Raw genomic sequence first — 69,694 nt, 5'->3', positions numbered from 1 at the left:
TTCGTCATCTTGATAGATTGGAAAATTCTCAATCCAACCCAACTCAAGGTGAATTGCGGGTTAGACGAACTAACCTACGAGTTCACCAAAAATTAAAATAAAATAAAAAAATCCGTGACGGCTTGAGTTGGCTTGTAGGTTGCCCATTCGGTTAAGAGAAAATATTTTTATTAAACAAAATAAATTTAACATCTATTACTCCGGAAAATACAAATTAATAAGAAAGTTTATCATAAAGGTAATTATAAATCAATCTAGTAACCCCAATTGCATCAATGCACTGTAAAAGAGCAGCAAGTGTGCTCTTAGCTCTAATGAACACGAGAGAAGTGCTAAGGAATTTCAATGACTGTTCAAGGTGCATGAGCGATTGCTTTAGCATTTCCTCAACATAGGCTAATCCAAACCCGTTGTGGGTTGATTCGTGTGGGTCGTCGACCCAGGCACCTCAACCCACCTCAACCCACCTTTAAATGAGTTGATCAAATTTTAACTCAATCCACTTAAATTGTTTGACGGGATGAGCCAACCCGACATGTCCAATCCAAATTGATGGCTCTAATCTTGAGCTTGCATTTCCAGCAAATAGACCTTCAATCATTCTATTCATTGATCGATACTTAGAATCATAGAAAGTTAGAAAGGAGAGCCCAAGAAATCTGTGGTAATTCATTGGTCTCATACCACGTTTTAATACCTCGAGACATGATAGTGTTTATCGAGAGCGAAATTTTTCCATCTTGAATAAAATGATATAGAAACATAAGGATATTTTTAATCTATTTTATTATTTTTATTGAGTTTGATGTTTAGAATATTTTTATTAATTTCATGTCTTTTATAGTTTTTAGATTTTTAGTCGGTTTAAAATATTTTATATCTTTTAGTATATTTAGAATTTTTTATTTCTTTCTTTTAACATATTTAGGATTGAAAATCATCTTGTTATGTTAATTACAATTTCAATTAAAAAAAATCTTTTTATCAAAAGATTTTTTTTCTTTAGATAAGAATTACGTTCTAAGATTTTTTTTTTTTTTTTTTTTGAATCCTATGATTCAAGTCTATATAAATATGTTTTTGGATCATTGTAAGAAATAGTTTTTTCATCAATATTAATTCGATTTTACCATTCTTTTTTCTAAAGCTTCGAGTTATATTCATGCACATATGATTTAAAAGCGTTAACAGTTTGAATAGTCATCGGCTGGGCTCATACGATGTTCTGGCACTTTTTAATTTTTGTCCTACCCCGCACCCCGACAGTAATAACAGATCTCATCACTAGAGCAGGCGAGGGCGACGATGCCTATAGTCGCCTGTGCTAACTGCTGCCTCAGCCCTCACCGATTGATTCCATCCTTAAGGACAATGCCCTCACCCCTCACAGGGGTGGCCCCCCATCCCCCGATTGGCCCCCTCCCACCTGTGAGGGGTCGGCACTGTCCTTGAGGACGGGGTCGGCACTGTCCTTAAGGCAGGGTCGAATCAGTCCTCACCTTCGTTTTTCGTTGGCCTGCAGATTTCCAATATCAGTTGGAATCATCGCAGAGGTATCGTCACAGAGACGGAGCCACCAGGAGCTGTCATGCGCTATATAGCCCAGCCCTGCCTAAGTACAACATTAAGTGAAAGAAAAGTAATCGATTGATTCTCGCACATAAGTAAATACAATTATTTAAAAACAAAAAAAAGGAGGTTAATGTTACTTCTTTAGCTTACTATAGCAAGCAACCAACAGTGAAGAGTCTGTAGGCTTTGATAATGTTCAGCGGCGAAAAAAAGAAACTAAATGGAGAAAGAAACTAATGTCTTGCTGCTATGCTCATCCAAAAAAGAAAGGAAGAGAATTAGAGTCGGCTATTGTGGATTGGGAGAAAAAAAAGAAATTGAATGGAAGAAGAAAAGAACACTATTGTTGTTGCTCTTGTTAAACAAAATGACAAGTGGAACATGTTGCTTAAGGCTTGAAGGAAATTTGGAAGAAATTTACTGTTGAGCTGTTGGCCGCCCTGCTGGAAGATGGTTGCTGCTATGGTTGAAAGAGGGCAGCAAGTTGCTGCTTTTGTTGTTGAGAAAGGGCAACAACGACTGCTATTCGAGATGAATGATGACAGAGCAGCTAGGGTTGCTATGGTTGAGAAGAGAGTTGGAGAGGGAAAGGGTGGCTGGAAGAAGAAAAAGAAACAGCAAGATTGCTACTGTCGTCGAAGAAGAACAGAGCATAGGCTACATTTGGGTAAATCAGAGAAAAGAAAAGATAAGGAAGAAAAGAAGGGAAGAAAAAGAAGAGAAGAAGTCAACATTGTGAGGCGGTGAAGACGGTTGTGGCTGCTATGTACATGGAGAGCAAAAGGTGAAAAAAATAATAAAAAAATAACTTAAGTAATTTTTAATCAATCCATCTGATTATAATTTAACTAATTCATCTAAATTAACTCCAATTTAAATCAATATAATTTTTATTTCAATGTCTATAGATGAATTTATATTTTAAATATACCACTCTCACTTCACGATAATTCAATTTTCTTATACAATAAGTTAATAATATGCATACAATAAGTTGGTAATATGCTCACGTGAAATTAACTCAAACCTTTGTTATGATACACTTTGACGGATTCAATTAACTCATCTAGTCCATCTTGAATTTCTAGATATGTCTTTGGGTATCACCTCCTCATTTATTATACGAATCAAGATGACCAGTTTTTTCTCCGTCAGCAAGGATTTCTCACCTGCTCGTGCCTCTGTCAAGAAAGGCTATGGACGAGGCGTGGGCAGAGATCAACTGGGACGGAGCGTTGCAAGCGCAACAAGGGCGGAGTGTTCACCCGGATGATAGCGATGGGGACGTGCATCGCACCCGCTTTCGCGAATATGACTCTCGAGGTTTTCGCCGTAAAGGTCAGCATGGTACAACCCGCCAGGGAGCACCATTGTCGCACCCACAGCCTGTAGGCGGTCGTTCCTTCTGTTGCTGTGGTGTAGCAAGATGGGATGTCTAGGTTCGAGCACGCCATCGGCATAGATGATATATACATCAGGTTGGTGTGACAACGCCATCTCCGGCAGTGGTGGGTACCAGGGGCGGGTCCTACCTGTCAGAGAATGAATTCAGAGGAAGTAAGGGCAATGGAGAGGGTACGGTCGGGGCAGGAGTCACCGACGAGCCGACGGTCATCGTAGGGAATATAGTAGGTCAGGTCAGGTGTGTTGAAGAGGAGGAAGAGAAGAAGCTCTATTGTGCATGGGACTTTAGTCTCACATTGGGAGTTTCTTGGCATCTTTGTTGGTTTATATTGCATACATTGAGGATGTGAACAAATGCATGGGGAGATGCTCTCTCTCACGCGTGGGTGCGCAGGGGGGTGCAAATCCAAGGCCCGGATTGCACTGAACCAAGTTGACTCGAGCGCGACCTGCGCACACAAATGCCGGACCGGTCGGGGCAAAATTTGTCCAAGCGGAACAACCAACATTTTGCCACATATATCTTTTTGCTGCTTGTGTAACGGATGCATTAAAGAAAGATTAATGCAAAATCGAAACGGCCAAGTGAAATGCTGGCGTTGAATAATGATCATTAATTGATCATTAATGCTGTCATTTGGTCTTGAGCTCCTATATAAAGAGGCTGCGACCACAGGCAAAAGGTTACGCAGATAACACAACGAAGAACGCAGGAGCTCTCCTCCACATTCCCCTCCTCTGTCGTGCAACTCTTGCTCGGCAGAGTGCCCGTGGTAGCATTCGGGTGTCACTCAGTTCGTCGTGACCACCAGTGCTTGGTGGAGTTCACGGTCGATCGTTGTATCCTGGAAAACAAACGACCCGAGTAAATCTCGAACCATAGCGAGAGGTGGGCGAATCTGTTTCAAAGAAACTGCTACTCGCAAGCCTCGATCAGCTTGCTCGGTCGAGATTTTCGCCTGACCTTTCTGCAAACCTGGTCTTCCTTTCTACAAACCTGGTCTTCCTTTCTGCAGACCTGGTCTTCCTGCTCTGCAGACCTGGTCTTCCTTCTGCAGACCTGGTCTTCCTTTCTGCAGACCTGGTCATTCTGCTCTACAGATCTGGTCTTCCTTTCTGCAGACCTGCCGCTCTGCAGATCTGTTCTGCTGCTCTGGTCTGCCGCTCTACAGACCTGCTCTGCCACTCTGGTCTTCCACACTGCAGCGCTGGTCTGCTGCTCTGCCCTGTCGCTCTGCAGACCTGCCCTGCTGCTATGGTCTGCTACTATGCAGACCTGCCTTGGTCTTCCGCTCTAGTCTGTCGCTCTGCAGACCTGCTCTTCCGCTCAGCAGACTTAGTCTTCCGCTCTGGTCTGCCGCCTTGCAGACCTGCTCTACCCCTCTGCAGACCTGCCCTGTCGCTCAGTTCTGCTGCGTTACGAAAACCAACCCCTGCTGGCAGCATGAGATTATCTGCTTAGGTCATTTAGACTATAAGTTGAATTTAAATTCTGTGTAAATTTTAAATTCAACTAAGTACCCATAAATCTCCGGCATTAGATTGTTTGTTTCTAACAATCTTGAAACAGAGACGTTTCTGTTGAGATGGTCACGGAACAGAATGCTGAGGTGCAACAGACTCAACACGTGCAGGCCCTGTCCGCCCCGATTGGAACTGTGCCAATCAACCACAGGGAAAAGCCAGAGAAGTTCAGTGGACTGAAATTCAAGAGGTGACAGCAGAAGATGCTCTTCTACCTGACCACGCTCAACCTGGCTCGGTTCTTGACCGAAGACCCTCCCAAGTGAGCTGAGGGCGCTGATGCGCAGACCATCAATACAGTGGAGGCATGGACTCATTCTGAATTCCTCTGCTGAAACTACATTCTTAACTGCCTTGCGACTCGTTGTAGGCTGTGTATAGCATGAAGAGAACGACTAAGGAGATGTGGGAGTCCTTGGACAAGAAATACAAGACGGAGGATGCAGGGGCAAAGAAGTTCATCGTGGGCCGATTCCTAGACTACAAGATGGTTGACTCCAAGACAGTGATCAGCAAAGTCCAGGAGCTTCAGGTGATCTTGCACGAGATCCACTCAGAAGGGATGGTTCTGAGTGAAACCTTCCAGGTGGCTGCTATCATTGAGAAGCTGCCTCCCGGTTGGAAGGATTTCAAGAACTACCTGAAGCACAAGCGGAAGAAGATGAATGTGGAGGAACTCATTGTTCGACTTCGCATCGAAGAAGACAACAAGAGTTCAGAGAGGAAACTGTTCTCTCAGGCTACTGTGAAAGCCAACGTGATCGCACGGTCAAAGTTCGAAACGGAAGAACTCCAAGTCTTCCAAGATGGGATCCAAAGGAGGCATCAGCAAAAAGAAATTCTCTGGGAAGTGCTTCAACTGTGACAAAGTGGGTCACAAATCTTCGGAGTGCAGAAAGCCGAAGAAGAAGCAAGAGGCCAACCTGAACGAGGGACCAGAAATGGACGACCTTTGCACTATGGTCTTAGAACTGAATCTGGTTAGTTTAAACCCGCGGCAATGGTGGATCGATACTGGAGCCACCAGACATGTCTGCTGCAATAAGGAGCTGCTCCACAACTTTGAAGAAGTCACTGGAGACAAGCTGTTCATGGGGAACTCAGCAACCTCGAACATCATGGGCCAAGGAAACGTGGTGCTGAAGATGACCTCGGGCAAGGATCTCACTCTGAACAATATGTTGTATGTTTCGGAGACTCGAAAGAATCTAGTATCCGGATCACTATTGAGCAAGCATGGCTTTCGCATTGTCTTTGAGTCGGACAGAGTTGTATTGTCCAAGAATGGAGTGTTTGTAGAAAGGGGCTATGTATCTGATGGGTTGTTTAAGCTCAATGTAATGGCGATTAGACCTAAGATAAATAAAACTGAAAGCTCTTCCACTTATATGCTTGAATCTTCGTGTTTGTGGCATGGTAGACTAGGATGTGTTAACTACGATGTATTGCGTAAATTAATTAATATGCAAAGCATACCTACATTCCACCTTGACTCAAAACACAAGTGTAAGATTTATGTTAAAGCAAAAATGACAAGGTCATCTTTTCAACATATTGAAAGAAGTAATGAACCATTTGACCTAATCCACACTGATGTGTGCGACCTAAAAGGTATACCAACACGTGATGGTAATAAATACTTCATCACTTTTGTAGATAATAACACAAAATATTGTTATGTGTATCTTCTCAAAAGTAAGGATGAAGCTATAGAGAAATTTATTCTCTATAAAAATGAGGTTAAAAACCAACTTAATAGGAAAATTAAGGTGGTTCGAAGTGACCGAGGCGGTGAATATGTGTCACCGTTCGCTGAGTTGTGTGTTGAACATGGGATCAGACACGAAACAACAGCTCCTTATACTCCTCAGCAAAACGGAATTGTTGAGCGAAAGAATCGAACTCTAAAGGAGATGATGAATGCTCTTCTATTGAACTCTAGATTACCAGATTCCATGTGGGGGGAAGCTGTGTTAACAGCTAATTACGGCCAAAATGTTGGTGCCTGATTCGAAAAGGATTAAGATAGGACTAAAGATAGTTGATTGCATATTTATTGGATATGCACATAACAGCAGTGTCTATCGACTTTGTGTGTATGAGTCACACATACCGGAGATACACAAGAACTTGATAATTGAATCGAGAAATGCCTCGTTTTTCGAGTATGTGTTTCCGCATAAGACCCATGAGGATGCTAACTCCTCAAAACGAGCAACCGAAACACAAGGCAAAGAAGAAGATGATGACGACGAGGAACCCGTGGAGGTTGAGCCTAGACGGAGCAAAAGAGCTCGGGTAGAAAAATCCTATGGATCGGATTTTATCACTTTCATGTTGGAGAGTGAGCCCCGAAGTTACTCAGAAGTTGTAGGCTCTTCTGATGGACCTCACTGAAAAGAGGCAATTGCATCTGAGATAGAATCTATCTTGTAAAATTACACTTGGGAACTTGTGGATCTTCCTCCAGGAAGTAAATCACTAGGTTGCAAGTGAATCTTTAAGAAGAAAATGAAATCAGATGGCACAATCGATAAATACAAGGCCAGATTGGTAATCAAAGGATACCGACAATGAGAAGATCTTGATTACTTCGATACATACTCTCCGGTATCGAGAATAACTTCCATCAGAGTATTGTTGGCTATTGCCGCTCTATGGAATCTCGAAATACATCAAATGGATGTAAGGACAGCCTTTATAAACGGGGATTTAGAAGAGGAAATCTACATGGACCAACCTGAGGGATTTTCTGTGTCAGGACAGAAAAACAAGGTCTGTAGATTGGTGAAGTCATTATATGACTTGAAACAAGCACCAAAGCAGTGGCATGAGAAATTTGATAATGCCATGAAAGAATGTGGATTCAAGATAAATGAATGTGATAAATGTGTCTACATGAGAGCCACAGAGAGTGACTATGTCATCTTGTGCCTCTATGTAGATGATATACTTATCATTGGGAGCAATGATAAGATAATCAAATCCACTAAAGATATGTTGAACTCAAGATTTGACATGAAAAACATGGGCCTAGCTGATGTAATTCTAGGAATCAAAATTCTTAGAACGACAGAATGACTTGTTCTTAGTCAGTCTCATTACGTGGACAAGATTCTTGAGAAATTCACCAAGGGTGATACTGCGTTGGCACGAACGTCGATAGATATGAGTCAACATCTATCAAAAAATCGATGTGAAAGTATCTCTCAGATAGAGTACTCTCGAGTAATTAGAAGTCTGATGTACTTGATGAGTTGTACACGACCAAACTTGGCCTACGCAGTAAGCAAACTGAGTAGATACACGAGCAATCCCGGTGTTGAGCAATGGAAAGGGATAACAAGAGTACTGAGGTGCTTGAGGTATACTCGTGAATATGGATTGCACTATACAAGATATCCTGCTGTGATCGAAGGATTCAACGATGCGAGTTGGATATCTGATATAAAAGACTCTAAGTCTACGAGTGGATATATCTTCACTGTAGCAGGTGCAGCCATTTCCTGGAAATCTTCTAAGCAAACCGTAATAACCAGATCCACGATGGAATCTGAGTTTGTAGCTCTTGACAAATGTGGTGAAGAGGCTGAATGACTATGACAATTCTTAGAAGATATTCCACGGTGGTCGAAACCAGTGTCGCCGATTTGCATACATTGCGATAGTCAATCAGCAATCGGTCGGGCACAAAGTCATCTGTATAATGGTAAGTCTAAACATATACGTCGTAGACATAATATCATTAGACAACTACTCTCAACGGGAGTTATCACTGTTGACTATATGAAGTCAAAGGATAACCTAGCAGATTCGCTAACCAATGGGTTAAATCAAGAGTTAGTTGCAAGCTCATCAAGAGAAATGGGCTTGATACCGATGTCAGCGATCAGTGCAGAGGACACCCAACCTATGCTAACTAGAGATCCCAAGAACTAGGTTCAAAGGGACAACTAATCTGCACTGACTAGACACACTGTGGAGGGTAGCCCAATGAAACAGTGATTAGACGAGGGAAAGCCAATGAGTTTTTAATGATCAAAAAGAATAGATGGAACTCTTGAGGGGTCACCTATGTGAGAAAAAAGTGGGGCCGCTTCGAAGAGAATTGGAGACACAATTCTTAGAGCTTCTCACAAAACCAGGTGTGTTCATGGCCAAGAACGAACACACTCATGAGAACTGAGTTGTATCAGGGAGAGTCTTGGGTGAGATTTGTCACTGCTTACACAGACGGCAGTATAGTTCAAGGACATCATGTCTACTATCAGCCAGTAAGCCACCATATCTTCACAAGGGAAGGTTCAAAGGGTAAAACCTACCTATCCTATACTTGACTCGACTGTTGAATGCTATCACATACCCTATTTCCATTCATGTGGGGGATTGTTGAATAAGTGTGAATGGAGAAGAGGAGGAAGAGAAGAAGCTCTATTGTGCATGGGACTTTAGTCCCACATTGGAAGTTTCTTGGCATCTTTGTTGGTTTATATTAATTCACATACATTGAGGATATGAACAAATACATAGGGAGAGGCTCTCTCTCACGCGTGGGTGCGCAGGGGGGGTGCAAATCCAGGGCCCGGATTGCACTGAACCAAGTTGACTCGTGAGTTAGCGCGACCTGCGCATATGAATGCCGGACCGGTCGGGGCAAAATTTGTCCAAGCGGAACAACCAACATTTTGCCACATATATCTTTTTGCTGCTTATGTAACGGATGCATTAAAGAAAGATTAATGCAAAATCGAAACGGCCAAGTGAAATGTTGGCATTGAGTAATGATCATTAATTGATCATTAATGCTGTTATTTGGTCTTGAGCTCCTATATAAGGAGGTCGCGACCACAGGCAAAAGGTTACGCAGATAACACAGCAAAGAAGGCATGAGCTCTCCTCCACATTCCCCTCCTCTGTCGTGCAACTCTTGCTCGGCAGAGTGCCCGTGGTAGCATTCAGGTGTCACTCAGTTCGTCCTGACCACCAGTGCTTGGTGGAGTTCACGGTCGATCGTTATATCCTGGAAAACAAACAACCCGAGTAAACCTCGAAGCACAGCCGGAGGTGGGCGAATCTGTTTCAAAGAAACTGCTACTCGCAGGCCTCGATCAGCTTGCTCGGTCGGGATTTTCGCCCGACCTTTCTGTAGACCTAGTCTTCCTTTCTGCAAACCTGGTCTTCCTTTCTGCAAACCTGGTCTTCTTTTCTGCAGACCTGGTCATCCTTTCTGCAGACCTGGTCTTCCTTTCTGCAAACCTGGTCTTCTTTTCTGTAGACCTGGTCATCCTTTCTGCAGACCTGCTCAAACAAACCTGGTCTTCCTTTCTGCAGACCTGGTCATTCTGCTATGCAGACCTGATCTTCCTGCTCTGCAGACCTAGTCTTCCTTTCTGCGGACCTAGTCTTCCTTTCTACAGACCTAGTCATTCTGCTCTGCAGACTTGGTCTTCCTTTCTGCAGACCTGCCGCTCTGCAGATCTGTTCTGCTACTCTGTTCTGCCGCTCTGCAGACCTACTTTGCCACTCTGGTCTTCCACACTGCAACGCTGGTCTGCTGCTCTGCCCTACCACTCTACAGACCTACCCTGTTGCTATGGTCTGCTACTATGCAGACCTGCCTTGGTCTTTCGCTCTGGTCTGCCGCTCTGCAGATCTGCTCTTCCGCTCAGCAGACTTAGTATTTCGCTCTGGTCTGCCGCCCTGCAGACCTGCTCTACCGCTCTACAGACCTGCCCTGTCGCTCAGTTCTGCTGCGTTACGAAAACCAACCCCTGCTGGCAGTCTGAGATTATCTGCTCAAATCATTTCGACTGTAAGTTGAATTTAAATTCTGTGTAAATTTTAAATTCAGCTAAGTACCCATAAATCTCCGGCATTAGATTGTTTGTTTCTAACAAGGTGGACCATGCAGGATACATGGGAAACGAGTCTTAGAACAGAAGTCGCTGACGAACCGACGGTCATCGTAGGGAATATAGTAGGTCAGGTCAGGTGGACCATGCAGGATACATGGGAAACGAGTCTTGGAACAAGAGTCACCGACGAGCCAACGGTCATCGTAGGAAATATAATAGGTCAGGTCAGGTCAGGTGGACCATGCAGAATACATGGGAAACGAGTCTTGGAACAGGAGTCACCGACGAGCCGACGATCATCGTAGGGAATATAGTAGGTCAGGTCAGATGGACCATGCAGGATACATGGGAAACGAGTCTTGGAACGGTCTCAGAGGCGGTGGAGGGAAACAGCCTTACAATGAATTGGGCACAGACAAGGTAGTAGTGCAGCGTCAGAGAAGAAGATCAAGGATCCAGAATTTGCAGCAAGGTCTCGATCCAGAAGATTATAATCTCCAGAGCAAGCATCCGGTGAAGTCAACTAGATTATCCAGAAGATTATTAAGTCAACTTGATTATCCAGAAGATTATAATAATCTCCAGAACAAGCACCCGGTGAAGTCAAAACTATTGAACAATATAATAGAAAGCCAATATAAAATCATCCAAGCAACTAGAGATCGATTTACAAACCCTACAAGATACATACCTCAAACGACCACAATTTATCCAGCTACATCCCCCAAAAACACATATCCACACACATCCGCAAGTCATAAAGAATATAGAGACCCTACACCAAGATACATCCCCAATTACGTCTGTCGTTTGCCCCCACATGCAGACCACAAATTCAGTGTACCCTAAATATAATTTATGGGACAATAAATGGAATTACCATTGACATAAAATCTTCATAGGAAAAAGTTGCAGATCCTGTGTATCTTGGATCTTTCGACTTGAACTTTTCAGTTAATCCCTGAAATTTGTTTCGAGGAAGAAAATCTTTAGTTGGTGGAGGCTAAAATGTGTATATATGATCAAAAGCATGTCAGACAAGCGAATGCAAAGGTTAAAATACTTGTGAAGACGCTATTGACAGAGCACAGACAAACGAATGCAAAACAAATGGGCATCTTCGTTCTATTGGAGCTGAAACCTGTTCTCAGCTGATGCTCAAAATGGCAAATTAGTGATAAACAAAAAATTAGGACATGGGCACCAATTCCGATTACAGGGAGGGAACACTAGGATGGACAAGTTACTCAGGCATGGCACAGAAACTTTGAAAGTCCCATTTGGTAGTGTCATAGTATGCGTGCATCTATAACATGGACACCGGTGCTCCCTTACGTCAGAGGTTTGATCCTCACAAAGTCAGTCTATGTGTGCCTTGTGGTTCAGTAACTTAACAGCGTGGTTTCATTTAAAAAAAACAATAATATTCCAAAAATAAGGTTTGATCTCTAGCTGGTATCAAAGAACAGGAAAAAATGGCAGTTTATGAGCAAGTCTATGTGGTAAGAGATCCTAGACTACCACAAAATGCGGAAGCCAAGAGACAAAGGTTGATTATACTTTCTGACAAGTGCCCAAAGCAACAAAAATTTCCAATCAAAACTGGTTACATACCTTCACAATCATTCCACACCTGCATATGAGAAGATGATTTCCATGGATTAGATAAAAAGTCCCGGAAACTTTTGTGGAAACATTACAAAGGAACCTGAAATACTCACTCTACAAAGTTGTCGTAGTTTAGCTCACCCCTGGCACTTGCTTCTGCGTAATTGGACACCAGAAGCTGAATGACAGAAGGTGGAACAGCATATCCAAGGCTAATTAGAGCATCCCTTAATTCAACGGAATTTATTTTGCCGCTACGATCTCTATCAAACATGTAGAAGATAGCCTAAAAGACAATTACATATTATTAGTATATTCTTTTTGGATTCTAGTGTGTTCAATAATTTAATCTAGGTGTTTGTAGAAATGTGCAAAAACATGTCATAGCACCACCTTACATAATAGTCAAATCGTCTACTTGATCACTTGCAGAGAAAAAATATTACTCTTATTTTGCATCTTATTGTAGAAGGCACAGCTTAAGTTTAATCAAGAACTACTCGAGAACAGCATTTTTTGTGATAAAATCTTCATATAAATAACTAAAGGAGATTTCTGTATCAAGAAATCTAGATCTGCACCTAAAAGCAACCCATCCATGAGTTAAAAACCCACGTAAGCAACCTTCGACTTAGCAGTTAATGGAAGCACGCTATAACTTGCTATCGACCAGACTCATTTTCACCCATTTTCATTCTAATCACTCCTAATGTCATATATTCAACCTGATGAATCATTATAGAAACTAAATCAACGAAATCTGTTTCCTCTTGTTCATCTTTAACAGAAACCAGAGTCTATATGCCCAGTAGAAAAACAAAGAATATGTTTCTTAAGAAGCATTGCAATGCATTCAAAATGTTTTTATAATATTTCCTAGCTAGTACAACTGTCAACATTTAAGCGCAAAAACAAAGCAGCAAGTGATCATAAGCTTCTCATTTCTGCAACTGCAAAGTTTATCGATTGTTTAATTACATCTAAATTAAAAATGAAATCTAAATTATCATGAGAAAGGAGCCCAATCTAAACAACAAAAACCCACTCTCAAATTTCCTTTGCTGTGTGACTATTGCAAGGTGACGGGGGCAAAAAAAAAAAAAAATTCAAAAGACGTACCTGCCATTGCCCGAGACAAGCCCAAAGAGAAGCAAATTCAATAGGCCCTGCACGGAAACAATGGAGGTTTGTGAATTGAATATTAGAAAGCAAAATAAAAATAAAAATCTCAATCTAGATCTGTAAATACTCGAAAACCTCGGGGAAAACCATGCACAAAATCTCAAGTCAAATAAAACAAACGAATATAGCCAGAATGTTTCCGCTCTCATAAGATGATTTGTAAGAAAAGCGAAGAGGATCTAACCCATCTTGGTAGTGTTGCTGGGATTCTTGAAGAGAAACATAAGCCACCGGACCGTTCGTATGCTAAATCTATGGTACGAACTTGAGAGCGCCGCCTGGAGTTCCGATTCGTCAATGAAGCCACTCCTATCGCGATCGACGGCCTGGAAGCTCCGTACGACCTCGGGAGGAGTGCCTGGTGGGAAGTAACCACCGCCAGCGCCGCTGTCCCAGGGAGAAGCGGAGGGGGAAGGGTAGGGGTAGCTGTAGGATGGCGGTAGTGGAGGGTGGCCGCGTTCCCCCGATGAAGGGAGGGTGGCGGAAAACGAGTCCGGCATCGGAGGCGCCGAGGGCGCGTAGCTGTCCGGCTTCTGTCCCCCGTATTCCGCCATGGATTTTGGCTGAGCAATGAAGCAGCTGGAAGCGAGAGGCGCAGATAAGATTGATGGAAGGTTGGAGAAAGCAGGTGAAGGCCGGGAACGCCGATTAGGGATCGTCGTCGACTTGGCTCGAATCAGAAAGACAGCCGGATCTTTTACAACTCAAATTGGAAACGGAAACCGTCCAATTCGACGATGAATCATCTTGCCGTGGCGTGGAATTCATCTAAACTTTTGGGACGTGGATACTGAGTAAAATAATTGAAGGGGACCAGTTGAATACAACGCGTGTTGGAGGCGTGACGTGATGGGCTCGAGTTTGGCAGTGAAGCGGTTCAGCTTGCAGCCTGAGATGATGTCACGTGTCAAGTAATTTGAACTTATTCGGAGCGTTTGATTAATTAGCCCCGTTTTTGTTAGTTTTTCATTCCAGTTCTCTTAATTTGAGAATTTGTATTTTCTCTCCAACTTAAGGAGATTTATTATCCTAAATAAATTGACATTGTCCTCGCCAATCAGTCAGAATCAACATAGAGGAGATAAATCATTGACGATTACTAGTCTTTAAAATAATGACTAGCGTATAAAGAAGATATTTATCTCATTTTATCAAGATTTGAACCCCAGACTGTATGATGATAAAATCTCATGTGCTGACCACTAGATCATCTCGAAGAGACATAATGAAAGGTACATATGAAGATTGTTTTGATGGTTTTTTGGTTGTGAATGCTCATTCGAAACTCTCTCACCTAACATACCTATTCATTTAAGATTATATCTTTTTCTATAGTAGAGCGCCCCTTATACTTGGTGTGATAAAATATTTAAATCATAATATATTACATAATAAAATATTTTACAAGAATTATCTACAAGTACACATATTTTAAAAATAACGTAATATTAATTCATTGTCAATTGTATCAAAAATTTTATTTTCAATAAAAGTAACCAAATAATCATTCAACCACTGAAATTCATTGTCAATTGTATCAAAAATTTTATTTTCAATAAAAGTAACCAAATAATCATTCAACCACTGATCTCCAATTTGATTTCGAAGTCAATTCTTTACAATCTTCATAGCAGAAAATGTCCTTTTCATAGTTGTTGTAGCCACTGATAATACAAATACAAGTTTAATAAGCTTATATACTTACAATATCTTTTCTTGTTTCAACTAATTCTCTCGCAAGACTTCTTATTCCTTTCAAATTTGTAAACTTTTTACTGGAGTGTATATCCATGAAATAATTATCAAGCTGATTACCTAATATCATAATCTCAATTGATGAAAAATCTACTAGATAAAACTTAGCAAATTGAAATAAATTTTCCTTGTCAAAAGCATAAAAAAGATTTTCTGGATTAAGACATTCCATACAAAGAAATAATTCAATATTTACTTCTATAAATCAATCATTAAGCTCTTGAAGTTGCATATCCAAGATTTCATAAAATAAACTAACATTGTAGTAGTGTAAATTGGTAACAACTGGAGCTTTACGTCTTGATCTTCCCTTGAGAACACAAACTTCATTCATGTCTGGAATTACAATATCATGACAATTACAAAACATTATTATTTTCATTCAATAAATCATCCAAACTATTATCTCTCATCAATTGCAACATCGTTTTTGAGATTTTAACTTGTACCATGGCATTGACAATATCTTGATTCTTTCTCTGCAAAATTCGGGAAAGCTCATTTGTAATACCCAAAATGTTCTTCAGTAAATGCAAATTGAAAGCTAAATCAAATGTTTCTAAAGAATAAAAAAAAACTAGTAGCTTCAGTCTTTTGTGTTGGAGCAATCCCAATGATTCGTGTGACCATGTGTTTTGGTATTTGGACAAAGGGTTTAAGTTATGTTTACCCTTGTATTTGATATATGTATTTGAGTTATGCAGGTTTGCAGGATACACATATGACTCAGGTTGATGACTTCGGGTTCGGTGAAAGATCGAGCATCCGAGGGACCGTGGACAAAGCAGCAAAGACAAGGGCCGAGGAAAGCGACTTCAAGGCATACGCGAAGAATGACATTGGGGAGAGCCGCGAGCTTGGTGCATATGAGGGACGAGAGCCAAAGGAAGTATGCTTGAAGGCTAAAGGTCAAGGCTGCAATGAAGGGTCAAATGAGTCATGAGGGTACGAGTGCATGAGAGATTGTACTCAGGGTAAAATTCTAAGTTCAAAATTTTACTATAGCAGTTACTTTAACAATAATGTAGCAATTACTGTAGCAGTACTGTAGCAGTCGGCTGGTGAAAATAGCAATCGATTGATGTAGTCTACTAGATAGTCGACTGAGAGCGAACAAAATGTTTCTGTTCGATCAACCAGTATGGAGCAGTTGACTAATACTTTTAGCAGTCGACTGGTATCGAGCCGTTAGGATATAACAGTCGAATTTTCATAGAGGGCAGTCGACTGATGGTTTTAATAGTCGATTGGTAGGCGGAGTTTCCAGCCCGTGGCGTATATAACCAAGCCTTGGGAGCTTGGTTAAGGTTGACAAAATTAGTGGTGGTAAACCTTAATTAGTAGTCTACTAGTTTTCAAGTGCTTGTGAGTTTTGTGGTGAGGTGTTTCCACCCATAAGGAGTGACTTGAGATAGTCGGAGTTTGTCGGGGGTTAATCCACCGACGGATAGAGATCGTTCACCTTACGGACAGCCGTGGAGTAGGAGCAAGATATCTCCAAACCACGTTACATCGACGTGTTAATTGGTTTGCTTGTCTTTCTTAGTCTTTGCATTCCTTTTAGTATTTAGCTTATTTGTTTTATTTGTATTTCGCTGCGCAAGCTAACATCATAGGAAGAGCGATAGATTTGGGGGCACATTTATCCAACCCCCTTCTAGCCGGCCACCAATCCCCCTACAAGTGATATCAAAGTGAAGGTCGCACTTTATCGGACAAACCCCTGAGAAGAGCAACTACAAGAAGATGACCGACTTGATTGAACCGCTGAAGTTTAAAGGCGGAGGCTTATGGGACATCAACTATTGGATGATGAAGATGGAGGTCTTTTTCGACACGGATTGGGATACCATGATGGTGATCAAGGAACCGTTCGAAGTCCTGAAAGATAAGAAAGGGAAGAAGCTCCGACCATGATATTGGACGGAGGAGCAAACCTCAAGATCGGAGGCAAACAATAAGGTAATATCAATTTTAATTGATATGTTGCCTTCTAATGTGATGAGGTGTGTAGGTGAGTACGAGAATACTCATGATTTATGGAGCAAGATAAAGAAGGTTTAATGGGAAGAACTCATCCCTACACAAGAAGAAAGAAAATCCAAAGAAATGGATGAAAAAGCTCAAGTAGAGGAGGAACAACCGGAAGGTGACGAGTGCTCAACTTCCGAGGAGGAAAAGGATGAAGAAAGGTCATCCACAAGTGTGGATGAGGAAGATGAGGCATCATCCACATCCTCAAGGGTTGAAGAAGAATCCAAGACAAGCGAATAAGAGGTCTTGGAGGTCAACCTAGTGAGCACCTCCACCGAAGCAAAGTCAAAAGATAACATCATTTGCTTCGGGTGCAATGAGAAGGGGCACTATAAGAGTAGGTGTCCATTGGGTAAGAAGAAGGTAAATCCTAAATCCAATCAAGTTATTTTAAATGCTAATGTGAGTTGTAGGAAGAAGAAGAAGAAGAAACATTAGGTGCTTCACGTGTGGAGAAATGAGACACTACCACACAAAATGCCCAAGGAAAGAAGAGCTCAAGAAGTTGGCACAATTAAAGAAATGAGAGAAAGAGAAGAAAAGGAGTTCAAATCAAGGGGGAGCTTCAAGGGTAAGGAAGGTATACCCTAATTTGAAGTGTAATTCAAATTTAAATCCTTATACTCCTATGCATGCTAGAAATAATTGCTATTATTTACCCATGCATAATTTCGGATTTAGATATCATGATAGGAATAGGGTCAATGTAAATCAAAATCCTAGAAAATTTATGCATGATAAATCTAAAAATGGTAGACCTAATGAGAACCAAGGCATTAATCCCAAGAAGGGGAGACATATGCCTATAAAGGGTAGGTCTAGGAATGTCCATGGTGGACATGTTGACTCAGGGTTAACGACCTAGAAAGGAAAAATCAAGCTTTGAAGGCAAAACTTGATACTTTGGAGAAAACCTTAGAAAGATTCAATGTTGGATCTAAGGGTTTAGGTATGGTGTTGGGTAGTCAAAAACCCAATAATGATATATCAGGTTTGGGATATTGATCAAGTGTCTCCAATGCTAAGGGAAAGTCTTATGCTGGGGTTGCATATGACTATAGCAAGGAGAAGCCAATAAATGGCAAGAGAAAGTCATTTAAAGGTAAGGAGAAATTAACTAAGGATAAGATGTCCAAGGTTAATAAGGTTAGGTTTGTAGGTCAGGTGCCATCGAGGTGCACCGATGTAGCCTAGCGATTGTGGATGAGTCATCTAGAGAGGTGACTAAGGTTAAGAGTTTAGGGGGAGCTCAAAGAGTCAATTTGGGACCCATGACCAATGAATCTCAAGTGGGTATTACTTGGGAGTCTAGAGGAGCCATGGAGTATGTCAAATGGTTTGGAGACGGACTTGAGTCTCAAACATAGGGAATTGACACATATAAGTTGTGTTTCATGCTTAGAAATATGACATTGGGGTCATATTACATGATAATTGATTTTAGATGTATAGATGTCATATAAACCAATGCTAGGGATGCATTGTGGGTTAGTATGAGTAACTACATTAAGAGAAAACCAAAACTAGAACTTTAGGTCAAGGTTCAATTGAACTTTTTAGCTAGTTTTATGTTTTGTGTCAATCATGGGATTTGTGATAAATATATTTTTATATATATTTTTTCCAAGTAGACATTGATAAAATAGACCTCTCCATAAAATTTGAGAATTTTTGGAGGCCTGTGGAATTTCTGGTGCATTTCTGAAGTTGGTTAGAAAAAGTTAATTTTTACATAAATAAGGTACCAGTCGACTGGTGCAGTTACCAGTCGACTGATAACAGTATTTTTGAGCACAGAATGTCTCTGTAAGTTCATTTCGATAAGGGCAGTCGACTGGAACTTCTTGCAGTTGACTAATACCATCCTGAAACTATTTTTCAGCGTTGTTCTTGACCGTGTCAACTCGTTTAGATGTATGGAATCCATGGAGGATAAATACACGAGTTTAGGGTCAGTTGGATGATAAGTTTTCAACAATTGGGATATTTTTCGAAAGATTTTTGGATGTTAGGCAAAGGGGGAGAAATAAGGTTTAGTTGGGAAAACTTCAGTGCCTTTACATAGAGGGAGCCTTGTAATAGATTCTTAAATATCCCTGTTGGAAATTCCTAGCTCAATGGGGAGCTTAGGTGTAGGGGGAGCCTTGTGATAGGTTCTTAAATATCCTTGTTGAAAATTCAGAGCTCAATGGGGAGCTAAGGTGTAGGAGGAGCCTTGTGATAAGTTCCAATGCATATTGCATTGTTTTTTATTCGGTGGTGTAAGTCCAAGTGTGTAGCTTTGGCAACGTAAGTCCATTATTATTAGCATTGTTATTTGCTATTTATTTTTCTTAACTTAAACGTATTGCCAAACATAAAAAAGGGGGAGATTGTTGGAGCAATCCCAATGGTCCGTGTGACCATGTGTTTTGGTGTTTGGACAAAGGGTTTAACTTAGGTTCATCCTTGTATTTGCTATATGTATTTGAGTTGTGCAGTTTTGTAGGATACATATATGACTCAGGTTGATGGCTTCGGTTCTGGTGAAGAATAGAACATCTGAGGGACCGTGGACAAAGCAGCAAGCACAAGGGCCGAGGGAAGCGACTTCGAGGCATACGAGAAGGATGACATTGGGGACGAGCCACGGGCTTGGATGCATCCAAGGGACGAGAGTCAAAGGAAGTAGGCTTGAAGGCTGGTCAGGTCTACAATGAAGGGTCAAGTGAGTCATGAGGGTACGAGTGCATGAGAGATTGTACTCAGGGTAAAATCCTAGGTTCAGGGTTTTACTGTAGCAGTTGACTGGTGAAAATAGCAGTCGACTGATGTAGTCGAATGGGCAGTCGATTAGGAGTGAACAAAATACTTCTATTCGCTCGACTAGTATGGAGCAGTCGACTGATACTTTTAGTAGCCGACTGGTATCGAGTCGTTGGGATGTAACGGTCGAATTTCCATAGAGGGTAGTCGACTGATGGTTTTAGCAGTCGACTGGTAGGCGGGATTTCCAGCCCGTGGCGTATATAACCAAGCCTTGGGAGCTTAGTTAAGGTTGACGAAATTAGTGGTGGTAAATCCTAATTGGTAGTCTACTAGTTCTCAAGTGCTTGTGAGTTTTGTGATGAGGTTTCTCCACCCATAAGGAGAAACTTGAGATAGCCGAAGTTTGTCAGGGGCTAATCCACCGACGGATAGGGATCGTCCACCTTACGGACAGCCGTGGAGTAAGAACAAGATATCTCCGAACCACGTTACATCGACGTGTTAATTGGTTTGCTTGTCTTTCTTAGTCTTTGCATTTTTTTTAGTGTTTAGCTTGTTTGTTTTGTTTATATTCCGTTGCGCAAGCTAACATCGTAGGAAGAGCAATCGATTTAGGGGCACGTCTATCCAACCCCCTTCTAGCCGACCACCGATCCCCCTACATTTTGTTCTGAATAAGAACCATCTTCCACTACATATTCTAAAACATTATGAATAGTGGAAAAATGCACAATTAAACTCATCAATGTACCATAATGTGAACCTCAATTAGTATCACCATCTTTTTTTTGAACCTATATTTTTTATTTAAGTCATGATCATCAAAAATTTCTTTATTTCCAAGTACTTTTTTAACTTCAGCTATTTGTTTCTCTTGAAACATATCTTATCTTTTACATGAACCTCCAACTACTTTAACTACAATAGCAACCAAATTAAAGAGAAAAGCAATTTGGACATGTTTTTTTTTGCTATTGAAACAATAGTAAACTGGAGTTGATGTACAAAACAATAAACATAATATGTAAAAGGATTATTTTTCAAAATCAAACTTTTGAGCCCGTTAAACTCTCCTCACATATTATTTACACATCATATCCTTGTCCTTTAATTCTAACTATACTCAATCCATAATATGAGAGTAGTGATTCTATAGCTTTTTTCAATGACAAGGAAGAAGTATCACCAACATGAACAATCCCAAGAAAGCGTTCAACAATGCTTCTCAAATTTACATAACGTAAAGCAATAGTTATTTGTTCTTTATCTGATATATTGCGTGATTCATCAACTAATATGGCAAATACTTTATCTTTAAGTTTATTCAATATGACATATGTCGTCTAAAGACCAATAACATTTACAATATCTTTTTAGATTTCCGGAGAAGTTAATTGATTATTTTCTAGAGTATTTTGTAAAACTACATTCTGTATCTCTTCGTTATGATCTGCAATGAATTTCAAAGTTCAAAAAAATTACCTTGATTAAATGAACTTTCAAATTCATTATGCCCCTAAAAAGCTAACCCCTGACATAACAAAAATCATATGGAATCAACTGAAATAGATAACCTTACTCTATAAAGATTGTGAACTTCAATGTTGACTTTCTTTCATCAAATTTATACATTTTCTACCAAACTTGATTATGTGCGCTATTTGAACTTCCAACATATTTAACAAAAATCTTCTTTTTTTTTCCAATTAGTAAACACAATTGAAGTAAATGAATCTCCACTGATATGGAGGTCACTTAGGGACCCGAGAGGAATTAGGAAGGGAGAGGGGTATTTTCATCATTTGACTCCTTAGGGCTTTAAGAGAACAACGTTCACCGAAAGCAAGGAAGAGGGGGTTTTGGGCTAGGTTTTTCCGCTGTTGCTTGAGAAGCACGCCCGATCCACTCGTGCCACCTCCCTCTGACGCCACCCCACCATCCATCGCTGCCTCGCAGGGAGCCTCGTCGCCGACTCCCCTCACATGAGTAGCCGCCCTCACCAGATGCTCCTTTTCTTCCTAGCACAAACGACGTTGTTGCCTTCTCTAGCCAGACCTCCTTCACGTGAGCAGCACCTTTGCAAGCCGCTGCCACCAGTGACCATCACCTCCGCATCGCCACCAGTAGCCACCGCCTCGAGTGTCGTCTCCAGCAGCATCTCCCTCTCCCTCTCCATGCTGACGCCAACATAGATACTCCCTCTTCTTCTCTCGATCACGCTGCGCCACCCCCTCCGGTGCCGCCTTGTCGATGGTCTCGTCACAGCCTCCGTGTGGCCCCAGCACAGTAGCCAGGTTCTCACAGGGACTTCGACAACTTCTCGCTGCTGCCACACCTGTTGCCTCACCATAGGCCGTCCCCGACGTAGATTCGACCATCGTCGGCGTATTCGCCATTGTTGTATGCCTCTGATGTTGTTCAGGCCTCCGGGCCCCTGCTGCCATTATGCGTTGATCTGTCCTATCTTTGGCCTTCGAGCCGAGGCTATGTTTCAATTTTCGTGTCGTCCAACCTAGGAGTAGCTGTTGTATTCCGATCTATGAGCCGCTGCTGTATTTTGACTGCATGCTACCCTTCGGATCCTTGCTGCGTCTGTCTCTAGGCCGTTTGATCCAGCTCCTCATCCGACTCACATTCATCTACTCTTCTGAGTCACGATAATTCGATTAACGTCATGACTGACTCATCGATCTACCAGAGAGCGCCCCCGGGCTAGGGTACGTCGCCATGCTCATTCTTTATTCATTTCATTATTCTACCATTATCGTATTTCTTATATATTCGTGGGATCTGCCTTAAGTATCGGGGTGTCATGGATTGGGACAACCCGGTCGCTGTCTGTAGATAGCGTTAACCAAAGATCTTCTGATGACTTGATCAACATAGAAAATAGCTCATCATACCCTCTCCTCCAGGACAAGAAGCTAAGGCATCCTTCAGTTCCCTTCAACTGTTCAACAAGTCTGTATGGTTCAAAAATTTCATATACCCATACAAAAGATGAAAAGAAACAGAAAAAGGGGGGGGGGTTTCAAAATCTAAGATTAGAGCAAAAATGCAAGAATAATCAAATTCGTCACACAAAAGTCAGAAATTAGACTTCAAATATCATATTAGAAAAAAAACAATGTCATGCCTAGTAAACTAGTAAAGAGAATAATACATTCTTGAAGAATATAAACCCGACGACCCAAAATTTAAACAAAGGAGCACCAACAACCCATAAAAGCTTTCAATTTTCATTTATTCTCATAGAAATCTTCAACTTCTTCTTTTCCCAATTTGCAAGCAGTACAGCAAATTAAATTGAAAAGGAAATAAAGGGTGAAAAAAGTTATCAAAATTAATGAAGCTCTTTTACATAACCGTTGGTCCACTGGGAGAGGAAAGAATAGATTATTTCCTCTTGATCTAGTAATTTGCAGGGAGAGGGAAGAATTAAGAAGGATTGATTTTGGAAGAGATGAGAAAAAAAAATTAAAATTGGGAAGATGGGCAGCGACAACATAAAGCGGTGGAGGGATATAACTTAAAAGTGAAATTGGCCAATTGGGGAAGATGGGGAGTGAGGATGAGGGTTGCAAGGAGGGATATGAGGAAAGAATAATTGATTTATAGAAAATAGTTTTAATTTTTAAGTATTATTTTTATTTTTTTAATGGGATAAAATTCTAATATTTTTATAATTTTATATACTTCTAGAGGTACTTACAAAAAATTGAGGTAGAATAATTGCTCTACTAAAATTATATGTGGCTCGACCCTTGATCTATAAGGTGAATTAGAGGTTGTTTATTTCTTATGTTTTATGTATATTGATACGGTGCATAAAGGTGGAGTTCGGTAGGGCCAGACAGTCAGGAGTCAAGAAAACATGGTAGTTAGAAGTCAAGGGGACGTGGTAGTCAGAAGTCAAGGGGACTGGTAGTTAGAAGTCAAGGGGGCATGACAGTCAACAGTTAGGGAAAGAAGAAGTTGAGCCGCTTGATGTCATCTGCTGCATAATCCCCAGGTGGGTTCTTACAGATCGGAATTTCAGATTAGAGACATAAGGCATAGCTTGGAGTAAGGCCTGACCTTCCTCGACTGGTCTGGTTCCCTCAACCCGATTTGCATATACAGACCTAGTACTTTTAGTAAGGTAGGCCCCGACCGACCTTCCAGTACTCCAAGCGTGGAGGAGGAGACCCTAGTCACAACTTGTCTCCCTCATTAAGATTTGAACTAACAGCCATCCCGAGCTGCTCGTAGATAAACTCAGGCGGGACAGAAGGCATTATGCAACAATAATATCAAGGAATCGTAACCGCCTGTCAGAGAATATCTACCATATGTCAAGGAATATTCTAATGATTTGCTGTCATTTGCGAATGGAATCTTCTTTTAGTCCATAAGAGGGTGCCACGTGTCCTCCATCACCCGACAAGCCTTGACATCCGACATTCTCTGATATCGATCAATCTCCATAGGTATGCACGGTTATATAAAAAGGGAGGTCCTCTCCCTTGAGTAAATACGCTCTCGCTCTCTCGCACATTCATACTTGTCTACTACATTTCTTTTTCCTTTGTACATTGTTCTTATGGGGAAAAAATACCTGACTTGAGCGTCGGAGGACTTGCGCCGGATACTGATTTCGGGTCTCTAACATTTCGTGCACCTGTCTGAGTGTGTGCAGAGCCTAAGTACCATCGAATAGGTCACCGCCATCCTTTAGTTTCATGTGGGGGTTTGTTTCCTAGTGCACATACGCTAGGTGTATCCGAGTTGTCTCTCTATCAACACCGACAACACCTCAACCGGTCTTCGTCTGACTTAGATTCCGGACAGGATCATATATCATTTTAGAAAGTGATTATTTTCAAAAGATCTAGGAAAAATTTTAGTAATGTCAACATCTGTAACTAGGGTTTATAATATAAACTCCACCCCTACTATAAAGGTGGAGTTTATAATTTTTTTTTTTATAAATTGATCCCAAAATTTTGGGATCCGATATATATATATATATATATATACACGATTCTGATATCCTGCATGCCCGCACAGTGCGTGACTGTGTGCACGCGCAGGATATCAGGTTTTAGTTTTTATTTTATAAAATTTTGAATTAAAACAAATAATTAAATGATTTTTTTAAAATTTTATTTTTAGGGTTAAGGTTTTGGGTTATAGTATCAAAACTATTTTTTTTTAGATTTTACCTCTAAGGTTTAGACTTTGGGTTATAATATCAAAGCTATTTAGGGTTCAGACTTTGAGTTATAGTATCAAAATTATTTTTTTTAGATTTACCTCTAGGGTTCTGGCTTTGGGTTATAGTGTCAAAGTTATTTTTTTTTAGATTTTACCTCTAGGGTTCAGACTTTGAGTTATAGTATCAAAGTTATTTTTTTTTTAGATTTTACCTCTGGGGTTCAGGCTTCCCAATTAGGTTATAGTGTTTGGTTTTAAAAAAAACTTAAAATAAAATTAATTTAAGTATTTATTGAGTATTGTAATATGTTGAGGGGATATATTAATGTATTAGAAATTTATATAAAAAAATGTTAATTTTTTTAATTGATTTTTTTAATTTAAAAATATTAAAAAAATCAAAAAATGAAAAAAAATAAAGCTGTTGATATCCTGTGCGACATGCACAGTTGTACACTGTGTGCGTCGCGCAGGATATCACTGTTTTATATATATATATATATATATATATATAATTTAAAATACTAATATAATTATAAATATTAAATTGAAATATTAATTAATAATATATATAGAGTAAATAAAATTATAAATAAAGATAAGTAAAAAATATAAATAAAAATAAGTAAATAGATAATGGTGTTAATAAAAAAAGTTATTGAAAAATTTTATGATAATAGAAAAAGATTTTTAAAAACCGAGAAATTTTTAACTGATGTGACAGTGGTACAACAGAACGTAAACATATGTAAGAGGTTTAAAATATATGGATGCCCTAAGGCCTTTAGTAGCAAAGGTTTGCTTATGTTGATAAGCCGTAGCTTTAAACCATGCGATAACACACTCTGGTTAGTGTGTAGTGTGTGGGGTTTATTTATTCCCTTTCATCGTGTGTGACCGTGATGCTTAAATATTCCCGCATAGACACGGGAAAAAAAAATAGTTCAGTCAAATTCCATCGAATCGGCGGCGATAATGGCGGTGCGGGCGACCGTATCTCGCTTCCCGTTGGATGCCAACACCCTCGAGGCCTCCGGGCTACCCTGGGGCGTCACTGTCACGCCCTTCGCCCCCTTCGACGAGCGCGGCGCCACTCCTCTATACGGATCCGGCGGCCACCTGCTCCCCCGCTGCGACAACTGCTGGGGCTACCTCAGCACCCTCTGCGAGATCGAGCGATGGGGCTGGACCTGCGCCCTCTGCGGATCTTTCGTCGGCCTCGACTCTGCCACCCTCGATCGTTACGCCCGACCCCAGGACTGCCCCGAGCTGTCGTCTTCCTTCATCGACCTCGACCTCCCAGGTGATCTCTTCGTTGACATCGTGATGCTGTTGAGGTTTATCGGACCGATCTGATCGAGTAAAGGGTTTTACTTGCAGCGGAGGGATCCGGTGACGGGGAGATGCAGGCTCGACCTGTCTATGTCGCAGCGGTGGACTTATCTTGTAAGATCTAGAATTTGCACCTTCTGTTTCTGTATTATTTCTTGTTCTTTTCACTTCTTCTAGGTTTCTTATATTGTCAATTCACTAGTCCACTTATTTTGATGTTGCGTATGCGCTCTCTAATGCAATTTAGGTGTTCTTTGGCTAGATGAGACTAGTGATCAATCGTGCGTTAGTGTTGGATAAGCGAAGGGTAAAATATATTAATATAACACAGATGAGAAATCATTGATATGGATGCTCTCTGCCCGTTTATGTATTGGTGCCAGTCATTCTAGAATGAAATATGCTTCGCACTTGCTACAACATGGAATTAGAGTCTCAACTTGCACCTTAGTCGAATGTTCAAGTGTGAGCACCCAAAGTTTTCTTTTGCCTCAGCAGCAGGTCGTCTATGCAGTCTCTCAAACACCCACGGTTCGATTCCCAGCTACGGCGCATTGCAGGACATTTTTCTCCTATGGGATGAAAAACTTGGGATGTTGGGCTACCGAGCCACTCACCACTTGCACTTTCGGATTTACCTTGATAGTCGGTGGAAAACTTTCATGGGCCAGTCTGATCATCTTTAGGATTAGTCGGTTTGAAGAGTTGGATACTTGAATTATCAAGAAAAAAGTGTGAGCATCCAAGGTATGGTTGAAGCCCTGGACTATACCTCTGAGCTTGATTGCCAAGGGTGAGCATCCTGAGTTTGCTAAGACAATCAACCCAGTGACTACTAGTGTCGGGACAGAATGCATTCTATCTTGCTCAACAATTTAATGGATGCATAAAGATTCCTAGTAAGATGATGTGAAACTGGTTACTATTATGTGAAAATTGTTATTTGACTTATTTCAAAATAAAACGAAAATATTTAAAGATGACCAACGTTTATTTTTTTCGTAAAATATAAGTAATTTGTTTCAAGGTGAGTGTGGGTGTTTACGTATTTGTATTTACTAGGATAGTAGAAGGTGGATAGATGGAGAAACTTAGGCCATTACTTGTTGTCCAACGATTAGGGAAAATGCACGATGAATGGGCTTGCACACCAGTTAGGATCTTGACCATGATCCACCAAATCAGAGTGCGAAGAATCATAATAAAAAGGTAAAAAGGCTAGGGCATGATTAAAAGGGAAGTATCAATTGTAATTTGAAATAGTAATGGGTTGACGGATCTAGCATGATGCAGCCCTTAAAATGCACAGTGAATGATTATTGTGCAACTTATCCAAGCTGCCACCTTGTCAGGTAGACACCACACCATCCCTTTAATGGCAATGAGATAGACTCTGGATGGATGCTATTTTTTAATACGAAACACTAACACTGTGCTAGATTTGATAATTTTTAAAGACTGCTAAATTTGAGAAACTCTAAACGTTGTGTATTATTTATGTATCAACACTAAAGAGAAATGTCTAACATTTCTAATGTCATTCTGAATTTTACATATCACTCTTCATCTATGTTACTTGGACTTGAGTATAATAAGTATCCGGCACGAGTGTGGATCCAAATGTCTGACATGATTAATCCTAAGTCTTTTTACACATGATCAATAAAAATATTAAATGTCAACTTGGAGTGTGTGCCCGAGTGTCAATATCTGACACAGATATGGAGAATGTAGATGAAGAATCCAAACATCAAATTTCTTCATAGTTGTTGCCTTTCTGTGAACTCTACAGATTCCCATATCAGGCTTGACACTTTGTTGATCATAATTAAATTTCCATCTCGCAGATGGCTTATTGGTTGCTTCCTGCAACTGTTTCATCTTTTTTTCTGAGGTATTTTTGCTCTCATAGGACTTTTCTCTGTATGCATCTGTCCTGGGCTTCTAAGATTGGAACAATGATTAGTGATTTACTGATTCCATTCATTTGTTCGTCCAATTATTTTCCTTTTGTTAAGATTTTATTGGTATTTCTTGGGTACTCTTGAGACCATGCTCTAAGAATGTTTATCCTTTGATACTCCTGAACTTCATTGAAGCTTCTGAAGAGTTCCTAGAACTTGTCAAAAGTGCTCTCCTAGCAGCTCTTGAAGGTAATGGTTCTTTGGAAATAAAGAAGCTTCCTGGTACTTTGCTGCATCTTGTCTGTTCTGACATGGTCTCCTTTTTCTTTTACTCCTTGTTTTTACAGCTTTGGTACCAGGATCATTATTTGGTCTGGTTACTTTCAGCCACAAGATTGGTCTATATGATGTACAGGGTCCAATAGCAGTCGTTAAAAACATTTTTATTCCTGATTCAGAGGATAGACTGCCTGTTGATCTCAAAGATGTCATGCCACTGCTTTCATTTCTAGCTCCTGTATGGTGACCTTTTGACAATAACTCATTTGTTGGCTTGGTTTATACATCCCATAATCCGATGGTTCTTTTTTATGTAAGTAGGTAGAAATGTACAAAGATCAAATTGCTGCAGCTCTCGAGACACTAAACCCTACAACTTCTTGGGAGAGAACAACTGCTGCAGGGCAAGGGAATGACGGTGTGTTGCTAGGTGGCCGTGGGTTTGGGGTAGCCATGGCAGCTCTCATTGATTACCTGAGTTCAGAATATGGTAGTACATTTGCCCTAGGTATGTATAACTGTAGAAGAATTTTGAGTTCTATTAGTTTTTCCTATTTCTTGCTAAATTAATTTCTTTCTATGGAAAACATTTTTTCTTGTTATCAGCTGTATATTATCTGTTATGTTTTACTATGTTTATCTTTCTAATAGCTAGGGTATTTGCATTCATGTCTGGTCCTCCTGACTATGGAGCCGGACAGTTAGATACAAGACGTTATGGGGAACAGTACGCTAGCAAGAGGGAAGATGCTGACCTTGCTTTGCTTCCTGAGCAGACATCATTCTACAAAGATCTGGTAATGTAATCTAGCTGAACAACTTCTTCATAATGAATTTTTGAAAAGTAAATGCTGACCCTTTTCACAGGCTGCTGTTGCTGTTCAAGCAGGTGTTTGTGTGGACATTTTTGCTATCACTGATGAATACACAGATTTGGCTTCTCTCAAGTATCTTAGTATTGAAAGTGGTGGCTCATTATTTCTTTATTCTAACATGGATGATTCCACTCTTCCACAAGACATGTGAGTTTTGAGATAAATATCAAAATATCCATCTGAGTATATGGATCATTATTAGTTTTAAAAATAAAATCTCTGACAAATTTGTGTCTCTCCTTGGCCAAGATTCGTTGACTCTTAAAGTTAATACTTCAACAGGTATCGGATGTTGAGTCGCCCTTATGCATTTGGTTGTATATTAAGATTGCGGACATCGTCTGACTTCAAACTCGGATACTCTGTATGTAACTTAATTTTTACATGTGCTTCTTGTTGATGTTTCATTATTGAGTCTTTTCAGCTCGTCCTTATTTTTTAAATTTCTTGCAGTATGGACATTTTTTTCCAGATCCACAATATGAAAATGTTCAACATATCATCTGCTGTGATTCTTTTGCCACATATGCATATGACTTTGAGTTTGAAAATTCCAGTGGTTTCTTCAGGTAAAGTATTCTTTGTAGAAGGCATGTTTTCATTGACTCAATTATCCTATCTAGATATTTTGTAATTATGCTGTAAAATTAAATGTTGCATAACAGAGTTGAGTTAATATGGATATGGAGAGTTCCTAGTTGAGAAAAAATAAGTTAACTAGTTCGTAGTTGAGAAAAAATAAGTTAACTATATAGGCCATAGAAGATAAAATTGCGATAAATTGTTTAGCTGATGTGGATATATTGAAAGATACCATAGATCCAAGTTAGAGAAGTTGAAGAAACTAGAAGAAAAGGGAGACAAGAAATCTCACTAAATATAGTTCAATGAATATAAATAATTTAGGCATTTACCAACTTCATATGGCCTTATATCTTCTCCTATGGAAATAATCTTCCTTCCAGTTCTACAGACCTTGGTTCTTTAAATTTTACAGAGCTTAATAGAGAAATGCATTTGGTGAAACAGTGTTTATCTGACAACTTGGTGATTTAGGTTGAAATGGGAAAAAGGGAACAGAAGAATTAGGATAAGTTGGATGTGTTTTTGAATAACCATAACATGAAATTGGGGTCATAGATTCTAGTGCTGCTATTGAGAAAATTACAATGAAAATCTTCACAAAATTATGTTGTAAAAAAGTTCTACATCTGTGATTGTGTCAGTTGTCTACTACGAATTGAGTATTTTGAGTGGTTACTATAAAGTAATACTAAGAGTGCTGCTTTGCAGGAATACAGAACCTCCAGTTCTCCAACTTGCATTTCAATATAGTATCATTGTCCCTTCGGAGGATACTGGAACGTCCGAGTTGAATTCTATTAGCAGGTATGTATGTGTGTATGCATCTTTTATTATATTGAATCTAGATTCTTGAGATGTACACAATTCAGGAGTTGGGCATCCATTTAATTGCTTAAAGTATGATGAATAAGTCATTTTCCATAAGCAGTGTCCCTAATTTCTCTATGTAATACATGATACTAAATTTTCAGAGACTTGGAATACATATGTCCTTTACGACAATGACAACATCAATAACAACCAAATCTTATCCCACTAGGTGGGGTCAGCTATATGGATTCTTCAATGCCATAAGACTCTATCCTCTACTAAATCATCATTTATATTTAAATAAATTATATTTTATTTTATCGTTACTAATCAAGTCTTTTTTGGTATATTTCTTCCTCGTTTAATGTGCGTATTTGTTATAGTTTTACGTCGTTCGACTGGAGCATTTATTGGTCGCCTAAGTATATATCCGTACTATCTTAAACGCATCTCCCGGAATTTTATCTCAGTAGGTGCAACTTCGACTTTCTATTTAATGTTCTCATTTGTCATTCTATTCTTCCTCATATACATCCCAATATTTAGCTCCATATATAGAAGGTCTAACTTTTATTTTGTAAAACTTTCTTTTAAATTTTATAGGTACTTTACAATCACAAAGAATATCCGGCGTTCTCTTTCATTACAACTATCCTGCTTGTCTTTTAATCCCTCCGTTATTTGTTCAACAATTTTGATGTTCAATATGATCCGGTATATATTTTTTTTGTCTATTAAGTACAATGGATAATTTGGAGGACCATAATTTTCTTGGAGTATTTTAGTTATTGGCATAGTCGAGCATGTTCTATGTTCTCTATTCTAATATTGTGTTATCATAGTCTATTGTTTCTTACTTATCTCCATCGCTATACTTGAGCAATTTAATCATTTGTGTTTATATGTAGCTCAAAATTTTGTGTCAAGAGACGACTACGGATAAGGACGTTGCAATATAGTTTTGCTTCCAACATAAATGAACTATATGACTCTGTTGATCCAGAAGCTACACTGTCCATCCTTGTTCACAAGGTAATATTTGTGACAAGTACATTTGCTTATGAAACTTCTTGTCAAAGCATTTAGTTCTACATGTCAATTTTGATTTTCCCAGTCTCTTTGCATTGTTGGAGGAGAATAATGATGACAAATTTTCTCACTAGTTTGATTTCACCACTTAGTTCTGCACTTTCATGCAAGATCGTGTGATTGCTATTTGGCATCACTGTTTAAATTTGTCCAACATTCAGTTCTTGGTGTAACAAGTCTGAGTTAAACTTTGCAAATATTTATTATAAAAATAAATCAGCTCAAACTGCTTTTAAGGATTGGATTGAATTTGTTGGTGGTTCCTTATCAGGCCAGTTCAGCTTAGTCCTATTTGCTGTCAATTATTTTCCTTAAAATATGATATATAGCTTCATCGTTTACCTGTAATTGATATCTATTTCTGTATATATATTTGAAAAAAAACATGCTTCATAGTTCTTCCACATTCACTGACTTTCAGGTAATTTTAGCTTCCTTAAAAGAAGGGGTCAGAGAAGGCAGGTTGTTGCTCCATGATTGGCTGGTCATTCTTACTGCTCAATACAATGATGCACATGGACTTGTACAAAGTGGCACTGTTAATGCAACATCACGCGTTGATGTTGCTTTCTCACAATGCCCACAGTTGCAGTCCATGCCTCGGCTAATCTTTGCCTTGTTAAGGAACCCTCTTCTAGGCTTACATGAGGAAGGCATTCACCCAGATTATCGGATATACTTGCAATGCCTTTTTAGGTAAGTTTTTTAATTGGCCCAAAATGACATTTTTGCACATACAGTGGTTAAATTTCACATTCAAACACCTGACAAATGCTGAACTTCTCAATGCCCGTGGTATGCTTTTCTTGGTAAATCTCTTGAAGTTGCAGTTTAAAACTAACCATAAAGAACCTAAGACATTATTGAGTAGCTTTCTAAATGGCAATCATTTGATGTTTAATATTTTAAGATATGATGCATTGTGACATTTTCACCCCACAGGCTGGCGCAGGTAGTTCATGGAGTGGTGTCGCCACATATTGTGACATTGTCACCCATAAAAGCTCCAAATATTCTTATTTTGATTTTTTCTATTTTTTATCTGGTCTTATTGAGTGCTATCTATCTTTGTCTACTGCACTCTGCTATGTAGGTAAAATACCATTGAAATCCTAAAACATGCTTATTCGAAGGTCTAAAAATCAAGCCACGTAATTTTTTTTTGAAAAAAAATCCCGAGATAAATGCTAGGATGTTTAAAAATATAGTTTGGTGTATCTTGCCCACTTGCCTGTCATTAGTTCACTCATGTTTCTTACAAAAGATTCTGTGTAATTCAATGGTTTGCTGCAGTGCACTGGAGCCAGCTTCCCTTCAGCTTGCTGTATATCCACTGCTTGCTTCCTACACTACACCAGACAAACAAGCATATCCTCGCCATTCGTTAAGCCGTGCCGCTCTCCTCACAAGTGGAAGTCCGATCTTTCTCTTGGACGCCTTCACTAATTTAATTGTGTACTACACACCCTCAGCTGATCTTTCAATTCCATTTCCTCCTCCACATGATTGTAAGTTATCTGCTGCCCCTTTGCACTTGTTGCATGATACTGGAAGCTCAGTTTCTGTCATTTGGCGGAGTTAGTGGCCACAAAAAGTGCCTGAAATGTTTCTTGTTCTAGGTCTTCTGAGAACAACCATCAACAAATTGAAGCAGGAAAGGTGCATCACACCAAAACTTACATTTGTACGTGGGGGGCAGGATGATGCCTCAGCATTTGAGAGGTATCTCATCGAAGAGCAAGATATCAACGGAAGTGGTTTCTCCAGCCTCATGGGGTTTGTGTCATTTCTGGAAGACATCTCTCAGGGAGTGGTAGAATACCTAAAGTAGAGAAAAGATTTAATTACTCAGCAGTACCCTTGAAGAGTAATTATCTGACATTTGTATCGGCCAAGGTTATTAAACTAGAATGTTAAGAGAATGACCTTGTTTTCTTTAGTTGCGCGTTGTAATTGCTTTCGATGAGTTTTAGATCAGAGCAGCACAGCATATCAATTGCTAGCCAGAGCTTCTGACTTATACGCATAGATTTGCCAACTGATTTTGTATTCTTATCATTTTTTTTAATAATTCAGGTATCTAGACCTTTATAGATTTAATTAATTCCGGAGATGAACAACCATTCTTTTCTTGTTCGCCCATCGAGTAAATCCAACCTTCTTTTCTTGTTCATCCATCGAGTAAATATGAAAATGCAAATGGCTCCTCATCCAACAATCCAACCTTTGCTAATTCCTCATCAAGGAATTAGCAAAGGTTGCTTCTGTTTTTCAAAGTGATTATATTCAAGTAATAACACAACCAAAGCTATTATAAACTACTAATACTATTAAGAACACATAATAAAGTTATTAAATAATACAAATATCATTACAAAACAACAATTTAAACATGTACCTAACTTACCGAACTTAAATTGACGTTGAAAGAGCACCCTAAATTGAGTTTTGGTGTTCTTTGAGCTAAATGTTTGGTGCTCTAAAAGTTTAACAGCTTTTGTACGTTGTTTTTGCATCCGCTTCGATTCATCTATCTTGTTCAACAGCTCTTTGGCCGGAACGCAAAAAAACAAAAGTCAGTATAATTATTTGTTATACTTTATATTCATCAGCCCTCTGGCAAAGATCGACTTAAAGTTTTGACCCAGCCCAAGCAGTTTATCAAATTAATTGTTGATAAGAAATAGCATAAATAGTAGGGAGTTAAATAAGAATATTTTTTTTTTTAGTTTTTTATAAACAGGGTAGATTTTTAACATTTATGACGTAGCAGCCGACCCATCGGTACCGAATGCCGGAAAAGGCAAAAGGCCCGTGAACCTGCCATCGTGTACCGCATAAACATTAACCCTCCCGCTTAAAATGCCAACGGCTTCAGGCTCCATCTCCTGCGTCTTCCCCGCCCTCCTCAAATCCCTCCCTCAACAGCTAACCCTACTAATTTGAACTAAAAGCCTCACGCTCATAACCTCCTCCTCCTTTTCGGTCTCTCTGTGTACTCTATTTTTTTTCCTCTTCTCGATCCGATCGCAAATGGGCAACTGCGCTCCCAAGCCAAAGTCCCAATCCGGCCCTCGGCCGCCCAACCCCTCCGCCTCACCCACCATCCGCCTCTATGGATCTGAGTCCTGTCTCACCTCCTCACGCCTCCGCCTCGCCCTCCTCTACAAGTCTGTCCCCTACCAGTTCATCCCCCGCGACAGCCCCCTCCTCGGCCGCCCCTTCCTCCAGTGCGGCCCCGACACTCTCGTCGGCGGGGACTACACGCTGCTCCGCGAGCTCGACTCCAGATTCCCCTGCCCGCGGGTGGCCGCGGACGCTCTGGCGAAGATCGGGAAAAGTCGGTGGCCGGCCCCGGCGGGGACGGAGGCCGATGAGGTGGCGCTCGTCGCCGCGCTGCAGCATCGCAGCCTGGAGCGACACGTGGAGGATCTGGGCAGATGGGCAGAGGAGATGGCCGCCGGCGGGCGTGGGCGCGGCGATTCGGCGCGGATGGGGCGGAGCTACGGGCTGCTGGTGGAGCTGGTGATGGAGCACGCGCAGATGGAGGAGCGCCTCCTCTTCCCGGCCCTCGAGGTCGCGGCCGATCAAGGTACGAGTTGATAGATCAGGAAGCGTCTATTCCGATCTCGATGGCGATTAAACGCGCGATCATCGTCAATGGCAGCGGTGTGCAAGGTGGCGAACGAGGAGCACGCGAGGGATCTGCCCCTGATTAACGGGATCAAGGAGGACATCAAATCGACGGTGGTGATGGAGGCCGGTACCCCATTCCATCAGGAGGCGTTGCTCAACTTGTCTTCGCGATTCAAGACCTTGGAGGTAGGTCTACACTTTCCAATTAAATTGCTTCCTCTCATCCAAATGCCGCATGATCATTGCCTTCTTGCCAGTCGAGAGTTTGATTCAATCGATCGAATTGGCTGGTCCAATTCCGATTTAGTCTCTTGAACCTCTTATCGTTCGAATTTTGCTAGGAACATTTCAAGGAACACTTTCAGGAGGAAGAGAAGAAGCTGTTCCCATTGTTGGAGATGACGATAAAGAGCCAAATGTCGTTAAGAGCCCAAGTGGAACAGGAAGAGAATGACCCATTGTCCTCCCTCTCCTGGACGGAGCAACTGATGTCAATAATGGAAGCCACCCACTCTCCTCGCCTCTTCCCATTTCTGGTGGCGGGGCTTCGCCCTGAAGAGGCCATGCAGTACCTGGCTCTTGTGTGCAGGCACATGCAGGACCAGCGCCAGCTGCTCTCCATGCTCCGATCTCTAATTGCTTACCTTGAAACCAAAGACATGTCCCCACTCGAATGCCTGTAACCATTGTCAATACAGACCGCTCACCCGCAGTTCGCTTTCCTCTGATCAATGAGTACACAGATATTAAGTCTCTCGGTAAAGCTAAGAAATTCCATGTAAGCAATTAGCTACACTTTCTTCGAAACTTTCTTGATCTCCAATCTGATACGAAATCACAATAAATGGGTTTACATTCTCCTTATTGCCAGAGGTAATACTGCAGTAGAGAAATTTTAGGATCTCATTACAACAAATAAAATAGAAAACAACACAAGTTTTCTCCTACTCTTCATCGGTTCCTAAAAGAATCCCCTTTATGTGATCGATGAGTTCTCCCATCTGCTTCCTCGAGTGCAGAGGAGCAGGGTACACGATGGCACAGTCCAGCTTGCCATCTCTAATAGTATCAAAAACGGCGAGTGAAGGCCCTATCCCGTGGACCGAAGAACAGCTAATGTAGTCTTCCACACCGAGCTCCTGCGGCAGCTCCGACGACTCGTGTATTGCCGACTCCTCGAACACGGTGACGAGGGCAGTCCTCTGGGACGCCGAAGGTGTCAGTTGGGGGTTGTCGATGGCTCTCAAGAACAGGAAGTTGAGATCGTTGATGTCCTTCAGCTGCTTCTTGTTGGTCACCGCCGTGTGGTAGGCCTCATGGCACCTCTTGACGAGCTCCCAGAAGTTCTCTGCCCCCTGAATGTTGTGCGTGTTAATGACCGCGGACTGGAAGTTGCCTGCAAGATTCCATGGCATTTCAGTTCAGTTTCAGTTCAGTTCGATTCGCTCGGCGACAATACTTAGATTTCTCGCGGGCTATGAAATGCTCACCCAGGTTCTGTCCGTTTAGAGGAGGATCGAGATTCTTGCGGCAATCAATGAGAGTGACGAGCGAGTAAGTCTCGTACTGCTGGTTCTCGAGTTGCTTTAATGAACGCGCAGCGATCATTGCCGCAGCTCCAATTGCTCCGCAGAGTTTCACACCTCTTTCTTCGCATTCCTGACATCCAAAAGCACTACAACATTTATCCAAACTGTGGGTTCTGTAAGAACATTCATTCAGTGCCTTAATATATATTTGAATATTAAGATTCCTGGTCAACTACGCTGTTGTGTTTTAGGAGCAGATAATATTATTGTATTGTTGACTGAGAAGAAAAATAGTTTTTTTTTTAAACTATATTCATAGTCTATTTTTGAGGGTATATGAAAAAAATTAAAGAGGAAAGAAAAAAACAAGAAAAAACACTAACCGAGAGAAGCTGCTGAGTTTCGTCGCGGCTCAGTACCAACCTCGCCACCTCCGACTGGCGTCTCGTCACCGTGTCCTCGAACGGTAGGGTCGACGTCCTAAGGCCGTTGATGCCGTAGCCGATCATGTCCTTCCCCCGCGCCCAGAACGGCTTGTATGTGTCCGCCTTCGGGATCAAGTCCTCCAACGCCGCGTGAAACGGCTCCTCCTTCTTTCCCTTCTCGCCGCCGGCCAGGAGCTGGACCAGCTCCTTCAGCACGGCTCCCACCGATGCCCGATCGCAGGCCGAAGAGTGCATCCTCAGCGCCACCGCGGTACGCCCCTCCTCCGGCACGCCCTCGTAGATGGTCGCGTACAGGATGGGGTCGGCCGGGCCCTGCTCGGCCCAGGCGTTCTGGTTGAGCTCGCGCTCCAGGAGGGCGTGGAAGGAGGATACCGGCCCCGGCTCCGCGGGGAGGACGTCAGAGGCGGCGAGGACGCGGACGGTGGCGGAGGGGGCGGAGGCCACGGTTAAGGTGGGTTGGCCGGGGGTCGGGGCGGAGAGAAAGGCGCGGAGGATGGGGTGGGTGGACTGGAGGCTGCGGACGGCGGACTCGAGGAGGGGGCGGGAGATGGGGCGGGTGGGGAGGAAGATGAGGACGCTGACGCCAGTGCCGCCCGGCAACGCGCGCCACCACCCGTTCTCGGTGCCGCCGAGGGTGCGGCTGGGGGCTTCGTCGGAGGCCATCGACGGGAAAGGTTTGATCTTCGAAGGGAAAGGGAAAAGGCGCTAGGTGGAAGGTGGTCGATTTCGATCCTTCTCTGCAAGAGTTCCAATGATCTCTCTTTTTATAGAAATCGGCTTGGACGAAGATTGGAGATGGAAGTGAACGAAAGGAGTTGACTATTGACCATTATTTTATTTTGTTTTAATTTCAAGCTGTATCACATTGACTAAAAAATCATAACTCCTTTAACGTGTGGAATCTGGTTGGCGTTCGAAGAGGTACCGGGCCTTGATGGGAGTTGAATTTTGAATTGTATTTTCAGCTTTCTTTATTTGCTATATTTCAGGCGATTAATGCAAGTCTAAAGGAAGAATTTATGGATAATATTTCCAGTTTCTAGGAAGCTGGGGGATGCAAATGCCCTGGTTGATTTATTTAACCCTTTGTGTAGGCCACAAATGAGTTTATCCCGATGATGACGAGAAACTTATCTGGGGTTGAATTCATCATCTTTCAAATTAATTGGATCATAATATAAAATATCTGAATTAAAAAAAAATTATAGTTGCCCTAGGCACCATTTGGCCGGCAGCTAACGAAAATCCACTAACCCAGCTGGTTTCGAACCGTTCGGATAGATGAGATTGCGCAAGGCTAAGTTAATTGGTCTGTCCATGAGAATCAATGGGCCGGGCTAGTCCACAAAATTAGGCATGGGTAGCTAGTTCGTATAGTCCAGTTGAACATGTCGATTAAGTCGGTCGACCAATTGAGTGGGTTTGGTTGGGGGTTTCTTTGGTTGTGCCTGCTAGTGGGTTCCAGTAAGGCCAAGCCATTTGATTAAGCTTGTCAGGCCTTCTGGCGGCTAGAATTAATCATTTGTCTGGTCCAATACTTATTCTCCTCTTTTCAATCTTCTCTGAAATTTTCATTATCTTGTACTCCAATGTTGTTACTCAAGGTTCACTTCTTTTAACTTCTTCACCACTGCTGATTCATGCGCTTGTAACGAATCCACAAGTTCTTCAACACTCATCTAAGAGAATATATATGTTAAGAATTAAACACCAGTGCTACTGCATTATTGTACCAAATACAACATGAGACAGAGAGCAGTTGACAGCACCTGCCCAATTCCTGCTCCATGGGCCGAGCTTCTCCACTGGCACCGTGCATGGCAGTTGCCCCAACTTTTCTATATATTTTGCTCATCTTAATTTGGGTTCTCAAGAAGCAACTAATTCATCAAACCACAGAGACCAATCCAGTTCCCAACGTCGAGTACAAGATGAGCACCAACGGTGAAGCAGCCCCCGCCGTCGTCATCCCCGTCGAGGATCGAGCCACCGACACCAGGGCCAAAGCTCCCGTGGCCGCTGCTCCGCCGCCGGCCCCAGCGCCGCGCAGCTTCCCCTTCCTTATGAGGAAGACCGCCAAGGGCGTCGGCGGGTGCAAGCGCGTCTTGGCGTTCCTCGACTTCGTGCTGCGGCTCTGCGGCATCGCAGCCACCCTCGTGGCCGCCGTCACCATGGGCACCACCAACGAGACGCTGCCTTTCTTCACCCAGTTGTTCCAGTTCCGCGCCAACTTTACCGACCTTCCCGCGCTATTGTCAGTCATGAATCGATCTTAATTATAACAATTAAGAAGGAAGATTATCTAGTTAATTAATTGTGATCTGGTTGCAGGTTCTTTGTGATAGCGAATGGAATCGCCGCAGGCTACCTCGTGCTCTCCATTCCCTTCTCGATCGCCGGCATCGTTCGCCCACAGGCCACTTGCCCAAGGCTTCTTCTCTTTATCTTCGATTTAGTAGGCCTCGAACAATCCTTTTTCATCTTTAAAAGAAATATATAATTAATTAATCGTAAATGGCGGACGCAGGTAATGGTCGCTTTCACTTCGGCGGCGGCGTCCTCGGCGGCGGCGATCGTTTACCTAGCACACAACGGAAGCTCGGAGGCCAACTGGGTGGCCATCTGCCTTCAGTTCGACGGCTTCTGCCAGCGCATCAGCGGGGCTGTCGTCGCCGCCTTCATCGCCGTCGTCTTCTTCATGGCGCTGCTCCTCATCTCCGGTCTCCTTCTGCGAAAGCGCTAATCGATTGCCTTCTATGGCCTTCCTGCTTGTCAATTACTTCGATCGCATCAGTGTGTGCAGCTCTGCTTGTCAATTACTTCACCTAATATTGTTGCTCTGTTTTATTTTTAGAATTGCGTGTGCGGATGGAAAGGGTCAATCAAGTGAAAGAAAATATTTTCCATGTGTCGTTTGCATAATTAATTATTTTATTGATGGTAATTTAAGTTGATTATTGTGACGATTATATTATTCAAAGCGGGCTAGCTAGTGCAGTCGGATTGCGATGGACGTGAAGTCCGTCCAGCCCAGCCAATATTCATATAATAATTATTTCTGACAGTATTATTTTATGGCTGCACTAGTATTTTAGATAATATTATTTTAGATAATATCGGAATAGGTACTGCACGAGCATCAAGTGAATGGAGAAATTCATTCTCGGTAGCTTCGGTTCCATCTACGCCAATCCCTTGGCGATGGTGAAGCCTCCGTCCAACAGCAGATTGACGCCGCTCACGTACCTGGACTCGTCGCCGGCGAGGTACGCCACCGCCTCCGCCACGTCCTCCGCTCCCAGCCTCACCCCTTTCAGGTTGGCCGACCTCTCAATCGTGGCCTCAAAGGCCTCCTTGTCTAAGTCAAACGATGCCATCGCCAGCGGCGTCGCCACCCCGTGCGGCGACACGCAGTTGACCCGAATCCCGTGTTTGCCCAGCTCGGCGGCCGCGCTCCTCATTAGCCCCACCACCGCGTGCTTCGAGCACGTGTATGCGTGCGGCACCAATCCCGCAGTAGTCGACGCGGCGCTCCCTGTGATTACGATGCTCCCCCGCCCCGCCGGCGACATCACCCGCGCCGCGTGCTTGGTGGTCAGGAACACCCCCGTCACGTTCACCGACATCAACCGCTGGAAGTCATCCACCTCGCAGTCGGGGAACGACTTCTGCCACGGTTCCGCGACGCCGGCGTTGCTGAACATGACGTCGAGCTTCCCGTGCCGGGCGACGGCGGCGTCGACGGCGCTTGCCACGTCGGACTCCTTGGTGACGTCGCAGTGGACGTAGGAGGCAGTGTCCGGGCCGAGTGAGTCGCACAAGACGCGGCCTTTGTGGTCTTGGATGTCCGCCACGACTACTCGAGCGCCGAGGCGGGCGAACAGCTTGGCGGTGCACTCGCCGAGGCCGCTCGCCCCGCCGGTGATCAAGGCCACCTTCCCTTCGAGCCTATTTATGCAACAAAAGCAAGATTGAAGCATGAATCTGAAGTCATGAACATGAAAATTGAAGAAAAATGAGGAATTAATCAAATGGTTTGACAAATAACCTTTTTGCTACAGAGGAGAGAAGGAAGGAGCTTGCCATAGTGTGTTCAACAGATGTTAATGTCCCAACGATCGGTGCATCTTGCTACTGCCATCGTGCCTTTTTATACAAACTCATGCTTGATAATTAACCTAATTAACTCGTGTTTCTCACTTCAAAATATCACGAAGAACAAATGACCGTGCTTCTCATTAATGCTTGGAGCACTAATCCAAATTAAAAGGAACACTACTGTAGTTCAATAATTCAATTTGTTAGACAGGTTAGTGAAAAAGATTGAAAAAGGGCCCCCAGGCTGCTGTACAGCGGCAACAATGTTCAGTGCATCTTTGTGAAAGTCTGGACAGCTATTTGTTGGGGATGATAAACCTGGGCCATTAACTCCTAGGATGAGATACTTGCACTTTTGAATTCATTTTAGAAATTTTTATGGGCCGAGAACCGATCACATCTTGAAGAGTTGACCATTTAGTTTATCAACAAAAAAAGAAGGATAAAAAGATTGAACAAAAAAAGTAAAGAGGTTAGAGGAGTAGTAAAATCAGCTAAACACTAGCAATTTAATCGCTAGAAAATTTAACTACTGGACTATATATATTTCCATTTCACAAGAAGCCAACTTGTTATCGAATTTTATATCAGACTGGACTTACTCAGCGTCCATTTCTTCGTTTAATTCATGCCAACCACATTTTTGATAAATAAAACATGCATGACCCACCCTCAATGGCCGGCCCGTCCTTAACCCTCAATGGTCCCATCCTTATAAGATAAGCTCGTTTGTACATGACTATAAAGTGCACAGTGTAGTAAGTTTAGTCGCGGTGTCGAGAGTTTAGTCGCTTATCCTCCTTTCTAATATTACCTTCGTTCCAAATATCTTTAACAATCCGTTTTAAAATTATACGAAGAGAAAAAAATTTATTTGATGAATTTATAATCGACCATTAAATAACTTAAGGATGAGGTGAGTTTTTTCTTGAGAAAATATTGTCTGCTCCGATTGTCTTTAACGATGAACAGTTGGTTTCGATGTGGTCGTAGTCGCTTTACGATTGTTGGAGCTATCGAGGATTGCTGTTGAAAAGGATGCAAACTGAAATCGTCAAGGCTAGTGTTTAACATTATCTCCGTAAAACGATATTACTCCGCTACAGGTGCTAACGGATAGCAGTAATTCGTTTCCAAGATACAACGACGTTGTCTTGGAGTAGCAGCACTACAAACTTTGAGACCGGCAAACCTTCTCATAGGTTGTCTTGGAGTAGCAGCACTACAAACTTTGAGACCGGCGAACCTTCTCATAGGCTTTTTGGACTCTGAATGCAGTCACCATCTTCGATCCAATGGTTATCACTCGTTTGCCCAATCAACAGTCTGGTCATCTCTCCCTGCACGTACCCGTGCCACGTCATGCCTGAGTAGTCAAGTGATATGTCACCACCGCCTGGAGCATAAATTTAAGCTCCTCGTGATGATGCGAAGTACAAAGTGCGCCAACAAACCCATTGTGTCCATGGCTACGTGCACGCGTGGCGGGCTCGCAGGTGCGAGCACCTGCTCACCCATGGGAAGAGAGCACCTTGTGTTTTTTGTGTTAACTCCAATAACACATAACATATATAAGGAGACAATCTCTCCTTGTTCTTTTAGACGTGGGACTATTCTCCATCTACTAATTTAGGCTTCACTTTAAATAATTAATTTCTTATTCATCCATAATCGGTTTTGAGCAAATCAATAGTCTAGATTTATCTACACGAAACATAGATTTCGAATTAATTGAAGTCAATTCTGACTTTCATTGACTGATGGCACCTCGTTTTTCCATTCGAAAAATCGTATTCCAACAATCCCCCACATGAATGGAAATTTATGTATATATGCATGCTGACACCTTTTCAAGAGTTCAATCGATAAGTCAATGCAACGGGAGAGGTAGCTTGTGGCTTTGAACCTTCCGTAGTGGAATGTTTTTGAGTATACTAGGCTGCGCAGTGAACGTGATGTCTTGAACTGCTCAGCTGTTTGTGTATACTAAGATAATAACACCCACACAGAGACTTGTCTCACCTACTTTTTGGTTCTCATGGTTGATTCCATTTTTGGTCATGGACACCATCTTGGATTCATAAGTGTTTCATTGAAGCGACCTGTCTTCACACTCACATAGGTGACACTTTTACCAAGAGTATCCTACCATACTCTACCTTATAAAGGTCTAGAAGTCATTAAAAGCATAAGCTTAACCTCACTACATGTGGTAGGAGAGCACAAGTTCATCCTAGGATTGTGATAGAGAAATATATCTCGTGTGCTGTAACACAACTTCTGTAACTTTGTTGTCCCATTAAACCAAGATCTTGGGATCTTCAGTCAACAAGGTTGGGTTACCGTTACAATCGTTTTAGTTGTAGATTTTTAATCTCATTCCTCTCGATGAGCAGTATACTTGATCTCGACTTAGCCCCTTCGTAAGAGGGTCTGCCAAATTATCTTGGGACTTGACATAGTTGATTGCAATCACTCCGTTCGAGATCAACTGCCTAATGATATTATGTCTATGACGTATATGTTGTGATTTACCATTATACATACTACTTTGTGCTCTTCTAATTACTGTTTAACTATCACAGTGTATAAAATGCACAGTGTATACATACTACACTGTGCACTTTATAGTTATGTACAAACGAGCTTATCTTATAAGCTTGTTCGTACATTACTATCAATTGCACGGTGTCGAAAGTTTAGTCACTTATCCTCCTTTCTAATAGTATGTTCGTTCCAAAGTGATTTATAATCCATACTGTGAAAAGAAATAAATTATTAGATTTATAAGAGCATCCATCCATATTATCATTTTGGATGTTCACACTTTGGAAGGAGCCCATAATGTAATTTGAGATTGGTGCAGTAGTGCGATAATAACTCTCTAGTGGAATGAGTTATTATCGATGAACTTGAGTTGTGTGTTCGGGGCGAGCACGGGATGCTCAAGCTCATCGGAAGGTCAAAACCAATTTCTCCTCTAGGTTCCTGTCGTAGCCTCATTATAGCCTCAAGTCCATCCAAATGTAAGGCTCTTCGTGGTGTCCAAGAAGGGGGCCGGACCATTGCTTGGTGGCCAAGCAATGGTCGGCCACATCCTCTTATAGGGGCCGACCTTATTGCTTGGTGACCAAGCTTGTAGGGGCCGGCCAAGATTAATTCAAATAGGAGGGTTGTTTTGAATTTTTAAAATCTTCTCTTTGTAGAAAACTATAAGTTTTAAAAGAGAGATTTTAATTTTTTAAAAACTTTCCTTATTTGAATTAGGCCACATGTTTTAATAGAGAGTTTTAAAAATTTTAAAACATTCCTTTTTTAACCATCCTCATGGTTTAAGAAAAAAAGGAAGATAAGTTTTAAAATTAAAATTTTCTATCATTATGTTAAAAAAGAAAATTTTGTAAGAGAAGTTTTAAATTTTAAAACATGGTTTTAATTTTTAAAACTTTCCTTTTTTAACTCCTACTTTAGGAAAGAGAGCTTGTAAAATTTTATAAGAATTTTTCTTATAAAATTTTATTAAAAATAAAAATTATTTTCCTCTTATGGGGGCCGGCCGCCCTTGCTTGGTGCCCAAGCAAGGTGGCCGACCATGTTTAAAAAAAAAAAAAATTATCATCAATTAATTTTGGTGATTGATTCAATCAAGAGGATAGAAAAGGAAAATTAAAAGGGAAAAGGAAAAGCTAGAGGAAGATTTTAATTTTTGTAAAAATTCTTCCCTTATTTGCCTTGGGTAAGTAATATAAAAGAAGGGGTGAGGGGGCTTCATGAGACACAACTCTTATTCTCTTGCTTGGAGATCTTGGTGTGACCGACCCCTTCTCCTTCTCCTTTCCCTTTGCTCTCTTCTCCTTGGTGGTGGTGGTGGCTGGATTTTAGAAGAAGAGGAAGAAGCTTTTGGGTGGAGTTGATCTTGGAGGATCGTCGCCCACACGACGTCCAAGGCGAGGCGAGGAATACGGTAGAAGATCTCGAGGTCATTAGCTTACAAAGAGAAGGTATAACTAGTAATTTTCTTCCGCGTCATACTAGTTATTTTCTTTGTAAGAATTCTAAATACAAGAGGCAATTAGATCTAGTTTTTCGAATTTATTTTTCGAGTTTGTGTTTTCTTCTTTTTCGAATTTGTGATTCGATTGTTTTTTTTTGTTAACCTAGAGTTATTTAAGGAAATTAAATATTAACTTTCCTTAAAAGGCTTTGACTAGGCGGTGGTGTTTGCTCCCATATCCAAGAAGGCCATGTACCTCGCCATGCAGTCCTGGAAGCCAATTTTGGAAATTAATATTTAATGGAATTAATAACATAGGTGGATTTGAATCAATAGTGTTAAGTTCCACTTGCGATTCAAATCTAAACTATTAAGAACAGGTAAGTTAAATTTGGAATCAATGATGTTAAGTTCCGTCTGCGATTCCTAATTTAACTTCTAAAGAATACAATAGGTTATTTAAGGAAAGGTTCGACATTTGTACAGTGGAACCGGTACGTTTTCCTAGGATTAACCAACACATCAATCCTCGATTAATTTGTAGCGCCCGCCCTTCCAAGGACACTCTGACTGCCCTTAGAGGGACGGGGTTACTTACATTCACCTAACATACTAATGCATATGAACTCATGGCAGCGGAAGACATACTTAAAAATTTATCATATGCATTTGATTGTCTTAAACATGGCATGTGAATCATAACTTATTAGCATTTTACCATATCATAATTATTCTAACTTGAGCAAAATATCATAAGAGCGTCACATACTAGCTCAAACTATCATCATAAGCATATGGTCCAAACTTAGTTCACATGCACAAATTTAACCAAATATAGATTTAAACTTAATTTGATCTATCCACCATGCCACTTCCACACACATCATCATTGCCCTTCCTGCTGCTCCCCTTAATTCATCCATTCCTTGCCTTTATCTGCAGTACAAGGAACATAAAACTATAAGCCCAAAGGCTTAATGAGCTCCTTTCCTACTCATAAAACATAAGGCACATAACACAACATAGCATGTGAAACATAGCATAGCATAACATAGCATGGGGAATCATAACATAGAACATATCTTATCATATAAGAAACATAACATATCATAACATAGCATGAGGGAACATAACGTAAACATATCATCTCATATAAGAAGTATAACATAGCATAGCATAGCATGTGTGCGCATATCATGAAACATATCATATCATGTAAGCACATATCATGAGACATATCATATCCTGTAAGCATGTATCATAACTCATACCTGTTCATAATAGTGCATAAACAATATTCATAAAATATGTGCATGTAGATGCAAGATGTATATTTTTTTTTAAAACATGTATCATGGAATGCACATATGCATCATGTCTTTTTTTTTTTTTAAAACATATCATATACATACTTGAACATAATATCATCATGAGGGTCCGGCTTGTACCACATACATACATAAATGCGCGCAATCCCTAGGACAGGGTAGCTAGCCCCGAACCTACTAGGGATCTAGGTCCGTTCATAGTCTGTCGACCTAGGGGTGTACTAAGGAGCCCATCCCTTTTTACGAGGCCCGTTTCATAGACCATCGACCTCGGGGCGCTTATGGAGCCCACCCTTGGTACAAGCCATATAAAATAAAATATCATGTCATACATATCATGTCATCATGCATATCATAGCTTATCATACAAGTCATAATTTCTTGTCATATCATGAAGAGAGCTCTTGATCGCATCTTAAGGGAAGCATCTCTTTGCCATACCATGAAGAGTGCTCTTGATCCCAACTTAAGGGAAGCAACTCTTAGGCTTTTCTTCTTACATAAGCCTTTCATACATATATCATGAAACATAACATGTTCATATCATAGCATAAAACATAACATGTGATCTTCATAACATTGAGCATGGCATATCATATCATGAAACATAGCATATCATATCATGAGCATAGCATAACATATCATGGAACATAGCTTATCTCATAACATAAGACATAACATATCATATCATGAGCATAACATATCATATCATGAGCATAACATATCATATCATGGAGCATAGCTTGTCTCATAACCTAAGACATAACATATCATATCATGAAGCATGGAACTTAAACTAATCACATATCAAAGACCATACATCATGAGAAAACATAAGTGTAACGCCCGAAAATTCTCAAACTTGCATTATAAATATTCTATGATTTTTCTGGAATTTTTAGATATTTTTCCGGAATTTTCCGAGTAACGAAAATAACAAAAATAATTATAAGAATAAAAATGCTTCAGCGGGAATCGAACCCGGGACCTCTCGGGTCCGCTAAACCTTTAGTTAGCCTTAGTAACCGGTGAACCCAACAGGGTCGTGCTGAGAGAAAGGAGAACCAAAGATAATTATAATTGAGTTGGGCCAAAATACCCACTTAATATAAATAGGAAACTTAAAGAGGGTTTGGTTCATTTTATTTTGGTTCGGCACATCCTTCTCCACCGAAACCCTCTCACGCCACCTCTCCCTTTTCTTCCTCCTTCTTTCGGCGCCACACCAAGGAAGACCTAGGGTTCTTTCTCTAGGGCCCCAAGGACACTTTCCGGCGACGATTTCGACACGAGGGCGCACTCCTTCGCGAGAGGAACGCATAGACGCGAGAAGTCTCTCGAAAGGGGCACCTCCACCGGAATTTCTAGCGATTAGATTTGTAAGAAATCTAGCACACAAGTAAGAAACCCCTCACCTGCAGTATAATAGCTTTCGTTTGATTGCATACTTTTAGTTTTAGCTATATGCAGGTTTTTCGGCACATAGGGTGTGTTTTAGCCCTCCTCGAGGATTGGATCTAGTTGAGCGCCTCTAGATGGGCCGGACACGTTGTTCTCCTTGAGTTGGAGATTCTAGACGTTGTCGGGTGCCTAGAGGTGATCTCCCTATTAGAGGAGAGAGTTTGAGCACACTAAGTGTTCGGTAAAACGTTAGCGTAGCTAAATGCCACCTCAGTTATGTTTAATAGCTCCGTTAAATGCATTAGGAGCATTTAAAATAGCACATTATTTTAGTTCAGTTTTATGGGACTACGGTCCAATGGGTGGGCTCCCACAGTCGCCTCTAGGTTCAGATAACCTAGCTCTAGGTTCAGATAACCTAGAAACAGCAAGTTAAAACAGTTAACTATATTCAGTATTTTATTTTCAGTGGCACTGTACTGGATCAGATATCCATGGGTTGGACTCCCACAGTCGTCCCTAGGTTTAGATAACCTAGTTAACCCTACTAAATTCGGGACTTGCAAACCCGGGTCTAGTTAGGGATGCGCGCACAGCAAGTACAGTTGCCGGGCCCAAACAACATGATTATGTATTTTCACTTATTATGAATTAGTTTTCAAAACTCAGAATTAGTTATGTTAGATGAGTTTGAATTCAGTATCAGTTTAGCTTATTATATGTTCGGTCAGTTTATCTTTATTGATTCATATGATTAGTTGCTATGCCATGCTTCACTTTACATGTTCAGTTATTTCAGTTATGCTTGCAACCATAGTATGCCATGCCAGTACATGTTTTCAAATAACATTTTTTAAAAGCATGTTGGTATCGTTGCATGTTTTAGTGAGGTAGATGGTTTCTTACTAAGCTTTTTAGCTTACAGATACTATTTTCCTTATACTGCAGATACAGGAAAAAGGAAAGTGGACTAGCAGTGGAGGCTGGAGGTCAATGCGGATCAAGATGTGGGTGGAAGGAACTGGAATAAAAGACCCTCTGGGGATTTAGCATTTACTTTAGCACTTTACAGTTATTAGTTTCAGTTTTCATGTCTTATGCACTTTTGAACATTAGCAAATTTAAACAATTAGAACTTTTAGAATTTATACCTTCATGCACTTTAAGTTGTTAAAATGCCATGAACCAGTAAACCTTGCTTAAGCTTAGGTTTAGAATTGTTACTACATGTTATTAGAATAGTTATTATGCATTAGATAGTTGTGTGTGAGGTTTTGGCACGAAGCAGTGCTGATATCAGAGTTTCGGATATTTTCCTTCATTTTCTCCTTTTATTCCAAATGAGAAGAGGAAGGAAAAATGGGTTTTTCCTTCTCTTTTCCTTTACTTCTCCCTTAATGAAAAGAGGAAGCAAGAGTCCTCTTTTCTTTTGAGAGAAAGAAGGCAACTTTAACTTCTCCTTCTAAATGAAAGAAGCTCTTTTCTTACTTTTAACTATATTGTCACTTCTCTCTCTAACAATATCTTCTCTTGGTCTATTGGTTAACATATACATGTATCTAGTAAGAGATCCAAGGTTCAAACCTTGGTTATCTCTTTTTGGTTCAATTTTTATTTTATTTTTATTTCTTTTGCAAATTTACACATACGGCCTAATTTAAACCATGGTAAAAATAAATAATCTTGCTAGATATCCTAAGGGTGTTACATAATTAGGCCAGTATCGGTATATGTGTCTTATCCAATACCTAATTGGTAATGGCATAGATAGTATTATTGTTGGCATTTCCTGAGATTGTACTCCTTGATCTCCAGTAGGATTTGATGGACTTGACCTCTGATATCCATCTCAGCATCAGTCAAATCTAGAGAAAAATCACTTCTCTGGCAACATGTTACGGTCCCATTGACTCAACATGTCATTTATGTGATCAACTCGGACCACGACTATGAACAGTAGCTGACCTACCATGTGTCATGCCTATTACATACAACTAAATAAGTACTAACAGAAGTAAACGATAACAGTTATACAACTTACTTCCTATAGCTCAGAGATGTCCTATCGGTGTCTGTCTCAAAACTCAAAAGTCACATCAAGAAAACAAAGCATGAAATTTGAAATATGAAAATAGGTCTCGAACTTGGCTTGATACCAAAAAATTATCATGCCCCAAGGGTAAGGTTGTCTGACGAAAATTGGACAACACCTCCCCTATAACAATGACAATCAAAACCTGAATACATGTCCCCAAGGCAATACAAGATAATATCTACCCACACGGCTAAAAACAAACACAACCACCCAAAATTAGAAACTAGACTACGTACCGGTATGACTTACCTCAACAAATACATAACAGATAAAAGGATACCACAAGACCAGAAATCCACATACAAGTTATACAATAGATGAATTAGTTTGGAAAGCCAAAATACAAGTAAGAGTAATAGCAGCAACAAAACTCTCGATGCGACATGAGATATTGCTGACAGAACTTCAAGCAGCAGAAGGATTATTTCGTCACAATGCTCAAATTCACTATGCTGAAAATGGTTCTACTTCTAAACCGAAAGGAAAGAAGAAGAAGAAACAAGCTGGTTCAGCAAAGAAAGTGAATAAATCTCAGAGTACGGGATTTAAAGCTGGAGTGAAGAAGCCGAAGGGCAAATGCTTCATCTGCAAGCAGGCAGGACATTGGAAGGCGGACTGTCCTCGTAGGAACCAAAACAAAGGTATATCTCATGCTCTAGTTGTTGAAACATGTTTAGCGGTGTTATCTACCAGCACCTGGTGTGTAGATACGGGAGCCACTGATCATGTCTGCAATTCCTTGCAGGGGTTCCAGGAAACCCGACGACTATCTGAAGGGGAGATTACTGTCTACATGGGCAATGCTACTAAGGTGGCAGCTGTTGCAGTGGGAGACGTCTACTTGTCTTTTAGTAGAAATAGAAATTTGGTTTTAAGAAATTGTCTTTATGTACCCAGTTTTAGAAAGAATTTAATTTCAGTTTCTAAACTGTTTTTAGATGGATATTCGGTTTCTTTAAGTAACGATGTAGTTATTAAAAGAAATAAAGTGATTATCTGTTATGGTGCATTAGTTGGCAATTTGTATACTTTAAATCCAATTTCTTCCACAAAGCAAAACATGGAAATTTATAACTCATCTTCTAATTCTAATAAGAGAAAAGAACCTTCAGAAATGAACCAAGCATATCTTTGGCATCTAAGACTTGGTCATATTAATTTAAGTAGGATTCAGAGGCTTATAGCCGATGGACTTTTGAGTTCATTAGAGTTGGAAAATTTTCCAACTTGTGAATCTTGCTTAGAAGGTAAAATGACCAAGAGGCCGTTCAAGGCCAAGGGTATAGAGCCAAAGAAGTGTTAGAGTTGGTTCACTCTGATTTGTGTGGTCCTATGTCTGTCCAGGCAAGAGGAGGTTTTGAATATTTTGTCTCTTTCATAGACGATTATTCAAGATACGGATATATTTACCTAATGCGCCGCAAGTCCGAGTGCTTTGATAAGTTCAAAGAATACAAGGCTGATGTGGAGAAACGATTAGGTAAAAGTATCAAGACACTACGATCTGATCGTGGTGGCGAATACCTCTTAGGAGAGTTTAGGAATTACTTATCAGAGGCTGGGATTCAATCCCAATTGTCTGCACCTGGAACACCCCAACAGAATGGTGTAGCAACGAAGGAATAGGACTCTTATGGAGATGGTTAGATCAATGATGAGTTATTCAGAATTACCAAATTCGTTTTGGGGATATGCTCTGGAAACAGCAGTATACGTTCTGAACTTAGTACCTTCTAAATCAGTTTCTTCTACTCCCATAGAATTATGGAATGGGCGAAAACCCAGTCTAAGACATATTCGGATATGGGGTAGTCCAGCACATGTGCTGAAACCAGATGCTGATAAGTTAGAATCTCGTACAGAAGTTCGCGTGTTTGTAGGATATCCCAAAGGAACGAAAGGTGGTTTATTTTATAGTCCTAAAGACCAGAAGGTCATTGTTAGCACCAATGCCCAGTTTTTAGAAGAAGACTATATAATGGATCACAAGCCCAGTAGTAAAATTGTTTTAGAAGAACTTAGAGAGGACACGTCTACTTCAGTACCAACAGTACAAGATGAAGTACCACAAGAGACTGCAACACGTGTCACACATGATACACAACCACAGACAGTGCCTCGTCGTAGTGGGAGGGTTGTAAGGCAGCCTGAAAGATTCATGTTTTTGGGAGAGTCTTCAGACTTGGTCCCGGGTAAACATGAACCTGATCCACGAACATACGACGAAGCACTCCAAGATATAGATGCAGCATCTTGGCAAAAGGCAATGAATTCTGAAATAGAGTCTATGTACTCTAATAAGGTCTGGGAGCTTGTAGAACCACCTGATGGTGTAAAAGCCGTTGGATGCAAGTGGATCTACAAAAGGAAAAGAGGAACAGACGGGAAGGTAGAAACCTTCAAAGCTAGGCTTGTTGCGAAAGGGTACACTCAGAAAGAGGGAATCGATTATGAGGAGACCTTTTCACCGGTAGCCATGCTTAAGTCTATCCGGATACTCTTATCTATTGCTGCTCATATGGATTATGAGATTTGGCAAATGGATGTCAAGACAGCTTTCCTTAATGGAAGTCTTGAAGAGAACATCCATATGAAGCAACCAGAAGGGTTCATTGAAAAAGGCAAAGAGCATCTAGTGTGCAAGCTCAATCGGTCCATTTATGGACTGAAGCAAGCTTCAAGGTCTTGGAACATCCGGTTTAATGAAGTAATCCAGTCATATGGATTTATTCAAAGTCCGGATGAGTCTTGTGTATATAAGAAGTGTAACGGAAACGTGGTGGTATTTCTTGTACTATACGTAGATGATATTTTGTTAATTGGCAACAATGTCAAAGTATTATCGGGCGTAAGGGTATGGTTGTCCAAACAATTTGATATGAAGGACTTAGGAGAATGTGCACATTCTTGGGATCAAAGTTATAAGGGATCGTAAGAAAAGAATGTTGTGTCTATCCCAAGCTTCATATATAGATACAATCCTTGCTCGTTTTAGCATGCGATTCCAAGAAAGGTTTCTTACCTTTTAGACATGGAGTAGCTTTATCTAAAGAGATGTCTCCAAAGACATCAAAGAGATAGAGGACATGAAAGCAGTTCCTTATGCTTCGGTGTAGGAAGCCTAATGTATGCAATGCTATGTACGAAACCTGATATTTGTTGGCATAGTTGGCAGATATCGAAGTAACCTGGACAAGGACATTGGATTGCGGTAAAGCATATATTAAAGTACCGAGAAGGACTAGGATTATATGCTAGTATACCAAGCGGATGATTTGCTCCCTGTGGGTTACACGGATTTCCTTTCGCAGATAGGGATAACGATGAAGTCTACATCGCTATGTGTTTACTTTAGGAGGTGGAGCCATTTCATGGAGGAGTGTTAAGCAGAAATGCGTATCAGACTCAACCATGGAAGCTGAGTATGTAGCAGCCTCTGAGGCAGCTAAAGAAGCAGTATGGCTCAGGAACTTTCTAATGGACTTAGATGTGATTCCTAGTTTGCCCAAGATCATCACAATTTATTGTGATAATAGCGGTGCAGTTGCAAACTCGAAGGAACCACGAGCTCATAAGGCGAGTAAACATATAGAGCGCAAGTATCACCTGATACGAGATATTGTGAAGCGAGGAGAAGTTGTCATCGCCAAGATTGCATCAGCGGATAACCTGGCAGATCCTTTCACTAAGGCCCTTCCGGCGAAAGCTTTCGATCGGCATGTGGAGGGAATGTGAATCAGATGTATGGTAGAAGATATGGCAGCTTAGTCATTAGTATAAGTGGGAGATTGTTGGAGTGTATACTGAAAGCCTAAGCTTTGTAAACATTCATTATGAATAAAGAATCACATTTGGTCTAATTATCTACATTTGTTTGTAGTTGTTCATTTAATTTATATTGTAGATAACATAGTATGTGGTGTCACATACAGAAGATGATGTTATCAGTACCTTATAAATTATAAACAGTAGCTCACGACCAGAATGGAAAGGAACAAACCATTAGAAGGTCGTAGTGTAATTAGGTATTAGTTTATCTTGACTATATAATTACACTAGTACACTCAGAGTGTATTGAGTAGGACCATTTGAGGTCGTTCCTTTTATACTGACTTTATAAAGGAACAAAGACCTCGATTATTATGGAAGTGTGTGCTCTTAATCCTAATATAATAACAAGCACATATATTTGATATTTATTTCTTTAATTTATCAATGGGTGAGATTTAGTTCGATGAATCAATAAACCCGATAAGTTGGGAAATGCTATCACTTATAGTGTGTGTTGTTGATTATAGAAGGAAACTGTGTCCTAGAGATACTAGGTTGATAATGTCCCCAAGAGGAGCTCATAAGGATTGTCATGTTAAACCCTGCAGGTGGACTTAGTCCGACATGACGATAAAGTTGAGTGGTACTACTCTTGGACTTAGACATTAATTAAATGAGTTGTCAGTAACTCACTTAATTAGTGGACATTCGATATCTTAAACACAGGGAGACTAACACACTCATAATAAGAAGGAGTCCAAAAATTTGGGATTGGTGCGGTAGTTCAATGATAGTTCTCTAGTGGAATGAATTATCGTTGATAAAATTAAGTTGTGTGTTCGGGGCGAACACGGGATGCTTAATTTTATCGGGAGACCAAAACTAATTCCTCCTCTCGGTTCCTATCGTAGTCTCTTATTTATAGAGTACTATACCCACCTATACCCACCTTCTATACCCACCCAAAGGGGGCCGGCCAAGCTAGCTTGGGAATCAAGCTAGGGCCGGCATTGGGTGGCCGGCCCTAGCTTGAACCCAAGCTAGTAGGGCCGGCCAAATAAAATTAAAAAAGAAATTTAATTTTAATTTTTATTATTATGTGGAAGATATATTTTAAAGAGAATTAAAATTAAAATATCTCTCTTGTAAAAGATCTACAAAAGATTAAAGAAAGAGATTAGATCTCTTTCCTTATTTGTAGATTTGAAGAGATGTTTTATTTTCTCTTTAAAATTATTCACATGTTAATAAAATTAAAATTATAGATATTTCCTTTTATTAACCATGAAGAGATTTTAAAGAGAAATTTTATTTTTTAAAATTTCCGGAAACAAATTAGGAAGTTTTAATTGTTGATTAAAACTTGTCCTCTTTTGTATTCCAATGATGTGGCCGGCCATCACAAATTAATTGGGGAAATTTTATTTTATTTCTCTCAATTAAATCATGTCAAGGAAATTAAGGAAAATTTATTGTAATTAAATTTCCTAATTTACCTAGGCCAAGGAATATAAAAGAAGGGGTGAGGGTGCCTTCACAAGATACAACATCTATTATTCCTCTCCCTCTTTTGTTCCTTGGTGTGGCCGGCCAACCTCTCCATCTCTTCCTCTTGTGGTGGCCGAACCCTACCCTTCTATTGGAGCTCTTGTGGTGGCCGGATACTACTCGGAGAAGAAGAAGAAGAAGGAGAGAAAGCTAGCATCTCTTGGAGCTTGGTTAGTATTTTGGTTTTTCTCCTTGGTGAAGCTTTTCTTTTGTGGCCGAACCTTGCTTGGAGGAGAAGAAGGTGGTTGGTGGTTTCTCATCTTGGAAGATCGTTGCCCACACAACGTCCGAGGTTAGAAGAGGAATACGGTAGAAGATCAAGAGGTTTTTTCTACAAGGTATAACTAGTAATTTCTATTTCCGCATCATGCTAGTTATTTATGGAAATAATACCAAATACAAGAGGCTTACGTTCTAGTATTTCGAATATGTTTTTTCGAAGTTGTGTTCTTTTGTTTCTTTCTTTTCCTTGTGATTTGATTGTTCTCTTTGGTTAACCTAAAGTTATTTTAGGAAATTAAATATTAGCTTTCTATTAAAGGTTTTGTCTAGTCGGTGGTGGTTGCTCCCATATCCAAGAAGGCCATGTGCCTCGCCACGTCAGTACTGGGAACCTTTTATGAAAATTAATATTTAATGGAATTAATAACTTAAGGAGACTTGGGTCGAACGTGTTAAGTTCCGCAGGAGATCCAAGTCAAAACCTAAAAGAACAAATAGATTAAGTTTTGGATCAAACGTGTTAAGTTCCGCAGGAGATCCAAAATTTAATTTAAAAGAACACATGGTAGCTAGGAAAAGGTTCAGACCTTTGTACAAAATTTTTGTACAGTGGAACCTATAGGCTTTCCGAGTAGCAACCATCAACTAGCAGCCAGGACCTCTGAGCAATACGACATGTAATCTACCTGCTAACCTGGAAACAAAGGGAAAGCAAGGGATAGTGAGAATAACATACTCCACAGGTACAAGAAGATAGTGCATGATAATAACATAAAGAGACAAAGGTATACAGTCTCAGGAAAATACTTACTACAAAAGTAAGTGTGCCATTATAATCGTCTGCTAACTAAAGCATAACCAAAAATAATAATCTTCCACTAACCTGCTCAACCAGGTGTGACCAATAAATCAGGAGTACATATAGTACATCTCAAGCTTCACGAACAGATACATGACTGACATATAGCAAGTATATAACAAACACTGACTACAGGAGAACGCTTTACCACAAATGGTCCCGTGGGCAGTAAGGATAAACAAATAGTCTCTGTCTGCATGCGAACTCGCTATCACGAATGGTCTCGTGGGCAGACAAGGTAAGTAAACAGTCACTATCTACGGGCGAACTCGCTACCACGAATGGTCTCGTGGGTAGACAGGGTATATACGTAGCTATCTAGCTACAGATCACACACAAACTCGCCACCACAGATGGTCTCATGGGCAGTCGTATACATCATGATCGCTGACGACTCTCTCAACCATGAGTAGGAAACAATGGTCGACAGTATATACCAATGGTCACTAACGACTCTCTCAACCAAGAGTGGGAGACAATAGTCGATAGGATATAACAATGATTGCTGATGACTCTCTCAACCACGAGTGGGAGATAATGGTCGACAGGATATACCAAGGGTTACTAACGACTCTATCAACCAAGAGTGGGGGACAATAGTCGATAAAATATAACAACGATTGCTGACGACTCTCTTAAGCCCGAATGAGGGACAAAGGTCGTCAGGGTATAACAATGTAATAATAGGTAGAAGGGTCTAACCTCACTCGTGTTTAGGCATGAGCCTAAATAATAGACATGTCAAGTAGGATACTCGATATCCTATACTATGGTATAATCTTACAAATACACAGGCATGATTAAATATCAAGCCGGTGACTTAATTCAATATTCTACAGCTATGCTATGGTATAGTATCGCTAGTATAATAGTATGAGCATAAATGGTCATAGATAACATGGATAACAATGAGACAACATGGATATCAAAATGGATAAGCACACAAGATCAAGAAATAAAAGATCAAGTTCAAGAAGTAAGAACGAATAGAGTCAAGGTAAATATAATAACTATCTAAACATAGATCAGGCACTAAATTCAAAGTACTAAATGAACAAAGCAAGAAGTATCCGTTTTTATCTGTGCCACGTGATGAATGTCCTTCAATCTGAGCTTCTATCTCGAATTAGAAACCCATAATGAATAATCACAAATAAAAAAACTAGATATACCATAGATCGGATAACGCAAATCAAACCCTAATTAATCCAATCTAATTATCTCTCAATTATCTTCACAACTAATCCCTATATAAATTAGTCCAACTCAATCAGTAATGGGTTCAATTAGACCTTGCAGTGAGCATACCTTAATCAACCCAGATTCCAATAATTTATTAACCTAACAACCAATACTTGATAGTTAAACCTAATTAACCATCTGATTCCTATTAATCCCTCCTCGATCTTCTCTGTTACCTGAAACTATCACAATTTAATCAACCTTCTTTTTCATTCAAACTCGTCAACCTATTAATCGATGAATTAAGGATGCTATAAAACAATGATATCTTAATCTACTATTGGCGTAACCTTCTTTTTCTTCTCCGGCAGTAGTGACGCCTTTTGGTTGTAGCCAACTATTGGCGTTCCTCGATTTTGTGCTGTGGCTCTGCGGCATCGCAGCCACCCTCATGGCCGCTGTCACCATGGGCACCACCAACGAGACGTTGCCTTTCTTCACCCAGTTGTTCCAGTTCCGCGCCAACTTTACCGACCTTCCCGCTCTATTGTCAATCATGAATCGATCTTAATTATAACAATCAAGAAGGAAGATTATCTAGTTAATTAATTGTGATCTGGTTGCAGGTTCTTTGTGATAGCGAATGGAATCGCCGCAGGCTACCTCGTGCTCTCCATTCCCTTCTCGATCGTCGGCATCGTTCGCCCACAGGCCACTTGCCCAAGGCTTCTCCTCTTTATCTTCGATTTAGTAGGCCTCGAACACTCATTTTTCATCTTTAAAAGAAATATATAATTAATTAATCGTAAATGGCGGACGCAGGTAATTAATTAATCTTTAAGTTTTAATTATGTTTAAAACTTTCCTTTTTTACCATGATCAAGGATTATAAAAGAGAAGGAGAGGGTGCCTCATGAGACACACAACCCTATACTCTCCTCTCTTTTCTTTGGTGTGGCTGGCCCTTCCTCCCTCTCTCTTCTCTCTTCTTTAGGCCGGCGGCACACCATCCTTTCTTCTCTTTCTTTCTTCTTTCTAAGGTCAGCACTCATCTCTTCTTGGTGGCCGAAACTTGAAAGAATTGAAGAAGACTCTATCTTGGTAGTCGGTTACTTGGAGAGGAAAAAGAAGAGAGAAAATTTCCTATTTTGACATTCCTTGGTGGCTCAAGAGTCTTGGAGGAAAAGAAGGAGTTTGGGTGGATTTCATCTTGGTAGATCATCGCCCACACGACGTCCAAGAGGAGGAGAGGAATACAACAGAAGATCAAGAGGCTATAAGCTACAAAGAAAGGTATAACTAGTTATTTGTTTCCGCATCATAACTAGTTCATGTTCTTTGTATAGATTTTGAAAAACTAAATACAAGAGACTATCGATTTTAAGTTATCGTTTTTGTTATCAATTTTATTTTTCGATTTTATTTTTCGATTTCATGTTTCGATAATGTGCTTCTATTGAGGTCTCTATAGTTAAACCCAGTTTACTGTACGAAGTTAAATATCTGATTTCTTTGTGAGGCTTTGTCTAGGAAGTGGTGGATGATCCCATACCCAAGAAGGCCTAGTACTTTGCCATGTTTAACCTGGAAGCCGATCTTTGAAATAGATATTTGATTAACTTCTGTAATATGATTTTGACTTAGGAAGATCACATCGGTTAAACTTGGAGTAAAAATGTTAAATATCGTTTCCAATCCAAATTTAACTTCTGAAAGACAATTTGGATTAATAATGTTAAGCATCATTTGTAATCCAAATTTAACTTCAGTAGAGCACATGGGTAGCTAGGATAGTTCTATGCTTGTACAAATTTTTGTACAGGGGAACTAGGACGGTATTCCGAGTAGCAACCAACAACGATATCATTGCCGCTCGGGCTCATGCTTCCTCCCAAATGCCGACAAGTTGCCCGCGAATTATAATCTTGTGTTCGGGGATGGTCGGACAGGCGCACTACTCAAGATAGTCCTCCGTCGGAAGGTTGATAGTCGCCATCACCGATCGTCGGTCGCTCGGGTTTGATGAGGAGGAGACCACCGGACCCGAGGGAGTGGCGGTTGACGCCGGATCGATCCTGGACACCCGCAGTCTTTGTAGGGTTCAGGGCGGCTGCAAAAATGGGAGCAACGATGGCCTTTGACGGTGGAGCAGTTAGGGATGGTGTCCGATTGGATGAGGTAGCTTCCACTGTTGGGACATCCACAGGAGAAGAAGTGCCCTCGGCGGCGCCTACGGTCGAGGTGGCGGATCGGGAGGTGTTTTCCGTACGGCGCCTCTTGCGCCTGATGAGTGGCAACCCCTCATCAGAAGACTCGATACCCTCGGTCTGAGCGGTGAGTTGTGCTCCGAGAGATGGGAGCGGCTCAGTAACTTCTTCGATGCTGGCTGTCTGAACGGTGGTGGGGGTCTCCCCGCTCTCGGCTTGCGTGCCTTCATGGGAGCCGATCGGTGTCAAGCTAAGGCTCGCCATTTCTTTGGCAGCAGTCGCTTCGATCTTAGCATCCTTCAGCTTCGTCAGGCCGGTCGCACGTGCTCGCATCATGGATTTGGCTACCAAAGGAAAAAAGCAAATCAGTTAGAATTAAAAGAAAGGAGCCGAGAAATTTCATATCTAAGCCGCTCAGGAGCCTCGTGCGGATCGGACTCAACCAAAAGATGTACAAAACACCCTCCAACAATAGCTTATAGATGTCGTACTTCTGACCGGTCAGCATATTCACTACATGAAGATAATCCGGTCGGCTCTTGTACTTCTTCAGGTCCGATTGAGGTGGTAGTTCGACTTGCCATTGGGTCCGGAAACTTATCCATTCGGGAAGCCGCATGAAGAAGAAATACTCCTTCCAGTGTTTATTCGAAGTTGGCATCTTATCAAAAAATACTAGACCGATCCGAGACTGAAAGAGATAGGTCCCCATCTCGGACTGCTTGGGGTAATAGAAATAATGAAAAACTTAAGGGGTTAAAGGGATGCCGTGCAGCCGGAACAGGACGACAACGCCGCACAATAGATGAAAGGAATTGGGTACTAGTTGGGGGAGAGGAACATTGAAGTAATTACGAACTTCAAGGATGAAAGGATGGATTGGGAAGCGAAGATCGACCACAAACTGGTTTCTGAACAAACATATTGTGTCGATTGGTGGATCATTAGGCCGATCGGGCGAAGAGGGCAAAATGATTTCATGGTCAGGGGGGTTTCGAAAGTGTTTCGGAGGTTCTCAACATCACCCTCGTCAAACCTAGTCTCCGTGGTGGTGTACCAGAGGCCAGGAGCGGGGTTAGACGATCGGGAAGAGCTCGCCATCGTCGGAAAATGAAAAATAGGAGGTTCGACAGAAGTTTAACGGAACAATAAGCAGGAAACATAAAACGAACACTAGGAAAACCGTAAGGAACGAAGAGGGATGCGAGCAATTGGAGAGAGGTAGGAACGAGAGAGCTTACAGGAGACGAAAAGATCGTCGGAAATAGGAGCGGAGTGTCGCCGGGGCACCAACTGCGCAAGAACTCGCCGACAGCCTTCGCAGAAAACACGAGAGGAAGAAGCCGACACCACGGCTTTATAAAGCTTGAGCTCGGCCGGTCAAGCAGAAGATCGTACGATGGAAGCTTCCGCTGTCTTGTTAGAGATATGCTCAAGTCGTTAAGGTATGGTGTCAGGGACACTTTTCTGACACGTCTCTTCAGGGTATGCTTTGAGGAGTGTGCACACATCAGGGAGCGTGCACGCACTCCCAGGGAGTCCTATATAAAGATCCCCAAGCTTCCACGGAGGTATGCATAATCTCTACTATGGTTACAGTTATTCTGCCATTTTGCTTCCTCGTTTCTTCTACATCATCGGTGTTTGACTTGAGCATCGGAGGGCCATCACCGGGGAACCCGTCTCGGCTCGGCACTAACGTTGCTGTGGTTGTAGGCTTCATCAACGAGGAGTCCATCAGCTGTTAACGGGAGCGCCACTTCCCCAGCATCCATTGCCTCGACTCTCAGATAGGATCAACCACCTTCAATGATTTCGAAAAAATATTTCCATGTTTTCAAAGAGTAGCTCCCCCTAAAAATATGCTTCAAACTTCTGTCATTGCACCAACAATGATTTGGAATCCATAAACCTTTAAGAAATCCAAAATTAGAAGTTTTGAGGTTCAAAAATCCAATATTGAAACTAAACCTCAACCTAAACTTCAACTTAGTCTTTCTTAATCAATCCATCCTTGTTTTCATCATGAAAACTCCTCCTAAATGTATACAAATGTGTGTCAAGGGGTTAGGAATGATTACCTAGACTAAAAATGATTTAGAGTGCTTAAATCGGACATTTATAGTCAAAAACAATCTTCTCAATCGATTGAAGTTGGGACTTAATCGATTGAAACCATTCAATCGATCCACTGATCGATTCCGCGAGCTTCTGTTCATGGAAAAATTACTTGAATCGATCAACTGATCGATCCAACACAGTTGAATCGATTGGCTGATTGATTCCGGGATGCTCTGTTCGCGAGAAAGTCCCTTTTCAATTGATCGACTAATCGATTGCGACCTCCCAATCGATTAGCCGATCGATTGGGTTTCTGATTTCCTAAAATTCAATTTTAGCAAAATTTAGAAATGAATAAATAGTTCTACAAAACTCTAAAAATCATGAAAGTTCATGTAGACATTATTTATGTCATATACTATCATGGAAAAATAATTTTCTAAGAAAATAATTCCAATTTTCAAAGATTGACACAAAGTTGAAAACTTTAATGTTTTCTTCTAGTTTGTGTCCAATTTTGCAATGGTGATTACTATCAAAAGATAGCCTTCACTAATGTTTTCCAAAATGTATTTAAAACTTTTTTCAAACCAATTTCCAACTATGTTCTTTGGGCTCAATGCACATGACTTGTACATTAGTTTTTCCAATGATTAGAAAACACATAATTATGTGTTTTGATGAACTTAAAACTCAAAAAGATGTACTAAATCAACATCTTGAGTTTTGTTCATCATCCTAACATCTCACTTGTATCTAATGTGTACTAAAACACATACAAGTCACCTTATGGTTCTTTGTGAGATGTAGAGTTTGGTTTTTACCCTAACTAAGGGTTCATGCATATCTATCTAGATATTTTTGTAAATTGTGAACATCCACCTAAGATGTCACTTGTTAGTAAATGTCATTATCCTTAATTGTAAAGAATTTAAAATAATGCATGATTTTGTATGACATACAAATGAGTTATTTTCAAAAGAAAATATCCTATAATTACATGATATATGTATGACATGACATGATATATTTTTATATTTTTCATAATAAAATGAATGTAAATTATGATGTCATGACATATGATGAACAATCAATCATATCAAGTTTTAACATAAATGATATACCTATATTTCTATCTAAGTTTCCTTAAATAAATGCTAAACCTAAAATTGATCCTAGATTGCCCAATTTTCTTCAAGAAAATGTCAAAACCCAACTTGACATTTTTGGATATACGCCTCAAACATAGTATCAATAGAAAGAAAATATATACAATTTCTAGAATAAAGTAGTGGAAGTTAAAGGATGAGAAACAAAATATATTTAAGGAGAAGATAGAAGTACAAGCATTAGGTGAAATATATGATGACTCTAATACAACATGGGATAAGATGGTATCAAAGTTGAAAATAGTAGCTAAGAGTGTACTCGGTGAGTCAAAGGGCCATGCACCACTAAGTAAAGAATCTTAGTGGTGGAATGAGAAAGTACAAGAGAATGTGAAGGAAAAATGAATAGCTTATAAGGAATTATATATTTGTAAGAACGAGGAAAACTTAAAAAAATATACAATAGCCAAGAAAGAAGATAAGAAAGTAGTGAGTGAAGCAAAAAATGAAACTTTTGAACGGTTATATAAAAAATTAGATACAAAAGAAGGGGAAGGAGACATTTATAGAATAGCTAAAGTGAGAGAAAGGAAAACAAGAGATCTTAGCCAAATAAAATATATTAAAGATGAATGTAATAGGGTATTAGTAAATGATGGAGAAATAAAAGAGCGGTGAAAGAGGTATTTTCATCAACTTTTTAATGAAGGTTTAGGTGACCAACTTAACTTAGGTAATTTAATTAGGTCAAATGAGCATAGAAATTTTAATTTTTATCTTAGAATTCAAACTTTAGAAGAAAAACAAACTTTAAATGAGATGCACAATGAAAAAGCCGTTGGACCAGATGATATTCCGATAGAGGTATGGAAGTACTTAGGGAAACAAGGTATTGAATGACTTACAAAATTATTTAACATGATATTGAAAATGAAAAGAATGTCTGATCAATAGAGTATAGGTACTCTAGTTCCCTTATATAAGAACAAGGGAGACATACAAAATTGTACAAACTATAGGGGTATTAAACTAATGAGTCATACTATGAAACTTTGGGAAAAAGTAATAGAAAAAAGATTAAGGAAGGAGACCACAGTGACAGAAAATCAATTTAGGTTAATGCTTGGAAGGTCGACAATAGAAGCTATACATCTCCTTAGATAATTAATTGAAAAATATCGGGAGCAAAAACAAGATCTACACATGGTATTCATTGACTTAGAAAAAGCTTATGATAGAGTCCTAAGAGAAATTATATGGAGAATTTTAGAAAAGAGAGGTGTTAGCGTAACATATATTGAACTAATTAAGAATATGTATAAGGATGTAACGACCATAGTAAAGACTTCAAGGGGAGTAACTGAAGCATTTCCAATAAAGATAGGGTTACATCAAGGATCAACCCTAAGTCCCTATTTTTTTACACTAATTATGGACGAATTCACTGCGCACATTCAAGACACAGTACCGTGGTGCAAGTTGTTTGCAGATGATATTATTTTGGTAGATGAGACACGTGAAGGAGTAAATGCTAAGCTAGAATCTTAGAGGGAAACACTAGAAAGGAAAGCTTTTAAGCTTAGTAGATTAAAGACAAAATATATGGAATTTAAGTTTAGTAATATTAGAAGTAATGAAACAATTGTTAAGATAGGAGAGGACGAGTTGCTCGGAACTGAGAGATTTAAATATTTAGGATCATTTTTATAAAATGATGGAGGGATTGAGAGAGACGTCTTACATAGAATACAAGCAGGATGGGTGAAATAGAGGGGAGTATTGGGTGTTTTATGTGACCGTAAAGTACCTCTTAAACTTAAAAGTAAGTTCTATAAAACTGCTGTTAGACTTGCTATGTTATATGGATCTGAATGTTGGGCTATGACTCGAGCACATGAGCATAAGATGAGAGTTGCAGAGATGATGATGTTAAGGTGGATGTGTGGACATACGAAGATGGACAAAATAAGGAATGAGAGCATTAGAGAGAAAGTCGGAGTTGCATCTATTGAGGACAAACTCCGAGAGACACGTTTAAGATGGTACGGACATGTACTTAGATGACCAATAAATGCTCCAGTTAGGCGATGTGAAACTATGATAAACATGCATATCAAATGAGGAAGAGGAAGACCAAAAAAGACTTAGTTAGCAACAATAAAACAAGATAAAATTTATTTAAATATAGATGATGATATAATAGGAGATAGAGCTCAATGGCGTAAAAGTATTCATACAGCCGACCCCACCTAGTGGGAAAAGGCTTGGTTGTTGTTGTATGACACATTTTACTCTTTCAAAGAGTAAACATATGATTCATTTCATTTTCAAAGGTTTACAAAAACCTTGAAAATGCTCTCCAAGTGCCAACTACATTAAGGTTGGGTTAACCACCCTTCCAATTTGAGCTGACACTCTCTAACCCTCTAGGGTGTAGAGAATATACTCCTAGGAATTCAACACCTATTGGTGCTCCTTGGATGTTTAAGGTATTTACTAGGGATAACTTTCCTAGATACCTTCCTAATGAACTTTCTAGGCTTCTTAGAAGCCTTAGCTTGGTCACTTCCTCTAGGTCAACTCTAGGGATAGCTTTCCTTGTGACATTCTTAGTAACCTTGTTAGACTTCTTAGAAGTCTTAGTCACTGTATTCTTTGCAAAAACACTTTTAGGGATAATTTCTCTTGTGTTTTTGACTTGACCATTCGACCTAGGATTTGTTCCATAACTGTGTGGTACTCTATGATAAGAAGGAACATCCTTCTTAGCTTGAGGTTTGTATCCCAAACCCCTATGATCATTGGATAACCTTTGTGTTCCTAGCCCTAGGTTGTTCTCATTTTGTCCCTTAAGGATATTTTTCATTATGTTTAGGGTCTTTTCTATTTTATCAAGTCTTAACCTCAAGACTTGATTTTCCATCATTAAATACATAGTTTTGGATTTTTCTTTAAATCCTTGAGTATTTCTATTTTTGGGCTTATACCTAAGGTCCTTAGAGTTATTTCCTAGATTGTTATTTACCTTCCTAACCTTAGGTGAGGTAGTCTTGGCATGAAGAGCTACATGTTTTCCTTTAACAGTATCATGCCTCCTATTTTTATGGTAAATAACATTAAAATGATATAAGCTAAAACTAGCATGCTTGTTACCATTACTTAAAGGAATTGGTTCAATGAATAATACCTTGGGTTTGCTCTTATTAGCTCCCCCTTGAGTTGAGATCCCTCCTTTAGGCTTGACTGATTTCTTTTCCATTGGGCATTGGCTCCATTAATGTCCTTTTTGGTTATAAGAAAAGCACATAATATGCTCCTTGCTTTTTTTTATTGCGGGGCAGTCTCCTTGGGCTTCTCCTTGCCCTTTGGTGCCACTTGACCCTTCTTCTTGGCCAATTTAGGACACTTACTCTTGTAGTGCCCATATTCCCTACACTCAAAATATATAATATGATTTTTATTTTTAATTGAACTAATTATATCTTCACGTGTAGGAATGACACTTGATCCTCCAATTAATTTCGCTTAACTTGTGGAGGTTGCCCCATCCTCTTCTTCTTCACTTGACCCGAAAGTAGAAGTTTCTCCTTCTTCTTGGCCCGATGTCAATGAATGTTGCTCCCCTTCAATCCTAGAGGTGGAGACTTCTTCATCTTCATCTTGTAAATGGAACAAAGAGTATGCTCTCTCTTTGCCTTTTTCGTTGCATTCTTTTGAAGATGAAGCTTCTTGGACTTCTTCTTCGGATGTTGAGTATCTCTCAACTTCCGAGTTCTCTTCTTCTTCCTCTTTATCCAATGAGTTACCCTCTTTGGATTCTTCTTGGTTTGGTACAGTGGAGGGAACCCCATGTAAATTAGCCAATTTGCTCCAAAGCTCCTTGGCATCTTCAAAATCTCCAATTTGAGTCAAGATATTGCTTGCCAATAAATTGACCAATATCTTGGTCACTTTGTCATTTGCCTCGCTCCTTTGAATTTGCTCTCGACTCCATTTGCTCTTCTTGATGATTTTACCTTTTGAATTCTTTAAAGCTTCAAAACCTTCCATTAGAGCAAACCATTGCTCTATCTCCATCATGAAAAAATTTTGGATTCTTGAATTCCAAAAATTGAAACTTGTGGATACGTATGGTGGAGGCACCCTTGTATCATATCCGAGTCCATCTCAGAAATCCATCTTGAAGTTGATCTTTTGATGAAGGATTTGACTTGTTAAAATTTGCTTCAACTTCTTCTCTCTCTAGCTTGTTGCCCTTTCCGACGATGATTCTAGTGAAGAGCGACCTTGCTTTGATACCACTTGTTAGGGTCAGTTGGTGCTAGAGGGGGGAGGGGTGAATAGCTCGTCGCGCTCTGTTTGCTTGCTTCGGTGTTGTTGATATGCAGCCGAAAGAACTTGAAACAAGACTCACAACGCTAACACGTAGATTTACTTGGTATCCACTTCAAGAAGAGGTGACTAATCCGAGGATCCACACGCGACACACACTCCACTAATAAAAACACTCCTTCTCGTTAACTACCAGAGGTCGAAGAACCTCGTACAAGACTCACACAACAAGATATATAAGAAGAATGAAATACAAGCTAATACAATAGCAAATCTTACAAGATTTACAATGAAGAACCCCTAGCTTACTCTTCTTCTAGCTTGAATACACCTCTTGACTTGCTTGGAAGTGCAACAACACTCCTCTCTAAGCCTCCAAGATCTGGTGTGTGTATGTGTGTGTGTGTGTGAGCTCGGTGGAGAGGAATGCGTGAAAATCGAGAGAAGAGTTGCGAAGATGAAGGCTCACCATAGCATTATACCTTACGCTTCTAGGGCTCATAATCGATTGGACTTACTCCCAATCGATTGCCACGTCAAATCAGCGTGATCCCAACCGTCCAAAACCTACATCCTGCGCAACGATCATATCCTAATTGATTGGCTGATCGATTAGGGAGGCTTGAATCGATCGGTTGATTGATTCAGAGCGCCTCTGTGCTCATGCTGGAGAGGCCTGAATCGATTAACCAATTAATTTAGACTTCCTCGCGTTTTTGCGAGAATCAACCCCTAATCGATCGGCTGATTGATTGACGTTGCCCAATCGATCGGCTGATCAATTGGGCAACTCTTTGTGCTCGTGACAATTGCTTCCAATCGATCGGCCAATCAATTGGGTCGCTGCTTGTCGTAGCAATCTCTTAATCAATTGGCTGATCGATTGGGCTTATGTTAATCAATCAGCTAATCGATTGGCCCAACCTTGACTTGTCTAAACTCAAGTCCAAGGTTCCCAAACCCAATATCCGGTCAACCGTGACCTATTGGGACTCCTTCTGCCTAGCATCTGGTCAACATTGGCCTGTTGGGACTTCTTCACCAAGTATCCGGTCAATCCTTTGATCCACTTGGATTTTTGTCCTCATGCCAAGTGTCTAGTCAACCTTGACCCACTTGGACTTCTATTCACCAGATGCCCGGTCATCCTTGACCCACCTAGATTTCTACTATCTGGCTTCACTCACCGGGACTTTCACCTGGCTTTACTCATCATGGTTTTCCTTCTACCTAGTTTCACTCACTAGGGCTTTCATCTGGCTTCACTCACCAGGATTTTCCTCTGCCTAGCTTCACTCACTAGGGCTTTTATCACCAAGTGTTCGGTCAACATTGACTCACTTGGATTTCCATCTTCTGCCAACCTTCCCGTTGGACTTTCCCTTGCCTAACCTCTAGTTAAGACTTTTCAGTCAAGTATCTGGTCAATCTTAACCTACTTGACTCTTCTTCACAACAACCTGGTCAAACCTTGACCAGAAGGGAATTATATCAACAATCTCCCCTCTCGGACGATTACATCTGCAATCTCCATATATTGTCAAACATTGAAACCCTGAGACTCAAGCTTGAGCCAACTCGAGCTCAGTCAACCTAGTCAACCTTGACCTAGGGGATATTGCACTAACAAAAACATCTTATTTTCTATCATTTACACGCTAATAATAGACTATCCAGAATCTTTGTAAAAAATAACACAAGTTCCATTCTCAAATAAAATAGCATAGCCACCCATCATCGATTGTCCAACACTTAATAAAATATGTCCCAAACTAGAAATAAAATAGACATTGTAAAATAAATTTACTTTACCATCATTAGTCTTCACGACAATAGTAGTGTTTTTTCTTTTGATTTGTATCTGCTTATTATCACCAAGTCTTACTAATATCTTCTGTGATTCATCAAGCTCTTTAAATAATGACTTATTGTCAGTCATGTGATTCGAATATCCACTATCCAAAAATCGAATATCATTTTGAATTTCATTAAATAACTTATTTTCCTCATTTTCTTCTTTCACATTATTTGTTTGCGAGCCATTTCTGCAACCATAACATTGAATAAAATTTTTATTTTATTTTTTTATCCCCATTGAATTATTTTTGTTATCTATTAAAATTG

The 69,694-nt window shown here is 40.5% G+C and overlaps 7 protein-coding genes across 8 annotated transcripts; 4 read left to right on the top strand and 3 right to left on the bottom strand.

Annotated features, from left to right (window-relative positions):
• Nucleotides 1-10,953: 10,953 nt before the first annotated feature.
• On the bottom strand, nucleotides 10,954-13,897 carry LOC121997022 (probable calcium-binding protein CML48). Of its 2 annotated transcripts, XM_042551228.1 has the most exons (6): nucleotides 13,330-13,897; nucleotides 13,083-13,129; nucleotides 12,077-12,249; nucleotides 11,970-11,988; nucleotides 11,236-11,316; nucleotides 10,954-11,130 (listed from the first exon to the last, which is right to left on the bottom strand). In XM_042551228.1, exons 1-6 carry the CDS (start codon nucleotides 13,697-13,699, stop codon nucleotides 11,071-11,073), a joined length of 750 nt encoding a protein of 249 aa, XP_042407162.1. In that variant the 5' UTR covers nucleotides 13,700-13,897; the 3' UTR covers nucleotides 10,954-11,070. The 2 variants fall into 2 exon arrangements, with proteins under 2 accessions (XP_042407162.1, XP_042407163.1); XM_042551229.1 differs by having other exon boundaries at nucleotides 10,954-11,316; nucleotides 13,330-13,895.
• An 11,886-nt stretch (nucleotides 13,898-25,783) lies between these two features.
• LOC121997021 (protein transport protein Sec24-like At3g07100) lies at nucleotides 25,784-33,856 on the top strand. Its single transcript, XM_042551227.1, has 14 exons — nucleotides 25,784-26,181; nucleotides 26,259-26,324; nucleotides 28,310-28,363; nucleotides 28,462-28,631; nucleotides 28,715-28,901; nucleotides 29,045-29,190; nucleotides 29,261-29,415; nucleotides 29,551-29,632; nucleotides 29,722-29,837; nucleotides 30,562-30,657; nucleotides 31,572-31,695; nucleotides 32,174-32,448; nucleotides 33,046-33,260; nucleotides 33,372-33,856. Exons 1-14 carry the CDS (start codon nucleotides 25,854-25,856, stop codon nucleotides 33,581-33,583), a joined length of 2,226 nt encoding a protein of 741 aa, XP_042407161.1. The 5' UTR covers nucleotides 25,784-25,853; the 3' UTR covers nucleotides 33,584-33,856.
• Nucleotides 33,857-34,516: 660 nt separating this feature from the next.
• Nucleotides 34,517-36,109, top strand: LOC121997020. The gene is made up of 3 exons (XM_042551226.1): nucleotides 34,517-35,344; nucleotides 35,420-35,574; nucleotides 35,730-36,109. The coding sequence occupies exons 1-3, from the start codon at nucleotides 34,786-34,788 to the stop codon at nucleotides 36,069-36,071; spliced, it is 1,056 nt and encodes a 351-aa protein (XP_042407160.1). The 5' UTR covers nucleotides 34,517-34,785; the 3' UTR covers nucleotides 36,072-36,109.
• A 58-nt stretch (nucleotides 36,110-36,167) lies between these two features.
• Nucleotides 36,168-38,124, bottom strand: LOC121997019. Its single transcript, XM_042551225.1, has 3 exons — nucleotides 37,301-38,124; nucleotides 36,879-37,047; nucleotides 36,168-36,784 (listed from the first exon to the last, which is right to left on the bottom strand). The coding sequence occupies exons 1-3, from the start codon at nucleotides 38,024-38,026 to the stop codon at nucleotides 36,333-36,335; spliced, it is 1,347 nt and encodes a 448-aa protein (XP_042407159.1). The 5' UTR covers nucleotides 38,027-38,124; the 3' UTR covers nucleotides 36,168-36,332.
• Nucleotides 38,125-39,111: 987 nt separating this feature from the next.
• Nucleotides 39,112-40,285, top strand: LOC121997016 (casparian strip membrane protein 2-like). Its single transcript, XM_042551223.1, has 3 exons — nucleotides 39,112-39,617; nucleotides 39,695-39,818; nucleotides 39,891-40,285. The coding sequence occupies exons 1-3, from the start codon at nucleotides 39,151-39,153 to the stop codon at nucleotides 40,104-40,106; spliced, it is 807 nt and encodes a 268-aa protein (XP_042407157.1). The 5' UTR covers nucleotides 39,112-39,150; the 3' UTR covers nucleotides 40,107-40,285.
• On the bottom strand, nucleotides 40,277-41,572 carry LOC121997018 (momilactone A synthase-like). The gene is made up of 2 exons (XM_042551224.1): nucleotides 41,412-41,572; nucleotides 40,277-41,311 (listed from the first exon to the last, which is right to left on the bottom strand). The coding sequence occupies exons 1-2, from the start codon at nucleotides 41,447-41,449 to the stop codon at nucleotides 40,546-40,548; spliced, it is 804 nt and encodes a 267-aa protein (XP_042407158.1). The 5' UTR covers nucleotides 41,450-41,572; the 3' UTR covers nucleotides 40,277-40,545.
• Nucleotides 41,573-57,324: 15,752 nt separating this feature from the next.
• LOC121995073 (casparian strip membrane protein 2-like) lies at nucleotides 57,325-58,656 on the top strand. The gene is made up of 3 exons (XM_042548910.1): nucleotides 57,325-57,346; nucleotides 58,233-58,410; nucleotides 58,488-58,656. The coding sequence occupies exons 1-3, from the start codon at nucleotides 57,325-57,327 to the stop codon at nucleotides 58,654-58,656; spliced, it is 369 nt and encodes a 122-aa protein (XP_042404844.1).
• Nucleotides 58,657-69,694: the final 11,038 nt, after the last annotated feature.

This window comes from Zingiber officinale, chromosome 6A (assembly GCF_018446385.1).
Source record: "Zingiber officinale cultivar Zhangliang chromosome 6A, Zo_v1.1, whole genome shotgun sequence".
NCBI classification, from domain to species: domain Eukaryota; kingdom Viridiplantae; phylum Streptophyta; class Magnoliopsida; order Zingiberales; family Zingiberaceae; genus Zingiber; species Zingiber officinale.
This window is presented reverse-complemented; position numbering and strand designations above follow the sequence as displayed.

What these genes read in the sequence shown, in the direction of transcription:
- LOC121997022 (XM_042551228.1), bottom strand. Translation starts at nt 13,699, where the DNA reads ATGGCGGAATACGGGGGACAGAAGCCGGACAGCTACGCGCCCTCGGCG. An exon ending in CAGCAACACTACCAAGATGG is followed by an intron (nt 13,130 to 13,329) that starts GTTAGATCCTCT and finishes GTTTCCGTGCAG; the next exon opens with GGCCTATTGAATTTGCTTCT. An exon ending in CTTGTCTCGGGCAATGGCAG is followed by an intron (nt 12,250 to 13,082) that starts GTACGTCTTTTG and finishes ATTGTCTTTTAG; the next exon opens with GCTATCTTCTACATGTTTGA.
- LOC121997018 (XM_042551224.1), bottom strand. Translation starts at nt 41,449, where the DNA reads ATGGCAAGCTCCTTCCTTCTCTCCTCTGTAGCAAAAAG. An exon ending in CTCTCCTCTGTAGCAAAAAG is followed by an intron (nt 41,312 to 41,411) that starts GTTATTTGTCAA and finishes TTGCATAAATAG; the next exon opens with GCTCGAAGGGAAGGTGGCCT.
- LOC121997016 (XM_042551223.1), top strand. Translation starts at nt 39,151, where the DNA reads ATGGGCCGAGCTTCTCCACTGGCACCGTGCATGGCAGTTGCCCCAACT. An exon ending in ACCGACCTTCCCGCGCTATT is followed by an intron (nt 39,618 to 39,694) that starts GTCAGTCATGAA and finishes ATCTGGTTGCAG; the next exon opens with GTTCTTTGTGATAGCGAATG. An exon ending in TTCTCTTTATCTTCGATTTA is followed by an intron (nt 39,819 to 39,890) that starts GTAGGCCTCGAA and finishes TGGCGGACGCAG; the next exon opens with GTAATGGTCGCTTTCACTTC.
- LOC121995073 (XM_042548910.1), top strand. Translation starts at nt 57,325, where the DNA reads ATGAGGGACAAAGGTCGTCAGG. An exon ending in GAGGGACAAAGGTCGTCAGG is followed by an intron (nt 57,347 to 58,232) that starts GTATAACAATGT and finishes CTTCTCCGGCAG; the next exon opens with TAGTGACGCCTTTTGGTTGT. An exon ending in ACCGACCTTCCCGCTCTATT is followed by an intron (nt 58,411 to 58,487) that starts GTCAATCATGAA and finishes ATCTGGTTGCAG; the next exon opens with GTTCTTTGTGATAGCGAATG.
- LOC121997021 (XM_042551227.1), top strand. Translation starts at nt 25,854, where the DNA reads ATGGCGGTGCGGGCGACCGTATCTCGCTTCCCGTTGGATGCCAACACC. An exon ending in CATCGACCTCGACCTCCCAG is followed by an intron (nt 26,182 to 26,258) that starts GTGATCTCTTCG and finishes TTTTACTTGCAG; the next exon opens with CGGAGGGATCCGGTGACGGG. An exon ending in ATTTCCTCCTCCACATGATT is followed by an intron (nt 33,261 to 33,371) that starts GTAAGTTATCTG and finishes TTCTTGTTCTAG; the next exon opens with GTCTTCTGAGAACAACCATC.
- LOC121997020 (XM_042551226.1), top strand. Translation starts at nt 34,786, where the DNA reads ATGGGCAACTGCGCTCCCAAGCCAAAGTCCCAATCCGGCCCTCGGCCG. An exon ending in CGAGGTCGCGGCCGATCAAG is followed by an intron (nt 35,345 to 35,419) that starts GTACGAGTTGAT and finishes CGTCAATGGCAG; the next exon opens with CGGTGTGCAAGGTGGCGAAC. An exon ending in CGCGATTCAAGACCTTGGAG is followed by an intron (nt 35,575 to 35,729) that starts GTAGGTCTACAC and finishes GAATTTTGCTAG; the next exon opens with GAACATTTCAAGGAACACTT.
- LOC121997019 (XM_042551225.1), bottom strand. Translation starts at nt 38,026, where the DNA reads ATGGCCTCCGACGAAGCCCCCAGCCGCACCCTCGGCGGCACCGAGAAC. An exon ending in AAACTCAGCAGCTTCTCTCG is followed by an intron (nt 37,048 to 37,300) that starts GTTAGTGTTTTT and finishes TTTGGATGTCAG; the next exon opens with GAATGCGAAGAAAGAGGTGT. An exon ending in TCTAAACGGACAGAACCTGG is followed by an intron (nt 36,785 to 36,878) that starts GTGAGCATTTCA and finishes GGAATCTTGCAG; the next exon opens with GCAACTTCCAGTCCGCGGTC.